The 72089-nt window shown below is 38.8% G+C and overlaps 2 protein-coding genes and 1 pseudogene across 2 annotated transcripts; 1 reads left to right on the top strand and 2 right to left on the bottom strand.

The window, feature by feature from the left end:
• The first annotated feature begins 22107 nt into the window (after window positions 1–22107).
• Window positions 22108–23400, top strand: LOC107785611 (transcription factor PRE6-like). The gene is made up of 2 exons (XM_016606953.2): window positions 22108–22549; window positions 23155–23400. Exons 1-2 carry the CDS (start codon window positions 22424–22426, stop codon window positions 23305–23307), a joined length of 279 nt encoding a protein of 92 aa, XP_016462439.1. The 5' UTR covers window positions 22108–22423; the 3' UTR covers window positions 23308–23400.
• Window positions 23401–31368: 7968 nt separating this feature from the next.
• On the bottom strand, window positions 31369–32211 carry LOC142167281 (uncharacterized). Its single transcript, XM_075227444.1, has one exon. It carries the CDS (start codon window positions 32209–32211, stop codon window positions 31369–31371), a length of 843 nt encoding a protein of 280 aa, XP_075083545.1.
• A 1867-nt stretch (window positions 32212–34078) lies between these two features.
• Window positions 34079–35638, bottom strand: LOC142167280 (putative methyltransferase PMT2; annotated as a pseudogene).
• Window positions 35639–72089: the final 36451 nt, after the last annotated feature.

Here is a 72089-nt window from a genome sequence, read left to right as displayed (position 1 = left end):
GTATCTGTGATCACCGCACCTGCGCCCAGTGGTCCACAGGTGCGACCACACCACATCCTGCCCAAACTAGCTTCACTCAACATGATCCAAATGATCTGAAACCCGTCTGAAATACACCCGGGGCCCCCGGGACCCCGTTTGAACATACCAACAAGTTCCATAACATAACACATACCTACTCGAGGCCTCAAATCACATCAAACAATGTCAAAACTACGAATCGCACCTTATATCGAACTTAATGAACTTATGAACTTTCAACTTCTATAATTCGCGACGAATCCTATCAAATCAACCCCAAATGACAACAAATTTTGCAGGCAAGTCCCAAATGACATAACGGAGCTATACCATCTCCCAGAATCAAAATCCAAACCCGATATCAACAAAGTCAACTCCCGGTCAAACCTCTAAACTTTCCGACTTTTGCCAAAACGTATTAAATCCACCTACGGACTTCCAAATCCAAATATGTACGTACGCCTAAGTCAAAAATTACCAAACAAAGCAATTGGAATCGTCAAAATACCATTCTGGAGTCCTCTACACAAAACTCAAACTCCGGTTTACTCTTACCACTTAAGCTTCTAAAATATGAATCATCCTTCCAAATCAATCCCATATCATCCGAAAACCAAACCCGGTCACACACGCAAGTCACAATACATAAAATGAAGCTACTCGAGACCTTAAGCCACCAAACGACACGCTAATTCTCAAAATGACCGGTCGGGTCATTACATGCTTCCCCTCTTAAACAAGCGCTCGTCCTCGAATGTGCCAAGAACCTGTCCAAAGCCATAAAATCACTAAATGAACTCACCATACATATACTCGTGGGTGATCCCACATCACCCCAATCCATATGATCCCGATAACACCCCCTCAACTGAATATTATTCCTTCCACCTATACCAATAATCCTTAGAACCAAACTTTTCACCATTCGATCATTTCCCAAACACCCGATTCCTACATCAACACATGATATCAACCTCAACCAGCTGCAATAGCTCATGCATACACCCACAAGGTATAACCACACGATGTAACACATCACACATATGCCCAGAACAGCATCTCTGACCACTATGGCTTCCCATAATCAAATCCAGCACCAGCAAATAACCTCATATCAGCTAAAACCTTGTCCCAAACCTTCACAACACTGACAACAATGCAAGAAACATGAAGATCTCATAACCATTCACCCAAATCAATAAGTCACATCCAACGCCACCTGAGAACATACCTTGCAAGCTAAAACCTAATAAGCACAATGCGAATATGACTGAATATTGAAAGAGAAACACATGTGAGAATTATCAAACAAGTCCGAAAGACACAACTCCCTATCAGTACCATACCATTAATCCATTCCACAAGGGAGAAACATAAAATATGAACTAATCACAAGGATTTATTTCTTATATAACTCTACCGTGACACGTAGCCCGATCCAAACATATCAACCACACGAAAATGCAAGGATCCCATCCTCATCACTGAATCACAAATAGAATACATATCATACCAACTGAAACCTTCCACTAACTCAATTCTGCAAAATAAAATCATGACCTGTAATAGATTTTCCATACCGGTAGAGCACCTAAATCACAAATCGTAACCAAACCATCCAAAAAGCACATCAAAATCTACTTTAATAAGTAATAGAAAATTCATTCTAGTCTTATAGACCTAAATAGTGAACAAACCAAGGCGATAGACACGGGATACTACTATAGACTCTCCCAGCAGGGGTGAGCAAATAAGTAGAGTACAAGAATCACGAAACTCACCCATGTATGAAGCAAGATAGGAGGACTCACCCCGATAAGCAGAACCAAATCAAAATAAGAATGATTCTCCTTTATAACAAATCGAAACCATACCTGTAATGACACCATCTGGTGTAGCGGCTACAACCCTACCATGAAAAGCATATCAACGGGCCAGGCCTCCCCTATAAGATGCCCTCTACCCCTATCCTCCAACCCTAGCTGGCTGTGCAGGTGGAGTACCAACTAGAATAGAGCACATAGTCTGAGTGCTCTGATGAAATATGCCTCTCTCGAGTTTGGGACAATCCCTCATGATGTGCCTAGTATCACCATGCTCAAAACAACCCCTCTGCGAGCGTGGTTGCTCATACTGAGTCTATGCCAAATAACTGGAATAACCGTTATAGGAACTCCATGCAGGTGGTGCACTAAATGATGACTGCCCCATATGTGTACCCTGACTAATTGGAGCATCACGAGTAGTCTGAAGTGCGGACTGGACTGGTCGACTGCCCGAGCCTCCGCTATGATGGGTCATAGCTGAAGAGTAGAATCCAATGAATCCTCCAAAACCTCGAGACCTCTTGTCATCCTTATCCTCCCTATCCTCACCCCAAATACTCTCTAACCTCTTGGCAATCTCCACAACCTAATGAAATGGAGTATCAATCTCGAACTTCCGATCCATGCTGAATCTAAGACCATAACTGAGCCTTTTGATAAATCTGCGGACTCACTCTCTGATTATAGGAACCAAAGTAAGTGCATTATGGGATAACTCACTGAACCTGATGGCATACTCCAACACTGTCATGGTGCCCTGACATAGCTACTCGAACTCTATACACCACGCATCTTGGAGGATATGAGTAACAAAATCCCTCAAAAATATCTCTGAAAACTGAGTCTAAGTGAGTGGTGTTACATCAGCTGGCCTACCCTCCTCATAAACATGCGACCGCTGATACGCTGCTCCCGACAGGTGAAATGTAATAAAAGCAACTCCGCTCACCTCCACAATACTCATGATGCGGAGAATACGGTGACACTTCTCTAGAAAGCCATGTGCATCCTCGGTAGTTGTGCTACTGAAAGTAGGTGGACTATTCCTCTTGAACCTCTCAAGCCTCTTTTGCTCCTCCTCATATGCCCTTGGTCTAACCTCAGACTGAACTGGAATAATAGGTTGTACCAGCACCATACTTGAAACCTAACCAATATGAGCCTGCTGCTCTAGAGTACGGGCAGTGGGAGTCTGGCCTCCTCCCCCAACATGCGAAGTAGTTGGCGCAATGGAGATCAATCCCTCCTAAGCCAATGTACCAAACATGCTCAGGAACTGCGCTAAAGCCTCCTGAAGTCCAAGGGTAACAACAAGCGCCTCAGGTGCCTATCCCCCAACCGGAGCTACTTGCGGCTCCTCAACTGCTATTGTGGCAGGTGCTCTAGTTGCGTCACATGCCCCTCCTCGCCCTCTACCTTGGCCTCGGCCTCTCGCGACTCTAGTAGGTGGCGTGAGTGTCTTCTCGGCAGATCCGGCAGCGTGTGTCCTCACCATATGTGAGAGAATATAGATACAAAGGCTCAAACTTTGAAATCAACAAATCTGCACGACAGGAATGAAAAAAGTGGAGTTTTCCTAATAGTTCAGTAGCCTCTCAAAGATAAGTACATACGTCTCCGTACCGATCCACAAGACTCTACAAAACTTGCTTGAGAGTTGTAGAACCTATGAACCTAGAGCTTTGATACCAACTTGTCATGACCCAAAATTCCGCCTTAAGCATCATGACGGCACCTAGTCTATAAGACTAGGTAAGATGATTACTTACAATAATTAAGCCAATTTAACCATGATATTTTAAATTAGAGATTTATATAAATATCGAAATAAATGTAAAATAAGCCTACACAGCAATAATCACTACAACCTCCCAAGACTAGGTAATATAGAGTCACAAATTCTAGTTGAATACATGGAAATATCTCAAAGATCGAAATACAATACTATTAAAAAAACGAGCTAATAGTACAATGAAAGGAAAAGACTCCAAGGGAATGCGACGACCAAGCAGCTCTACCTTGAATCCTCGCGATAAATAAGCTAACTCCACTCGAATATGATATATCCAATACTTGGCTCTGCACATAAATGTGCAGAAGTGTAGTATGAGTACACCACGGTCGGTACTCAGTAAGTATCATGACTAACCTCGGTGGAGTAGTGATGAGGTACAAGTTAAGACACCTTTCAAAATAACATGTGCAGTATAGAAGTATAAAGCTAATAATGAAAGCAGGAATCAGTAAATCGCAACAAGAATCAACATGTGATATAAATTGTAAAGTAAAAAAAACACCGTGAAAGTACCACTTGAACCGATAAGGATGACAATAACAACCAATTAATCAAGTCGTTCGGACACAAGTTTTGCAACAAAATTACTCCGAGATACCTCATCTCATAATCACAAGTCACTGGTCTCAACCCACAATTCATATACTCATGGCACCTTGTGCCCACATTTCTAATCAAGACCGTACGGACAACTCACGTGCCAATATCTCAATTTGCCCGTCATGATCAGAGGCTCAATATCAACATGAAACAGATAATACAAGAATATATGGGCATGGTCAATAGATGTCAAGTTTCATACTCATGATCTAGTATAAGTGGCATGCTACGGTGTATACTTGTGCGAGTGTATTTTACAGCCCAAGTCAACAAGTAATATCAAAGAAATCATATAGCTCATCGAAGCAACACAACAAGTCATGTAAAGTAAATGACATACACAAGAAAAAACACATCATCACATGAATGTCACCAACAAAATGTTCCCAAGCCATCACACATCATCCCTAACATTGCCACCCTTAACTCTCTGATAGCCACCCATATCACTCCGCCCTGACGATATTATTAGCCACTTGTATCACTCTGATAGCCACCAGTATTACTCCGTATAATAGCCACCCTTATCGCTCCGCCTGGACGATAACACAATAACTTCGTGTATCACTCCACACAATCAACAACAGTGAGATGCCACCCTTATTCCCCGCATAACAACAACAATGAAATACCACCCTTATACTCTGCATAACAAAAACCTATCCACACAATAATTCACATGTGCTAACATCACGACAACACGACATATCGACTCGTACCACAAGTGCCCATTGACCACAACCTTTCCAAAGAACCAACAATATTAATATTTCCACAAAAAATAGCCCACGGCTCAAACATAATGTATATAGAATCTCCATAACAACAAAATGAACGGGAAAGTAAATCAATAAGGAACAACACCCCCTTTAAACACAACTTCAATTAAAATAGATTAATGACTTTCAATAACTTCAAATTCAATTAATTGCTTAAGGATAAACTCGACAATGAAGGTATTTCCATGAAATGGCAAACTTCGGATTCTAGTATATGAAATAGGCTAACAATGAAAGAGATGGAACGAACTAGCAACTACGCCTAAATGCATGAGAATAAACTGGCAAAAAGGATGTCATGTAACAACAATTTCATTTAAGAGTAAATCATCGATAAAAGAAGTCACATAATGATAAAAGAGGTAACAACTTCAAATAAAGCATCTAAGAGTAAACATGACGAATAAGAGATGTAACACGTGCTAAAAAATCCAAATAAATACATGAAAGAAGACTAAGAGTCTAAACCGGTCAATTTCTACATATAAGTCCGAGTACGCACTCGTCACCTCATGTATACGGTTTCCGCATATCACAAATAGCACAAACAACTCAAATCCTAAGGGGTAGTTTCCCCCACATGAAGTTAGAAAAGACACTTATCTCAAAGAAGCCAAATCAATACTCTAAAATGACCTTCTCGTGTTAAACAATCTCCAAATAGCTCAAATCTAGACAAAATAACTTAATATCATAAATAAAAACCATATGAAACAATTTCGAAAAATAAAGCTTTGATCTTTAATGAAAACTAAAAAGTCAACCCAAATAGTCAACCCTGGGCTCGCACCTCAGAACTCTACAAAATTCCCAAAATCCGAACATCCATTCCGATACGAGTCTAACCATATTAAAATTATCCAATTCTGACATCGAATCGTCCTTCAAATCATCATTTTACATTTTTGAACGTTTTTACAAAAATCTCCAAGTTTCTCCAACTCAAATCAATGATTTAATGATAAAAATAAAGATGGAATCATGAAATATAATCAAATAGGGGTAAAGAACACTTACCCCAATCCAAATCGTGAAGAACCCCTCGAAAATTGCCCAGAACGGAGGTCTACAACACAAGGTTGCTTCTGCGACGGCCGCTTCTGCGGCAAATAATCCGCTTCTGCCAAAATACCTCACCTCAGCCAATGTCGCTTCTGTGACCAGGAATGCACATCTGCGCTCCTTCTCTTCCGCATCTGTGATCACTACACCTGCGCCTAGTGGTCCGCAGGTGCGACTACACTAGATCCTGCCCAAACTAGCTTCACTCAACATGATCCAAATAATCTGAAACCCGTCTGAAACACACCCGGGACCCCCGGGACCCTATCTGAACATACCAACCAGTTCCATAACATAATGCGGACCTACTCGAGGCCTCAAATCACATTGAACAATATCAAAACTATGAATCGCACCTCAAATCTAACTTAATGAACTTATGAACTTTCAACTTCTACAACTCGCGTCGAATCATATCAAATCAACCCGAAATGACATCAAATTTTGCATGCAAGTCCCAAATAACACGACATATCTATACTAACTCCCAGAATCAAAATCCAAATATGATATCAATAAAGTCAACTCCCGGTCAAACCTGTCAACTTTCCAAACCTTCAACTTTCCAACTTTCACCAAAACGCATCAAATCAACCTACGGACTTCCAAATCCAAATCCAGACATATACCTAAGTTCAAAATCACCATACGAAGCTATTGGAATCTTTAAAACACCATTCCAGAGTCATCTACATAAAAGTAAAACTCCGGTCAACTCATACCATTAAAGCTTCTAAAATAAGAATCATCCTTCCAAATCAATCTCGTATCATCCAAAAACCGAACCCGATCACACATGCAAAGTCACAATTCATAATACAAAGCTACTCGAGACATTAAGCCACTGAACGGAATGCTAATTCTCAAAACAACCAGTCAGGTCATTATAAGGAGATCATATGAAACACCTCCAAGAGACTTTAAACATCTTAAGGAAGCATAACATGAAACTCAACCCGGAAAAATATGCATTCCGGGTTGGCTCTGGTAAGTTCTTGGGGTTCCTGGTCTCGCAAAGTGGTATCGAGATAAAATAAAAGTTATCGAAGACATTCCGGACCAATTAACGAGTGTGAAGAAAGTACATAGGCTGACCGGGAGGTTAGCATCTCTAGGCAGATTCATCTCAAGATCCTCAGAAAAGTGTTATCACTTCTTTTCGCTTTTGAAAAAGAGGAGCGGTATTGCATGGACTCCGGAATGCCAACAAGCACTTAAAGACCTAAAAAGATACTTGTCTAACCCCTCGATACTGTCAAAATCGGTGGAAGACGAGCAGTTGTTAATATACTTAGCGGTCTCGAAAGTAGAAATAAGTACCTTTTTGGTTCGAGAGGAGGAAGGTACGCACTTTCCTATTTATTACGTTAGTAAAATATTATCAGTAGTGGAAACCCGTTATCCACACCTCGAAAAATTGGCCTTATCTCTCGTAGTTGCCTCTCGAAAGCTTAGGCCTTATTTTCAATGCCACCTGATAGCCGTTGTGACAAAAATTCCCTTAAAGAATGTCCTTCATAAGCCTGAGTTGTCAGGCTATTTGGCTAAATGGGCAGTCGAAATTAGTGAATTCGACATTGAGTACAAGCCAAGGACTACGCTCAAGTCACAAGTTTTGGCCGACTTTGTGGCCGATTTTAGTCTCGAGTTAATACCCTTGGATTCTAAGGAAGCAGTGTTGGTGCCGAAAACAGTATCCGGAGTTTGGACCTTGTTTACGGATGCGTCCAATGTAAAAAGGTTCGATCTCAGGATAGTTCTAATCATGCCCTCGGGGGAAACCTTGAGGCAGGCTATTGAAACTACTTCGTTAACTAAAAATGAAGTCGAGTATAAGGCTTTGGTTGCAGGTCTAAAGCTAGCCCAGGGACTAGGCTCTGAGGTCATCGAAGTTAAATGTGATTCCCAGCTGGTAGTAAACCAAGTGTACGGGATTTTCGACATAAAGGAAGAACGCATACAAAAATATCTGAACAAGTTCCAGGTGTTGCTCGCATGGTTCAGATAATGGTCAATCATCCACATTTCAAGGGAAGAAAATGTGGAAGCAGAAACATTAGCTAATTTGGGGTCATCCACGAAGATGAAAGGATCTAACTCCGGTACTGTCATTCAACTTCTACATTCCGTATTGGATGTGAACAGTTACTGCGAAGTCAATTCAACCAACTTAGTCTGGGACTGGAGGAATGAGTTCGCCGAGTATCTTCGGCATGGAAAATTACCCGAAGACCCGAAGGCGTTTCGGGGACTATGAACCAAAGTAGCTCGTTACTGCCATGTAGATGGGCTGTTATACAGAAGATAATACCAAGGACCATTGTCCCGGTATCTGGGGGCCTCGGAGGCAGATTATGTGATAAGGGAAGTCCACGAAGTGGTTTGCGAGAACCATTCTGGTGCAGACTCGTTAGTTATAAAGTTGATCAGGGAAAGTGTAAGGCCCCGTAAAATCTTACCGAAAACCCGGGGTTTTGTGGTGCCGAAGTAGACTTATGTACTTTTTGGGTTGAACAGCGCGTTGGGGAGATGAAGTAAAATTTTGGAAGTGCAGGGCATTTCTGCGGTCCATTTTGCGGTCGCAGAACTGATATGCAGTCACAGATCTGCCGCAGAGTGAGACAAAAATATGGGCAAATGTTTGGGCCACTATTCGGTCCATTATGCAGCCGCATAATCATTTTTTGGGCCGCATAATAATTTTTCGGGCCGCATAACCCATCGCAGACCCAGCACGAAAGTTTTCAAAAGGAAGTCCTGCGGCGCATTATGCAACCGCATAACAAATCTGTGGAACGCATATCATTCGCAGAGTGTGGCAGAAGTGCTCAACTCAGGAGGGCCATTTTGCGACCCATTTTGCGGGCCGTAGAAGTATTATGCGGTCGCATATGCGACCGCAGATCTGCGTCGGGGCTTTATTTTTCTAATTTTATAACCCGACCCCCATTTCGTTTATCTAGCCTAAGGGTTCATTTTTGGGGGATCACTGGTCATTTTAAAGAGATGAGAGAACTATTCTAGAGAGAGGAAAGGGAGGGTTAAGGATTGCACCACTGTACCTTGATCGAACCTTGGGATTTCATCGAAAGGAACTTGCTAGGGCTTCAAAGAGGTAAGAATTTCTTTCCTCAATTCTTCAATTTCGGGTTTGGGGTTGATTATGGGTGATAAAGGTAGATTTATCACATGCATGAGCTAATAGGGATTGTGGGAAAGTTGTTGAACAATCTTGTGTGATTTCATTGTTGAATTAGTTGAGGGAAAGGATGGGTCATAGTTGTGACAGCCCTTGACATACGAATTTCTCTAATCATGCTTGTAATTCTCCCCTCCTCTATAGATTTGCATCGTTAGGAGTGTTGGGACATTATTGTGGCACTACAAAAAGCTCTTTCGAGGTATGAAGGCTAAACTCTTGTTCTAGTATCGGAATTCCTGAATCCTTGTAAAATTCTATCATATGTAGTCGAACTTGAAACGTTGTTGATGAGGGGTATTCAAACTAGTAGAATTGATGCCCAATTGGCATAACGTGTTAGAACCCTCGTGTATTAATGATTCTCTATTTTTGACTTAATCATGTTATACCCCTTTGGGAAGAACATCTTGTATGAAATCAGTGTGATTACATTTCTCATATGATGATACTTTATGAATTTACACTTGCTACGGCCAAAGGTGCCAAATAGTTGATTAGATGGGAACTCTTTTGTACATATTATTAACATTTTGGGAACTCGAGTTGTGGCATTGTGGTTACACCTTAACCCGCATACATTGGGGTGAGGCGGCGGGGCCGCTTTGTGTAGAGTTGTGGTATTGTGATTACACCTCCACCCACATACGTTGGGGTGAGGCGGCGTGGCCACTTTGTGTATAGTTATGGTATTGAGAATACACCTTCACCTGCATACATTGGGGAGAGGCAACGGGGCCGCTTTGTGTAGAGTTTTTGGTATTGTGATTACACCTCCACCCCCATACATTCAGGTCAGGCGGCAAGGCCGCTTTGTGTAAAAGTAGTTATAGAGGATTCCCGACTTGAAATATATATGTGTTATTGGATGTTCTTAATAAATCTTTTTTGACTTTTATGGCTATCTAAGACTTTTATTTTTACCATGATTCATCATATCCATCTTGTAATTCCAAGTCCTTGCATATGTTTGGTTTTCGTACTAATATTATTCGACATGTACTAACGTCTGTTTTGCCGGAGGCGCTGCATCTTTAATGGATGCAGGTAGTTCCATAGCAGGTGGTACTGATCAGTGATAGCAGGACACCCCCTTCCTCAGCTGACTTGGTGCGCCCCACTTCATTTCGGGTTCATGTATTTCTTGTTCCATGCACATAATGTATTGAGGTATGCCGGGGCTTTGTTGCCGGCATTATTGTATTACTCTTTTGTTTCTATTAGAGGCTCTGTAGACATAGTGTGGGTTGTATCCTGTTTTGGGAAGGTTGAAATAAACTTGTTGTAATTGTATCATTTGTCCCACTTTAACTACGAATGTATAGTGTACTGTTTTGAGAACTTGTTAATGACGTAACTAATGGAAGTGAACTAGTGTTATTCACATGACCTCATGATGTTTAATTAATGATATAAATGTATCTTTTCTTTAATCATGCACAAGTTGGGTAGAAGGTATTGTATAGGCTTTCTCGGTCGGGGTATCTTAGTTGAGCGCCAGTCACGCTCCTCGAGGTCAAGGCGTGACAGTAGGTTACTATTGGCCTCGGATGAAACGGGACGCAAAGACGTTCGTTGAGAAATGCGACAAGTGTCAACGCCATGCGTAGTTAGTGCACCAACCAACAGAACTCTTGCGTTCGGTGTTGTCCCCATGGCCATTCATGAAAATGGGAATGGACATAGTTGATCCTCTACCATAGGGTCCTGGAAATGTAAGATTGTTTTTAGTTTTAACTAACTACTTCACTAAATGGGTTGAAGTAGGCCCTTACCAAAATATCAGTGAACACGAAGTGGTCGACTTCATATGGGACTACATAATCTGCCGATTCGAAATTCTGAAGGAAATTGCTTATGACAACGTGCCGCAGTTCATAGGTTCGAAAGTCACAAAATTTTTGGAAGGATTGAAAATCAAGAGAATTACATCTTCACCGTACCATCCAATATCTAAGGGACAGGCAAAATCAACCAACAAGGTAATCATTCAGAACCTGAAAAAGAAGTTAGAAGATGCTAAGGGAAAATGGCCCGATGAGTTACTGGGAGTGTTATGGGCATACCGAACAATAGCAAAGTCAAGCACAGGAGAAATACCTTTCTCTCTCGTGTGTGGCACGGAAGCACTGATACCGGTGGAAGTGGGAGAGCTGACTTTAAGGTTTTCTCGAACAAACGAAAAAGCAAACAATGAAGCATTGCTGGTAAGGTTGGACTTGCTCGACGAATACAGGGACTTGGTATATGTAAGGATGGTTGCTCAAAAGCAAAGGATGGAAAGACATTACAATCGCAGGGCCAATCTCCGCTACTTCAAGGTAGGAGGCTTGGTTTTGAGAAAGGTGACTCAGAGCACTCGGGAAGTCAATACCGGGAAGCTAGGACCAATATGGGAAGGCCCTTATCGAGTTTCAGGTATCATCGGTAAAGGGTCGTACAAGTTGGAAAATCAAGATGGAGTCAAATTACCCAACAATTAGAACATGACTGCAATTAAAAGGTATTACTGCTGATGGATCCTACCAATGCTGAAAGTACACGCTGCACTTTGTTTTCCCTTCGACCAGTTTTTGTCCCAATAGAGTTTTTCTGGAAAGGTTTTTAACGAGGTATCAACAAAAACCATACTATGAAGGGAGTGACATCGGCAAAGGAAATACCTTTAGATATCAAGGCAGTAACATTTTCACATCGATGGCGAACGACTATGTGGATGGTTAAATAATCTTTGCTTCGATGGCAAGCTTTGCCTTCCATCAATAGAGAAAGGATTATTTAGCCATTCACAAGTTGTTTCCACCGTTGAAACAAGACTTTCAGTGTTTGAATTCGCATTCTTTGCATTTGAATACTAGAGGGAATAATATCCGATACGGCACCAGGAATGCCACGAAAATCGTGGACTGCAAGAGTCGGGATCAATGTTTCATCAGGATTGGGGACTGCATGATCAACTCCGTAGAAATAAGTTGTACAAGTTAGCAACATTTATGCTTATGTAATTTTAAAGATAGAAAGAATAAAATAAAGTCCTTTTATTTTTATCTTATTTCTTGTCCAAATAATGAGTAAATTTTATCGTTTGAAAGTTAACTAAAACTTCAAATGCTTCTGCCGGAATGAACAAGAGATGTCCTCTTCAAGAGCACCATAAACATAAGGGCCCTTTATTATGGAACCCTCGTAGTAAAGGGTAGATTCCGAAAGCGTTTATGCCTGGAATCAAAAGCTATCGGATTAAAAAACTCGAAGGTCTAATCGACTAAATATAAAAGAAATATTTTTGTGCAACACTTAAGCAAAAAAAAATTTATTTATTTATCAAAGTGTCAAACTCGGTGAAAAGCTTGACATAATTAGAAGATTCAAAAAAACAATTATACATCATCGCCGCCGGAACCCGAAGGGGGAGATGGATCTACAATTCCCCCGGTAGAGGAAGGCGGATACGCTCCGGGTTCAGCGCCTTTATCTTCTTCAGTATCCCCTTCAGTTCTTGAGTACTCAAAACTAGTGCTTGGAACCAGTACTCGAGAATTGAGTCGCAGTGGGCAGAACAGGAAGATTTTGACGAGTAGATAAATCCAGTTCCTGGGCATGGGCAATATAATCGTCTATGTTGGCGATGCCCGATTTGGCCTCCTCCAAGGTCTTCCTCTTCATATGATATATGGAATATGTCTTCTTGAAGTCAAGGGAATCCTCTTGGCCTTGGAGTTTGGCCTGGAATTTATTGATTTTGGCTTGAAGCTCTTCCCTTTCGGACTTCATAGCATGGAGGCGGGTGTCGAGCTCAAAATTCATAGGTCCATGGACTTCTTAAGCCTCTCTTTCATTCGGTCCCTCTTTTCCTCGGCAACATTGGCCTCCTCAATTTTAGAGCTTAAGTCTGCCTTCAAATTATTGATCTGCTCCTCGAAGGCAGACTCGCGCTCGGCACCATCAAGCACAACGTCATGGCGCTTGACCCACTTAGCCTTAGCCTCTTGAAGTTTTTTGTGTAATTGAGAAGCTTCTTAGATGTGGGACTTTTATCTTGTTCGCTCTGCTGAAACCGAGCCTCAAGCTCGCCCATCTCAACAGCTTTTGCCTCTAACACTGGGAGGCGCGCAGCAAATTGGTTCCTTTCGGCCAAAAGTTGATCCCGCTCAGAAGCAAGTCCTTTCTTATCGAGGATCAACCTTTGCAGGCCTACAAAAAAAAAAGAAAGTTGGCCTATAAAATAGAATATTAAAGTCAGGATTTCCATTGCGGCATGTGAGTAGAAAAGAAGATATGAGGAAACTAGTACTGTACGTACGTCGCGCTATGCATGGCATTATTTATCAGGAACTCTCCAGAAAAGGAGCGCATTTTCTTCTAATCTTTCTCTGAAGCCAACGACTTCGGATAATTCGCAAGCTCCACCGGCTTGGACAAAAGATGGCACTCTTTCGAAATCGAAAGAGTAGCACTTCTCCTCCCTCGAGGATCTGGAGAAGGTGTTGAATAATTATGCCCCAAATTCCCGTGGTCGGGAGACCGGGGAGGAGAAGCACCCCTTTCTTGGTCAGGTGGTACCGGTGAAGGAGACGTAGTTGTTGCTGGTGGCGAAGGAGCAACTAGTGTCAATGGGCGTGGACCCATCGGTATGGAAGGTGAAGAAGCAACGGTGGTAGAAGAACTGTTGATTGTTATTGGCTCAGTGGTCGGAGGCAGAAGAGGCTCAGGGTCTGAACTCCTTGGACCGGAGGCAACAAAAAAGGTCGGAAAACGAGAATCAACATTCTCGATCAATCCCGTCTCGCCCAAAAGTGCCTCAACTTCATCCGATGTTAGGTTTTGAAGTGCTCCCGGTTGAGCATCTGATTGAGCTAGTGAAGATCTTTTTCTCCTTTGAAGGGGAGCTTCTTCACCACTGGCTTCCCCTTCATCGACAAGGACCATAGTGGTCGGCTCGGATTGCGTCTTCTTTGCTCTCTTCTCTTAAATCCCAGTCGAGGAGGAGCGCCATCTCTTTGGTTTCTTGATCTCAGGCTGGGGACTCCGAGAGGAAGCACCCTCACCGGAGGCTCGGGTATATCCACGAGCTATGCTCCGGGCAAGGACATTTTCTAATACCCTCCTGGCCTCCTCGGGGTCAACCAAGACGTCAACCTCGTGGCAGGTGACAGAGCCCCTTGGAAGTCTCGTATTGGACCAAAACACAGTGTTAGCAGTTTGTTCGTAAAAGATTTCTTATGTTCGAACAGGGGTAAAATAAAGGATGTTTTAACTTACCATGGTGCTTGGCCTTTCGCCCGTATTTGGGGGACATTTCTTTCCACTGGCCGGATTCTGGAGTCATGATTTCCAGAATTTTCTGAACCCACTGGTCCAGACCTTAAACACGGGATGGTTCCCATCAGGTGGCTGAGACAAAAGAAACAAAAAAATCAGTAACAACATGAAACAATCTTTTCATGAAGGAAGGAAGTGAATGACCGAAAACTTACGAAAGTGATTCCACGACTCGGGAAAAGTTAGAGTTGTGGCCGGGACGATGTCCCTGGTAGCAACGACAAAGGATCGTTCCATCTATCCGTGATTGTTTTCATCATTTATGCTGGTGAGGAGAGCGTTGTGACCATGCTTGCTAAAGTTTATTACTCCCCTACGAAAAATTTTAGTAGAGTAAAAGTTCATTATGTATGCAAGGGTTAGGGTTTCCCCGGTCTCCATGCTCAGTTGGCGAAGGCAAGCCACCTTCTGCCATATAGATGGGCCTACTTGTGTTAAGCATACCAGATACCGGTGGCAAAACTCCAAAATTATTTGGTCAATCCCTTCACTCGACTCTAGGAAAAATGGACCCAAAGTAAAGGGATATGTACAGACATACATAAATCCCTCCTTAGTGAAGGTAACCTGTTCTACCATATCCAGGACGAGGATTTCAAAATTGGGTCAGTTGCAGTCCTCCTTCATAGTTGGGATACTAGAAGGGCGAATAGAGGAGGGATGCCTACTAAATGGCCGAGTCAGTGAAGATGCAGAAGGAGCCTTCTCTTGAAAGGCGTTAGCGGTGCTGAGATGATGTGGTATGATGGTGCTAATAGTGGGAGGATCAGAATCGACATCAACTTCCTTGTCCTTATTTTTCTTTGGGCCTCCACCGAAGAGAAGATTAGTGTTTCCGAAGAAGACAGAGAAAGAAGCTATGGTAAAAAAAGTTCAGTAAAACTTTTGATGAGAAAGTTGAAGAAGATGCAAAGATGAAGAAAGGCTTTTGAAAGTTGTAAAAGTGAAGAAGTAAAAATGTTAAGTAGCACGAAAGTTATAGATAGCAAAAATCGTGGTCATGATTACCTCAAAAATCGGCGAAAATATTTGCTGAATGGTGGGGAAACACGTGTTCGGGGTATTAAATGCGAGAAAACTTGCGTCCTTTCAAGCTTTAGAGTCTGTTCAGGAATTTTTCCGCCAAGAAAGAAATCTTCGCCAACTTTTCGGTAACACTAAGATATGTCACCGAAAAGTAAGGGGACTATCTGTATGGGGTAAAATTGGTTTATAACGGGTGGTCGAATAGTAACATGATGCGTGAAACCAGAAATAGGCAAAGGGCAAGTCAGGGAAGAACCAATACCAGATATAACGAATGTAATCGACATAGGGTAAATCCCGAAGGGAGCATAGTTAACAAAAAAAGACCAAGGGTTTTCCATCGGATATCATTCAATGAGGGAATATTCACTAATATTAAATGAGCGACCATTGCAGAGAATATTTGCATTCATAACCTGTCATCACGTTCATTAATGACTCTTTTGTTACCATTTAAAAAGAGCTTGATCCTAGGATCTTGTTTCCCTAGGAATAGCAGGCCCAGCAGCCATTGCAAGGGGATGAAATATTCTGCACACAAAAGCTTTATTTTATTATGTTTGCTCTCAATTCAACAACTTTATTTGCACTTTATCGTTATGTTCGCTTTTGCTCTCGGAGATACTGTGTTCGGAGCTAGGCTCGTCATCTTCTTCAATTTCAATTGCTAATCTCAATATTAATCTTGTCTCTTTATCATTTTTTGGATCAAATCAATTCGCTTGTTTATTAATCATGTAACAAATTCAACTATATTTTTTTACGGGTAAACAACAATACATTTGAGTTCGATTTCTACCATCCATTATTTTCCTTATTTCTCGATTCTCTTACGTAATTTTAAAAAAATGATCCTTCCACAAAAAAAATTGGCATTGTATGAATTCTAATATTCAGTTGAGTCTTTCATTATTCTGTTAAAGATATAAAAAAAACTTCAAAAGGAAAAAGGAAAAATTATCTTGGTGCAACAACTATACAGGAAATTCATCTTGTCCCCAAAAACTATACAGGAAGTTCGCCGAGAAAAGGTGCAACACATCCCTATCATGTCATGTAATTTCTTTCTTTTTTTTCCTTCCACTAGTCCAGTATTTCTATTTAGTCCAATGTGAGCTCAACTCATCAAGATAAATATATACACTAGAGGCGGATGCAGTATTGTGACACCACATTCATGAACCTAGTACTTTAATTGTGGAGCATAAATAATGCATAAAAATTTACTAAAAGTGTAAGTAATAGTAAATATGAATCCATATTTAAAAAATATAATAAGTTAAATACTAATAGCCTTAAAGTTTAAACCCATAAAATTTAAATTTTAAATCAACAACCAACAAACATCCCCTGTCCGGGAAGAGTTTGGAAATCTCTGTTGCATAGGGCTGACTTTGAAAGCTTATATCTCGTAATCTACAAGGAAGTGGAAGATGAGCAACAAATGAAAGTTATAGCTCTTGGAGTCTAGTTTTCAGAAAGTCAAACCATTTATCATTTGGAGTTTTATACAAAATGTTATGACCATTAGAGACTGTCTAAGAAGAGTTTGAAAATGACTTCGCGAACGCGAGCGGAGTCTCGCGAACACGAAGAACAAACCCCTGGGCAGTAGAATAAAGTCCAAATTCGTGTCATTCTTCCATTTTTGGACCAAGGAAGCTCGGGTGAGGCGGTTTTCGAGGGTTTTTTAAGGAAAATATTGGGGGTAAGAATTCCTAACTTGATTTTGATTAAATTACATGAATCTATTGTTGTTTTTATCACTAAATTAGTGAATTGGGTTGAAAAATTTAGAAAACCCTCTTGGTTTAAATTTAAGATTTGGAGGTCGATTTGTTATTGGAATTCGATAAAATTGGTATGGTTGAACTCGTATCGGAATGGGTGTTTGGATTTTATGAAAATTATGTCGGGTTCCGAGAGTCGGGTCCTGCGTTGACTTTTGTTGACTTTTTGGAATAAAATTTTAAGTCGACGAATTATTATCCGAAATTATTTTCGATAAATTTTAATGAAGTTATACAATTAATTTGGATAGATTTGAGCGGTCCGGAGGTCAATTCAAGCAAGAAGGCGATTTTGGAATATCGGCATAACTTCAAAGAGGTAAGTGTCTTGCTTAACCTCGAGTGGGGGAATTACCCCTTAGGCATCAAGTCTTATGTGCTATTTGTGAAATGTGAAAAGCCGTGTACGCGAGGTGACGAGTACGTACTCGGCTTATACGTGTAAATATTTATTGAGTTAAAGTCTTGAGCATATTATGTGATAAATTGGGTAATTGTTGGTTTGTTGTTGTTAAATCTATTGTTATATGATAATTTGATGTGATTGTTACTTGATTATTTATGTAATTCCGTGAATTTGTTAGTTTGATAATTATTGGAATTGAATTTCATTATGGATTTTTTCTCTGCAAATAATTAATTAAATGAGCTTAAGAAGAGGTGTTTATATAATTATTAAAAATTTGAATTTAATGAAGACTTTGCTTTATGTTGAATAGTTTCTATCTCTATTGGTTGTTTTTGGGTGTTGTACATATTGTGTGGAGCTTTTGGCTATTTTGTTGTGAAATTAATTGATTTTGTTATATTCTTAGAATTTGTTATGGCCATTGAGCAAACTGTAATGTGTAGTGATTTTATTATGTTGCCGTGATAACTTGTCGTGTAAATTGTTGTATTGTGTGAATTATTATTTTGAGGAGATAAGGGTGTCATTTCACCGTTGATATTATGTGGGTATAAGGGTGGCATTTCACTGTTATTGTATTGTTGGAATATTGTCTGGGCGGATCGATAAGGGTAGCAATAGGAGCGATAAGAGTGGCTATTGATATTGTCTGGGCGGAGCGATAAGGGTGGCTATAGGAGCGATAAGGGTGGCAATCGGAGCGATAAGGGTGGCTATAGGAGCGATAAGGGTGGCAATAGGAGCGATAAAGGTGGCTATTATCATGGACGATATGTGATGATGTGGAGTTGTGGTTTTGATGATTTTCATGTGATGTTGTGATTTTCTTGTATTTATTTTTATACCTTGTGTAATTTATCTTATTGTTGGTAAATTGATAACAATCTGATTTATGGTGAAATTGAGAGCCTGTGGCTATGGCCAGGCAGATTATAAAATGAAATGTGGGCATGAGGTGTCGTGAGTAAATAATGAGGATATTTGGCACGTGAATTGTCCGTGCAGTTGAGATATGAAATGTGGGCACGAGGTGCTGTAATGAAATGATAATGATATTTGGCACATGAGTTGTCCGTCTAGTTGTGATATGAAATGAGGGCACGATGTGCCGGAAAAATATGATGATTTAATTATGGACACGAGGTGCCGTGGAAACATGAAAAATGGGCTGAGACTCGTGTTTACGAAAAATATGAAAATGGGCTGAGACCCGTGTTTTTATGATTTTGAAATGAGGTGTCACATGGTGACTTTTAATTGAAAGAATTATATTCAAAATATTTATTTGGAAGGATTTTTATTCAAAAAGAATTATATGAAAGAATTGTATTTGAAAGATATTTATTTAAGAAAATTATAATTGAAGATATTTATTGAAAGAATTTTATATTCGAAAGATGTTTATTTGAGGAAATTATATTTGAAAAAGAGTTTTATTCGTAAGAATTATGTGTGAAAGATATTTAATTGAAGAACTTGATTTAACTGGGTATAAATGTATTTATCAATTGTTGAGCGATATTAATGGTGATTTTATTGTCTTACTGTGCACATCACTGGTTGTTTTATGTTGTCCTTATTGTTATTTGTTTCCTATTATTTTGTATATTATATTGCACAGGTTATTAGACTAGTGAGTGTCTTGATTGCACCTCGTCTCTACTCCACTGAGGTTAGTCTTGATACTTACTGGGTATCGACAGTGATGTACTCATACTACACTTCTGCACATTTTTGTGCAGAGCAAGGTATTGGAGACATCGGACTTGAGCAGAGTTAAAGCGAGATCGTAAGGATTCAAGGTAGAGCTGCTTAGTCGTCGCAGTCCCTTGGAGTCTTTTTATTTCATTGTACTGTTAATTTGTAATCAAACAGTATTGTATATTCGGTACTCGTGATCATTCCATGTATTCAGTTAGAGTTCGTGACTCAGTACTACCAGTCTTGGGAGGTTGTATATTGTAATTATTTCCGTTGTTAGTTTTAAAAGAAATAGCTTCAAAATGTAATTGAAATCGGCTTACCTAGTCTTAGAGACTAGGTGCTATCACGACGCCTGTGGTGAGATTTTGGGCCGTGACATCCAAAGAAATTGAAACCGAGGGACTATCTTCCTAGATTAAACAAGGTGAAGATCTGCTATTTTTCGTCTAATGGTGAAATGTTAAATCTTTTTATTACCCACCTTAAGGTGGTTAAAATTTATTAAACTAAAAGCAATAAATGAATCTCAAGAGAAAGAGGAAAACCTCTGAGTTCCAAACAAATGAAGCTTATAACAATGCAAATTGGAAGACTTCTGCAGTTTAACTAAGTGATGGATGAAACAAAACCTTTTATGACTTAGATATGATAAGTTGGAAAGGTCTAGAGAATGTCACTCCTAGCTAGACTTCATTTTTCTTTGAGAGGTTAACTTGGAATCCCTTTCTTGTTCATGGAAAGAATACAAGTTATAATCTTCTTTTATCTTTTGTTTTCTTTTCTTTATTTTATTTGTCCTCTATTCTTCTTGTCGAATATCCATATTCACCTATATCATCATCAAAATCATCGTCATCAGAAAAAGAGAGTCTGTCCAATTACTTCTTCTACGCCAGAACCATTGATTGGGTTTGTCCTGCTGAAGTTAGGTAAAGAAAGAAGGGTTTAATGATCATCGGCTGACATTACTAAGCAAGAGCCAAGAGTTAATGGAAGAAAATTATTCCACGGAGGGAGCTCTAGAGGCGGATTTATGATTTGATGTGTACTAATTTTAGATTTTAATTCTTTTGAGTTATTGGGTTCTTAATTTATAATTTGCACATATTAAATTAAACTTTTTAAGATGTATACATAGAGGCGAAATGAGAACTTCAAGCTTATGGGTTCGGGATCTTAATCCTTTTAAATTATTGGGTTCTAAATTAATAATTTATACATATTTAATAAAATTTTAAGATAAAAACATGATTTGAACCAAAGTTACTGAATTCGACCGAACCAGCAGCCGACATTGTGGCTGTGCCTCTGCGGATACAAGATTTGGATCAAAACTATTAAGTTACGTGAATATCTTAAATGGTACATCCCCTAGTTCTACACATAGCTGCACTACTCTACTCCAACCTCGTTGTCATGGATATGATTCACATCTCTTTCAAATCATCATCAAGTCATCATAAAACAAAAAATGTAAATGAATTCAAATACAGATACTATTTCTTATAGTATGTTAATAGAATTAATTTTATATACGGTGGAGTTGGGGTGGGGTGGGGTGGGGTGGGGGAAGGTATAGAGACTAAAGTGGTCTTTGTTGTTATATTAAAATGACAGGGAGATAATAAGATAACATGGGCTTGCGTGCTGCTACTGACACAAGAGGCCCCAAAATTGGCAGATAAACAAGGGCAAATTTTCTATTAGCCTTCTTCCCCTACTTGACTTCGTAAACTAACCTCTAGTTTAGGAGACATATGGAGAAGGACATCAACGCGTTCCTTCTCCTACCCTTTAACCCACAATAAAGTAAAAACAATATAAGTATTGATCAGAAAATGAATCTTGGATCTAATTTAATCCAAAATCTAACTCATGAGCTGAGAACCGCTCAAAATCATATAAGTTAAGAGACCAAGTTCTCCATCAACTACTAATATTTGAATGTAACACCCCCACACCAAATCTGACAAATGAAGCGTGGACAATATAATATGTGACATGAAATCGGGTAAACCAAAAATTAGAATAAGTCTTAGAAATTGAAATTTAAACCTAACTCAATCCTAACAGTTAATTAGGATTGTCCAAAACTAAGTCCTCCCCTTCCACTATCGCCTTGTGAACCTAACAATTATAAGCAAATCTATGTTCAATTCGACATATATACACGTATACATACACATATCTTTATATATGTTACTCCGCGCATAATTATACTAAAATTAAGTTTATTATTACAAAAAAACAATGGCTACAATAACTTTTCTTGACCCCACTCACGAATAAACGTGTGAATTGTAATTTCTTTAACAAAAACCTTTCAATGAAGTATATATATATATATATATATATATATATATATATATATATATATATATATATATATATGTGGATAAAAATAATTTAGGTTCAATAATAAAAATTTTAATGATTGAATTCTCAATAATATTATTTAAATTCTAAATCAACCTCTACTCAAAATCATGAATCATATTTTCTAATAATCCACCAACCCATCCAGCCTACCCTAGCCTCCTTATTCTCTTTCACCGATTCCTTCTATTTCCTCTCTATATATTTCAAACTTACTATAAAAACAAGAATAGCCCACAGTTTTCTCCCATGCACTTGTCTATTGATCTTCACCTCCAACACTTCTTGCTTAGTGTTTTTCTCTTACTCTTCTTTATGGTTCCCATATCTCTTTGTCCATAACTTGTCTATGAAATAGTTACTATCCTCTGCTCTTTTTAAACTCCCACTCAACAGAACTCACACAATATTCACTCGAGATTCTATTATAACTTCTCTCTGACAGCTTAATCACAAACTCTTTCCGTTCTGGTTTATTGTTTGAATTGTGAGTTCCTTCTCAGTTCCCCTGACAATGTCAAGCCGAAGATTACGTTCGAGACAGTCAGGAGTTTCAAGAATAAGCGATGATCAAATTGCCGATCTGGTATCTAAGTTACAACTGCTTATACCTGAAATCCGCAATAGGCGTTCTGACAAGGTACCATGAATATATATTTTTGAATTTAAGTTCTATGTATTGACTGGTGTAATACACAATTATGTCGCTTATAAGATAACATAAATAAATCTCTATAGTACGTATTAAATATTGCTAACCTGATAAAACTAGTAACTAACATAGTTACACTGATCGTTCAAAAAATTGGTATTGTCATGTATATAATTAAATCCGAATATTTGTTAGCTATATTTACTCCACATTGGTCATTTGTTGTCTTCAATTACTTACTATATCCATGTTGTGTGTGCACAAATGAACACATTTTCATGAAGCCATTCATATTTTATGTGGCCTTCGTTTTCTTTTTAGGGATAAGTTTGAGGGTCATATTCTCATGCCCACAAGCCCTCATTTAATACTCTGTTGCAGCATGTGGTGTAGGACTCTTTGTCACTTCATAATATTTCTTGCTAGTCACATTTATAGGACTCTTTGTCACTTCATTATATTTCTTGGTAGAGTACTCACATTTGTTTACATGCATTATTTGAGCTTATGTTAATTAAATAAAAGGTTTAATTAGTTAGTATATGATCACGTGAATAATTATAACTTTTATCTTACCATTTGGTTTGAAGCAGGTTACAGCTTCCACAGTGTTGCAAGAAACATGTAACTACATAAGAAGTTTACACAGAGAAGTGGAAGACCTAAGTGAACGATTATCGGTGCTTTTGGATTCTACTGAGAGTGATAGTGCTCAAGCTGCTATTATTAGAAGTTTACTTATGTGACAATAATTGCCATTATTAGAAGCATACTAATTTCAACTGCTACCTCTATTTTGTACTTCACTTTAATTCCATCTTGTTATTTTGGATTCCAAAGTTTTGCAAGAGACATGCAACTACATTAGTAGTTATATTTAATTAGCGTTTGGCCACTAGGCCAGTAGTGTAGGAGAGACGCTCTCTCTCTCTATTTAGACTGGCTAGTATCAGCTATGTCATACATATATATATGGCAAGGTTTGGATAGTATTATTGGTTTCTATCCATCCATTTCAAGAGCTGATGCTTCTTTGCCCAACCATTGTTAATTATAATTAAATATTTTATCATCTGTCATTCTGTTACTTTCTTTTCATCTATTAGGCGTACGTAACTTTGCTGCATCATAGGTGAATTTACAACGAGTATAGAGATCCATTGGACTATTTTCATCCTGCCTTTAATTAGTTTTATTCTATATGATGTCGTTTGACTTATAACGAGTAGAGATCAATGACTTACTTTAATCTACATATTCCAGTTGTAGTTGTCTCGGCTTCTGCTATGGCTACGGATACCAATACCAATACCAAATTTATTAACATAAATATCCGATTTTTTGTAAACGGAATATTAATATTAAATCCAAACGTAATAGTATATGCCCTTCACTTTTTGTAAAAGACATTTACAAAACAGTTTGCACCTCTTCAGAAGAACAGTTTGTACCTATAAATACCAGTCCACTCTTTCAGATTTTTCATACGAATTTCTGACTTCTCCTCCTTTCTTCTGCATTGTTTTAACTACAAACAAAGTATTAGTAAGTGTGATTTGCTACCGATTTTGTGTTTGCTGAAATATTGGTGTTTGAAGTATCGCTACACCAGTGTGTAATTCGTTCCATCCTGGGAGGAAATAATCCACAACCTTGGGTACTAGGAGGGGATTAAATTCCTTAAGGAAACACTGTGAATTCAGTGGGCTCGGATTAAATTCTGTTTCATTTACATTTATGTTATTTTATCTTCTCCATAATTGTTTTACAAATACAGTTAAACAACAGTAGTCATTAACTGTGATAGTTTAATATAAAAAACAAGACATTCTACTCTAAGTTTCAATGGTTTGACTCTTTAAATTGTTGAAATTATCAATCTCTTTCTATATAACTTATGATTTTTACGTAGCATGCTAGGTATCTGCTGATACTTGAGATATAGCAAAACATTTCATATGAAATAGAAATTTAGTGTGGTATCTGGCGAGCTCTGACTAGTGTGTGCAATTAACAAATCAAGAGGTAAGGTTACAAAATTAATTACTCAAAAGGCAGTAATTTCAACATTAGGCTTTACTAGAATGGATATCCTTTTGTTATTGGAGTGTTTTACTTCCCCTGTAGGATTATCCGGTGTTAATCCAAATTAATCAGTCCATCAAAATTTTGATACCAAATGATTAAACAAAAATAAAAATATTAAGTAGGATTTTACAGGACAATCTTTGATGCCTGAAAGTCGTATCCACTAAGCACGTCACTTGACAGCTTCTTGTCAGCAAATGTCTAATTCGGTATATGAAGATCAATGAAATTTTAAAAATAAAAAAATAATTAAAAAATAATAATAAATGACATTTCAATTTACAAGATGCAGTACCCCTTGGTGGACCATTTCGTAGCTTGACAAAACTAGGGGTTTCATAAGGTTCATGTGCGGCAGCTTGGCTAAAGAGGTGTGGACCATGCAATACAGAATGCGCATGATTTTATTACGTTTCAATTTATATATACAATATTTTTCGTTTTGGGGCTTCACAAAATATTTGATGATATTATATTTTAGTTAACTTTTATCATTTTAAAAATTTAAATACGTAAAATTATACAAATTTTAGGCTTTTATACGTTGTTCTCTGTAAAACTACTTTTTTCTTTTTACTCCATTATTTTTTGTATTTTATCTTATAATATTGTAATAGATATAAGTGAAGTTAATATCTTAAATAATGCGTTATTCAAACGTCGTTATATGTATTGAGACAGATGAAGAAATTTTATCTTATCTCCCATTGTACGACCTCACGTGAGGCTTCCTAACAAGTTAACAATCCTTTGGCACTAACCTCTAACCCTCGGTAGTAATTGTAATTATATGACAAGTTGAGGAGAGAACGTGGTAATTATATGAATGATGTAAGTTGATCATATTAGGCAAGTTGCAGACTAACAAAAATAGAACTTTACTAACCTTTCTCAACCACTGTTTCCTACCGTGGAAGTTGGGGAATTCATAATCCTGAGATACCGTATTATTCTATTTGCACACTTGACAAACACTTATCCTAGGTCGTGATGGCGCCTAACACCGCCGTCAGGTAAGCCAACGATGATTGATCCACTTAATTACTCATTTTTATTCCTTTTGAAATCATAATTTCCATTAACTAAATAGTATGAAATAGAATTTACAGGGTGAAACAATTATAATTACATGAACTACCATACTAAACAGTCAATAGGAAACCCCAAAATTCGGTGTCACAAGTGCATGAGCATCAACTAGGAAATATGATAAAATACATCATCTGTCTGGAATACAAATTAGACAGGAGAATGTAAATAACTGTGATGGAGACTCTGTGTGTTACGGATACGTAACATGGGATGCAGCTCACCTAAGTCCCCGCAATAGCCACGCCTCTGCGCCCATAAGAATACTAGACATATATGTACCTGTACAAGATATGCAACAAGTGTAGCATGAGTACATAAAACACGTGTACCCAATAAGTATCTAGTCTAACCTCGAAGAAGTAGTGACGAGGGGTCGACTTCGACACTTACTATGGGCTAATAATAAAATACCGAAATTATAATTAAGCATGGATTATGTAAATACAGCTGAAAACTCAATAACAAGAAATAAATAAATAATTCTTTCACTGATAGTAAATCTCAAATTAATTTCCATCATTTAACAAATTAATCTCTCAAGGAAATGAAACAATATCAATTATAATTGGACTCCAAGAATTATTACGCACAAATTATGCCGATGTCACGACCCAACTCCATGTCAGGCTGTGATGGCGTCCAGCACCGTTGCTGGACAAGCCAACAATGAACAACTTAGTGATTTCTCATTTGTTTTTGTTTATTAAGAAATTCCAACATTTAGCTTTACTTATATTTAAAGTATTTGATAAATAAAGAATTTTTAAAGCAAACAAACGGAAACATCTAAAAGAAGTTATAACTATTGAATTACAACCCAAAAATCAAAGTCTACTAATACGTGCCAAGATATAGTGTCACAAGTGTGTGGGCAACTAGTAGAATATAGAAAAGATGACTATCCTACTGTCTGAAACATAATAGACAGATAAAAACAAAAGAGAAACTCCGGCATGCTGCTGAGCAGCTCAGTAGGGGGCAGCTCACCGTGAAGTCTCGGTCCAAGATCAGGTATGCGTGCCGGACGGGTGACTAGATGCACCAGCCTCAGATCCTGTACAATTAAGTACAAAAGCGTAGTATGAGTACATAAATAATATGCACCCAGTAAGTATCCCGCCTAACCTCGAAGAAGTAGTGACGAGGGATCGACTTGACACTTACTAGGGCCAACAATAATGTAATTAAAGTGTTATGCTAAGTATGAATATCATGAATAATACTGACAGTTCAATAACGGGAAGAGATAAGTTCTTCTTTCATAATTAAAATCTCAATTTCAGTCATATCATTTAATAACTTACATTTCAAGGCATTTAACAATATAAATCACGGAGAGTTCCAAATAATTAACATGCACAATTATGCCGAGGGCGTATGGCCCGGTCCAACATAATATTAAATTGTGCACTGCCGGAGGGTCAAACGACGCGAACCATAGATGCATTTATTTACTACTGAGGCGCTCGACCTGATCCACAAACAGCAATTATTTTTAAGGAAACACGAATTTCCATTTACAATCAAGTATTCTAATAAATTCTTTAAATAGGTGAACTTAGCCCTTTTTCAAATTCTTTTGTCAAATTTTAACATGATTAGAGTAATTGAATTAGTAAGTAAGGGCACACACATTTCGAATAAGGCATGATACGATTCCTGAGCTACCCAGACGATAGCATAATAGTAGCTACATACGGACTCTCGTCACCTCGTACGTACGTAGCCCCCACAAATAGGTACACATTTATATTTAATTCACCTATGGAGTTAATTACCTCTTACAAGGTTAGAAAGGAGACTTAACTCATCTCAAAGCCTACTTCCCAATTCAAGAACGCTCTCAAACCTCCAAATTTGACGCCAAACAACTCGAAGCTAGTCAAAAATTACATAAACTAATCAATCTATGCTCAAAAGTTCATAATTCCACCATTTAAGTGATTATAGTCCTCAATCATAGATAACTTCCAATGTATTTTTCTTGGCTATTATTGGCATAACATGCATTACACAACAAAACCTCCTAAGTCATGCATTCATGTCCATAACGTTGTGGTGCGTCAATGAGTTTGTTGATATTATTATAAGCGCTTGCATGTTTCTTCCATTTCTTGCTGTCTTTCAGAAATGCCTTAGCAGAAACTCCAGAAAATAGTCCATTAGCGATTCCTGAGGAAACATCATAGTCCTCAAGGGAATGCACTAAATAAACAACAGAAGATTTTAACTTCTCTGGAAATCCCAGCGCTGAGCAGCTACATAATTTTATTTTACTTTGAGAAAGTAAGTATGCTGAGCAGGTGATGCTGAGCAGCAACAAAATTTTGCACCACATTTTACTAAGAACTCATTTTGGACAAGAAGCAACTTCATATTCACTACTAGAAATTCGGTAAAAACCGACCAAAAAAACCGACCAACGTTGGTCGGTAATGGCCAAAAATCGACCAAAACGCGACCATTTATGTGTGGACGGTATTTTTGTGGTCGGAAAGGAATACCGACCAAAGTTGGTCGGAAATTACCGACCAACTTTGGTCGGTCAATTAAATTAAAAAAAAAAAAATATTGCGAAAAAACCGACCAAAGTTGGTCGGTTTTTTCCGATCAAAGTTGGTCGGTTTTTTCCGACCAAAGTTGGTCGGTATTTTAATTATGTAATAAAAAGATTCACCATCTGGGAATCGAAACGGGGTCTGTACTGTGGCAGGATATTATTCTACCACTAGACCATTGGTACATTTTATTTTAAGATTGCCTTTGATTTGATTTATACTCTTTAATTGTATTTTCGCACGAAAATAATCGACCAAAGTTGGTCGGTTTTATTAAAAAGTAAAATTACCGACCAAAGTTGGTCGGTTTTTTTAAATGATCCGCCGAATTAACCGACTAATTTTGGTCTTTTTTTTAATATTAATTTTTATTTATTTTAATTGAAAAACCGACCAAAGTTGGTCGGTTTCTTGAAACATAAATTTCGCGGGACTCAAAAATAGTTTTTCGCATTTTTGCGCCAAAGAAAACCGACCAAAGTTGATCGGTTTCGTAAAAAAAAAAAAATTAAAAAAAATTTTTTTTGAAAAACCGACCAAATTTGGTCGGTTTTTTGATCGACCAAAGTTGGTCGGTCAACCTTGGTCGGTTTTTGCAGAATTTTTAGTAGTGATTTCATGGTTGTCATAGGTTCTCATTATGCAATTAGCTTTACGCTGGGGTATTCATGCTGTCATATATATGATTATATGTTCAACAAGCATTGACCACCATTTGAACAGAGTTTTGTATTGACTAGATGCCCCTCTGTTAATAAACCAGAGTATTTAGGATTTAGGCTGCCATAACTGTTAAACAGAGACAAATGATAACAAGTGAATGATGTTTTCTTTTTTTATGAGGTGGTGACAAGCAGCTCAGCTTGCACTCACCTCAATTTTTCCACCGAAGTGGTATCTTCCACTAGCATAGGTAACAAGTAACTCTAACCAAGATTCATGGTCCTCGGTCTGCTTCATTAACTACTATGTCATACCCTTGGGTGCGACAAGCCAATAATATTGAAGGTGTTTGGAACTAGACATACCAGACACTAAATGTAACTGAGTCAGCAAGAAGTGACATTAAAAATGCAAGGAAATCCATTTCAACCATACTGCATGTCACTAAATATGCAAGGAAATCCATTTCAACCATACTCCATACATCATTGAATACAACAAACAGCAACAACAACAATAACAAAAACAATAACAACATACCTAATATTATCCCACACCGTAGGGTATGAGGAGGGTAGTGTATACGTAAACTTTACCCCTACCTGGCGAGAATAGAGAGGTTGTTTCCAATAGACCCTCGGCTCAGGAAAGTATAAGCACCACAATAATGAAAATATAGACAAGGGACGGTACCAAAAAGTCATATAAAAGCAGAATAAAAAGAATAAGACAATAAGGTGATCAACAATGAAAGAAAACAACGGTTAGTCATAAATGCGTCAATACTATTGTCTTGTCTCCATACCTTCCTATCAAGGGTCATGCCCTCAGTCAGCTGAAGTTGCGATATGTCTTGTCTAATCACCTCTCTCCACCTCTTCTTAGGCCTACCTCTACCTCTTCGTAGGCCCTCCAATGTCAACCTCTCACACCTCCTCACTGGGGCGTCTGTGCTCCTCCTCCTCACATGACCAAATCATCTAAGTCACGCTTCCCGCATCTTGTCCTCAATAGGGGTCATACCCACCTTGTCATGAATAACCTCATTTCTAATTCTATCTAACCTGGTGTACCCGCACATCCATCACAACATCCTCATCTCTGCTACATTCATCTTCTGGATATGAGCGATCTTGAATGGCCAACACTCAGCCTCATACAACATCGTTGATCCGACCACCACTCTGTATAACTTACCCTTAAGTTTCGGTGGCACCTTTTTGTCACACAAAACGCCGAAAATGAGTCCCCATTTCATCCATCCCGCGCCAATACGATATGTGACGTCTTCATCAATTTTCTCATCCACCTGAATAATAGACCCAAGGTACTTAAAACTCCCTCTCCTAGGGATGACCTGCGAGTTCAGCCTCACCTCCCCTTCCCCTCCTTGAGTCTCGCCACTGAAATTACACTCTAAGTATTCTGTCTTGGACCTGCTCAACTTGAAACCTTTAGATTCCAGAGTTTGCCTCCATACCTCTAACTCTGCGTTCACACCGTCTCGCGTCTCGTCGATCAATACAATATCATATGCAAATAGCATACACCACGGAACCTCCCCTTGGATGTGGCGCGTCAGTACGTCCATCACCAGAGCAAACAAAAAAGGGCCGAGTGTCGACCCCTGATGCAACCCCATCATAACCGAAAAATGGTTCGAGTCCTCACCCACCGTCCTTACTCGGGTCTTTACTCCATCATAAATATCCTTAATCAACCTAACGTATGTAAAAGGTACACCTTTAGCCTCCAAACATCGCCACAAAACCTCCCTCGGAACTTTATCGTACGCCTTTTCTAATTCGATGAACACCATATTCAAGTACTTTTTTCTCTCGCTATAATGCTCCATCAATCTCCTAACAAGGTGGATGACTTCTGTAGTCGAATGCCCCAGCATAAACCCAAACTGGTTCTCGAAAATAGACACACTCCTTCTCACCCTTAGTTCTACCACTCTCTCCTAGACTTTCATACTATGGCTAAGCAGCTTGATACCCCAATAGTTATTGCAATTTTGGATATCACCCTTATTCTTGTATACAGGAACCATCGTGCTCCACCTCCACTCTTCGGGCATCTTATTCGTTCTAAAAATGACATTAAATAATCTAGTGAGTTACTTCAAGCCTGCCTTGCCCGCACTCTTCTAAAACATCACTGGGATGTCATCCGGCCCGGTCGCTTTGCCTCTGCTCATCTTACGTATAGCCCCCTCAATTTCATCAACTCTAATCCGCCTACAGTACCCAAAGTCACAGCGGCTCCCAGAGAGTTCCAAATCACATAGTACAATGCTCATGTCTCCCTCCTCGTTTAAGAGACTATGAAAGTAGGTCTGCCATCTCCGATGGATTAGCCCATTATCCAACAAAACTCTACCTTCTTCGTCCTTGATGCACTTCACTGGTCCAAGTCACGCGTCTTCCTTTCTCGCGCCTTGGATAACCTGAACAACCACTTATCCCCACCTCGACCCTCTAATTCCTCATAGAAACGACTAAAAGCTGCAGTCTTGGCCGCGGTAACTGCTAGCTTTGCCTCTTTCTTAGCCGACTTATAATGCTCCATATTCGCCCTCTTCTCCTCCTCGCCTACACTTTCCACTAGCTTCAGATACGCTGCTTTCTTGGTTTCCACATTTCCTTGAACCTCTCCATTCCACCACCAGTCTCCCTTGTGACCGCCAGAGTAACCCCTTGAGATCCATAATACCTCTCTCGCAGCTTCCCTAATGTACTGCGCAGTCGTGGTCCACATAGCGTTTGCGTCCCTACTACTCCTCCAAACCCCCATAGTCACCAGCTTGACCCCCAACTCCTGCGTTTTAGCTTCCGCCAAGGATCCCCACTCTATCTTATATTGGCTATACATTGCCCTCTTCCTCATGATCTCAAGGTCCATGACCAGAAGCCTATGAAGGGTCGAGAGGTTCTCACTCGAGATGACTTTGCAATCCGTGCAAAGACCTCTATCGGACTTCCTACAGAGTAAATAATCAATCTGAGTCTCGGGCACCGAACTCCGGAAGGTGACCAAGTGCTTCCTCCTCTTCGAGAAACTCGAGTTTTCTATCAACAAATCAAATGCTCTAGCAAAGTCCAGCAGAGACGTTCCTCCTCCGTTTCTATCTCCAAAACCAAAGCCATTATGCACATCATCATACCCCCCAAACGTCGCTCCAATGTGGTCGTTGAAATCTCTTCTTATGAAAAGCTTATCGGTATGTGGGATACCACACACCATCTCATCCAAATCCTCCCAAAAATGCCTCTTGACTTTCTCATCCAAGCATGCTTGGGTGCGTACGCACTGATTATGTTCAAAGTAAAACCTCAAACAACTAGCTTAATAGTTATCAGTCTGTCATTCACCCACCTAACCTCCACCACTAGCTTACGAAGGTCCTTATCAACCAAGATACCTACCCCGTTCCTGCCCCCCACTCTCCCAGAATACCAAAGTTTAAAACTGCCCGCATCCCGCACCTTATCTCCTATCCACCTAGTCTCATGTACACAAGCTATATTAATCTTCTTTTTCTCGAGAATCTTCGTTAACTCTACAGATTTTCTAGTCAAAGTTCTTATGTTCCAAGACCCACTCTCAGCCTAGTAGCTCCCTTAGCCCTCTTACCCCCCTCCCCGTTGACACCCCCGAGGACAAGACCTTACCCTACCATCGTTCACCAAAGCCACTATAATCTATAAGTCACTACGCAAGCACTATCACGAAAACAAGCGACAAAAATAAAATAAATTAGCGAAATATAATCTACCACTAAAGGTCGCAAAACAGGTAAAGAAATAAAATAAAGGAACTAACAGGAACTATAATCTACAACTAAAGGTCAGAAAAACAGGTGAAGAAATACAGTACAAGAGCTAAAGAGGGCTATAATCTACAACTAAAGATCACAAAGAAAATGTGCAAAACTATAATGCAAAGTTATCACTAATGCAATTAATTTAACAATGCTAGGGCCAATACTAACTAAAGATTCAAGAACAAAATAGGCAGGCAATGAGATACAATTACGGTAAAATATCAAACTATTAAAATATCAAGGCAAGAGAGAAACAATATAACCTGAATTGCAGCCTTTGAAGTTAACGGAAATCTAGCCGTGATGGATTACGACGAGCTGGAGGAACGGTGTCGTCGTTTGAAACTCGCGGACCGAGAATCAATCGGATTTTTTTGGATTTGTATTCGATTTCGATTTGTTTAACCACTCAACCCAAATGTTCCGTATATACTCTCTGAAAATCTTCTGTACGCCTCGTCGGAAAGCTCACCGGAAAACCGATAAATCTCCAAAAGAAAGAACGAACTTTGCCGGAAAATCAATACTGTAATTCCAAGAACCCGGACTTGATTCTCAAGAAACACAAAAGTAAAAGGGAAATTAAACTGAAATGCAGATGGAGAGAGAAGAAAAATTCAATTTATTATCTGCTATAAGATCTTTATATGACTGTTGTTGGAATACAGTTGGTTCTTGGGCTGCAAAGATGATGGAATAAGTGAACTGCGAAGACAATGGGCACCCGGGGGTGGGGTGGATGGAAAAGATGATGCAACCGCAATGGAATATGTGAAAACAGTTGTCTTTTTGGCTCAAGAAGATAGTGGTTCTAGGTGGAGAAGATGGCGGCAATGATGATTATGGATGGATAACCGAGTTAGATGCTTCCAATTTTCCTTGTAATGAAGAACGAAAATCAATCCAGTTTCAGTTGGACGGGAAAATGGGGTCGTAACAAAAGCAGCAACAAAAATATGGAAAAAGTGACGGCCGCATACATCATTGAATATAACTTATAATAACATGCCAAATGCAACAAAAGAACTCCAGTCGATCTTTTATTATAGCTTCTACAGAAAGGGGAGGCTTACTAGAGTTCAGAATAATTGTGGTGTGCGCTGTAATATCCCCATATCGAAGATTCCATCGGTATGAAGAAACAATAAACTTACAGTTAAAGAGATGCTACCAGACAAGTAAATGATTCAACAGAACATAAGGGAAACATGCAAAAAAGGGAGAAAAGTGAGTCACAATCTCTTCTGGAATTTTAACCAAGAAACTCTTTCCAAATCAAATATGTTATCAACTATGATTTCTCAATAATAACAGAAATATTCATACAGTAGCTCCCCATGGGATAAGACAACGACAACAATGAGACATATCAAAGGCCCCAGATGGATATGGCATTTTAATTGTTCCTAAGACACCAATAATAACAGCAGGCACACCCATAAGCCTACCAAGCACCAAAAACCATTGTTAGCCAAAACAGATAACAGAATAACAGAAATACAGGCTACACTTTTCATGTAGAAGAGAAGGATAGATCTCTTTTACAATAAGAAAGATTTACTCAGCAGAAAACAAATACTAACAACCAGCAGTCCACAGACGCCAAATTTGGGTTGGGATTACTACTGAAGCATGCTGATAAATATATTTGTCTGCCCCTAGTGGAAACTGTATTCCTCTTTCACGGAACCAAAAATAAAATACCTTCATACTGAAACCAATTCTGAATCCGCCTTCTTAACTGTCAAGCTCTTATATGGAGAATTGGCACAGGAACATAATCCCGGCTTTTTCCCATACAAATGGGGTAACATGTCCCATAAGGCTGGAATAAGGCACTGTAACTTCCTTGCATGAGTTGGACAATGCCTTTCATGGTAGATCATACCCAAGTAAGGTCATAGAACGCCTTTGTTCTTGACAGGGTAATCAGTGTATCGAGGATCACGTGGCTTAAATTCTTTGAATTCCATTGCTGACTCATCAATATTAGCAGTGTGGGTACCATGACCAGTGTCAAGATTGAGATTTGGTAGGATATTGCAGCTCTTAGTAATCTTGGTGACAGCTAGAGCTACACTATCTCCTTTCCCAGAGCGACTTCTTTTCCATACTCCCAAGTAAATAGAAGAAACAGCACAGACCAGCTACTATAAAAATTGACATAGAAGTCCTAGTGTGTTGAAACTACAGACATCCAAACATCACAAACTGCACCAAAAATTGACCTTGATTATGAAAATGAAAAAGCTTGCAGCTCGATCCAAGTAATATGATAAATTGCTTCTTGAGGATTAAAGGTCATATCATTTGATATATGTGATTATCCAAACAAAACTTCTTCAATACAACAGTTCCACCTTAAAGTTCTCTCAGAATTGTAAGACTCCCCTCTCAATAATCCACAGAAGGAGCATCCACTCATACCAAATATTGTCTACTATTAACCACCTACAGGGCGAGATTGGATAAAGCTCCATTTGTCCACACTGAGGGAGAAGATGGACATACCAACAAATGCAGATCACAATAGTAACCAGCACAGATTTTAAAAACTCAGCACCACCACTTGGAACAAAGTTATTATCTTTTAGTGGTCTGATAGTTCTGTTTTCTACATAACGCCAATGTTCCAATCCATTACCAAACGCTCAAATAAGATTAGTTGGCTCCAGTATACTGAAAGGGGTACATTCAATCTAACTTTGCCTTAATCCAGAACATGGATCAGATATATGATTGCTCTGTATCTATTCTACTCTTTTCTGGCACACTTCATTCTAATACTACAATTTTGTCGCAAATTACGACAAAGACAAAAGCACCAATAGGTAGACAATCACCCATTATTCATGAAAGAGAAAGCCATGAAATGCTTCTATTGCAGCAAAATACTACCGAAACTAATTCTCAAACATCGACTGAACGAAAAATCCAAAAAAAAAAATATCATATCTAAGTAATGCTTTGCTGAATTCTCCAAACCCTCAATTGATTATTTACAAATCCTTCTGTAAACTTTGAAAATCTCTCTTTTGTTTCGTAAAAATCCTCCAAATACAGAATGACATGGAAAATTCTTAACTAAGATGCATTACATCACAATGCATACATTAGCGTAGCCTTAGAACAATATTAAAATTGTCTCCCTCTGATGTATAGGTCACGGGTTCGAACCGTGAAAACAACCACTATTGCATGCATTATGGTAGGCTATCTACGTTAAAGCAGGATGATTTGTGCACCGGGCTCCCTTTAAGATACATTACATCCTTGGAGGACCTCTAAATCCGTTACTCTAAATATTTTACCACTATCGTCAGCAATGGTTAACACCTGCTACAAGCACAACTAATTATTTTTTATTTTAGAGACAAAGATTTTTTAATTCAAGTGGAACAATTTCTTCATTGAAGAGCATCTTCTTCAATAAATAGCATACGGCTTTCATCCTCATTAAACAAACCAAGTAGATTGGAATTGCGAGCATATTTAGCATATTCCTTTTTTGACCTAAGTCGTCTTTCCCGGCCCAAGCATCCCACCAGTTTAATATAACATCAAGATTTGACCATCCTTTGATTACTCATCATCCTATCTTACCATCACTTCATCAAAACACATCATTTCTCAATACACACTAAATCATAGTTCATAGTGATGATGTATGACAAAATAGTGGGTTTTGAGATGCGATGTATAAAATAGGAGGACAAAGAAACAAAGATTCGCAAATCTAAATGTTATCAACTGTTGGAATGACTGGACAAGGGAAGAGGGATTTTGGTCAATCTTACCGACAACACTCTTGTACTGGGTTTCTCGGATCCCTTATCAAAGAATACTGAAACATCAGCATATAAAATACCTCACACATAAATACTGGAACAGGGAAGTAAAGGAACTGAGCTTCAGAGCTGACGGCTGACCTAGCATCAGCAACACATAAATAAGGGTGAATCATAAAGTTTTAGGATGTAACTTATATTTGTAAAACTATTCCATGTTTTGAAAATAATTATATTGTGGATGTCCATTTATTACTCCGCTATAGATAATCTTCCTAAAGAAGATTATCTATTTAATACTCTGTTGAAGTTTATCTATAAGCAGCTGATACAGGCAGGTTGCAAGCAGCTCAATGAAATGATTTGCAGCAGCTTCTTATTAAACAGGCAGGTTGCAAACAGCTCATGCAGACAGCTTACATGTAGCTAAAGAAAAGCCTTGCAGCTGTTTCCTGAAAAGCCTCGCAGCTGCTTCCTTTCTTCTATAAATAGAGCAGTTTTCAGTTCATTATGTACATAAGTTTGAAGTTTGAATAATATATCAGTTTCTCTCTATACTTGTCTTTACTTTACAGTTTTTATTTTATAACACGTTATCAGCACGAGACTCTGCCATCTCGAGAAAATACTTTGAAAGTATCAGAGGTACGAACTTTTTTTTTCTAAATAATGTCAAATCTTTCTTAACTTGAGTTTATAGCCATGGATATATTGGGTAAAAGTTACATGTCTTGGGTGCTTGATGCCGAAATTTATCTTGATGCGATGGGTCTGGCAGACACCATCAAAGATAAAAATCAGGCATCAAACCAAGACCGTGCCAAAGAAATGATATTCCTATGCCATCACCTTGATGAGGGTCTAAAAATGAAATATCTTACTGTTAAAGATCCAGTCATAATGTGGAATAATTTGAAAGATAGATATGACCACCTGAAGATGGTCGTTCTTCCACAGGCACATTATGATTGGACTCATCTAAGGCTACAAGATTTTAAATCTATCAGTGAGTATAATTCTGCTATGTTCAGAATTATTTCCCAATTGAAACTATGTGGTGATAATATTACTAATCATGATATGTTGGAGAAAACTTTCACCACTTTTCATGCCACAAATATGCTCCTGCAGCAGCAATATCGAGAGATGGGATTTAAAAAGTATTATGAACTTATTTCACATCTTTTTGTAGCCGAACAACATAATGGGCTATTAATGAAAAACCATGAAAGTCGACTTACTGGTTCTTGTCCATTCCCTGAAGTGAATGAGACGAACTTCCACCAAGCTAAACGTGGAAGAGGACGTGGCCCCAGTCGTGGTCGGGGAGAAAACTCTAATCGTGGTAATAACAATGCACCAAAGAACCCTCCTCACCACAAGCAGTGGAAAAGGAAGGAACAAAAGCATGAAGCGGTGCAAGCAACAAAGCCAGAAAATGCATGCTATAGATGTGGAGGAAAAGTGCACTGGTCACGTATATGTCGTACGCCGAAGCACCTAGTTGAGCTGTATCAAGCCTCCCTGAAGAAGATAGAGAAAAATATTGAAGCAAATTTTATTTCTGAAGATAATTTAGACTTCATGCATTTGGATGTAGCTGACTATTTTGCACTCCTAGAAGGAGAAACAAGTCATGTGATCGGTAGTGAATCTGTAAAAATGTAAATATTTTAATTTTTGTTGTTTGTAGTAGATAGTATGGTTATGTAATTGTTGTACATAAATAAAAGTTATGCTTTGATAATAATGTTTACTATCATATTTATTTTGTTTATGTGGATAATCCTCAAATTATGTTTGGATCAAAGACCAATCATGAAGATATTTGTGTAATTGATAGTGGAACAACTCATGCCATATTCAAAGATCAGAAATACTTTTCTTATTTGCATAAGGAAAAAGCAAATGTTTCTACAATTTCTGATAATATAAGTTTGATTAAAGGCTCTGGAAGAGCTATTGTATTTCTGTCTAAGGGAACAAAACTTATTATAGACAATGCATTATTCTACTCCAAGTCCCGAAGAAACTTGTTGAGTTTTATAGATATCCGCCGAAATAGGTATCATGTTGAGACAATAGATGAAATGAACGTGGAATATCTTTGTATTACAAAGAATATTTCTGGCCAGAAATGCATTGTAGAAAAGTTACCAACTTTATCTTCTGGCTTATACTATTCAAAGATTAGTACAGTTGAAGCACACTCTATCGTAAACCAGAAGTTTACTGATTCAAATACTTTTGTGCTTTGGCATGGCCGTTTGGGCCTTCCTGGATCAATAATAATGAGATGAATTACTGAAAATTCGAGTGGGCATCCATTAAAGAACCTGAAGATTCTTACAAATGATGAATTTTCTTGTGATGCTTGTTATAAAGGCAAAATGATCACTAGACCATCACCAATGAAGGTTGGCATTGAGTCCCCTACCTTTTTAGAACATATGCATGGGGATATATGTGGACCTATTCACTCACCAAGTGGGCTATTTAGATATTTTATGGTCCTAATAGATGCATCTTCAAGATGGTCTCATGTTTGCCTACTATCATCTCACAACCGGGCGTTTGCAAAGTTATTAGCCCAAATAATTCGATTAAGGGCACAATTCCTAGATTATCCTATAAAGGCTATTCGCCTTGATAATGCTGGAGAATTCTCATCTCAAGCTTTTGATAATTACTGTCTATCAGTTGGAATAAAAGTTGAACATCCTGTAGCTTATGTTCATACTCAAAATGGCCTTGCAGAGTCATTTATTAAACGACTGCAATTGATAGCAAGACCACTACTTATGAAAACAAAATTGCCCACTACTATTTGGGGCCATGCTATCTTGCACGCAGCATCACTTATCCGTCTCAGACCAACACATTATAATAAATATTCTCCGTCACAATTAGTTTTTGGTCATGAACCAAATATTGCCCATCTACGAATTTTTGGATGTGCTGTATATGTGCCAGTAGCACCACCACAGCGCAGTAAGATGGGCCCCCAAAGAAGGTTAGGAATATATATTGGGTTTGAATCACCCTCTATTATTCGCTATCTTGAACCATTGACGGGAGATTTATTTACTGCTCGATTTGCAGATTGTCGATTTGATGAAACAAATTTCCCACAATTAGGGGGAGAGAAAAAGGAAATCAAAAGAGAAATTGTGTGGAAAGTTTCATCATTATCTCATTTTGATCCACGTACCCCTATATGTAATCAGGAGGTCCAGAAGATCATCCATTTACAAAATATAGCAAATCAAATGCCAGACGCGTTTACTGATTTGAAAAGGATAACTAAGTCACATATCCCTGCAGAGAATGTGCCTATACAAATTGATGTCCCAGCAGGACCATCTACTAGCATAAGAACTAGTGAAACTAAAGCACGCCTGAAGCGTGGTAGGCCTTTGGGTTCTAAGGATCGAAATCCTAGAAAAAGAAAATCGACAAATGATCAAAATGATATTATGAAGGGATCTCCTGAAGAGACCCAAGATCTGATTAGTTCTGAGATTCTTGAAGAAATCAATGAACCCGAGACTCAAGTGAGTGAGGAACTTTTAATAAGTTCTACTTGTGATGGGATTAATTTAAATCGATCTGAAATAGTGGTGAATAATATTTTTGCATATAATGTTGCAGTTAACATTATGCAAGATAGTGAGGATTGTGAACCCCGGTCTGTCGAAGAATGTCAACAAAGATCTGATTGGCCAAAATGGCAAGGGGCAATTCAATCATAATTGAACGCACTTGCTAAAAGAGAGGTCTTTGGACCAGTAGTCCAAACACCTGCTGGTGTAAAACCAGTTGGTCATAAATGGGTTTTTGTGCGAAAAAGGAATGACCAAAATGAAGTTGAAAGATACAAGGCTCGCCTTGTCGCACAAGGATTCTCACAACGACCTGGAATCGATTATGAAGAAACATATTCACCAGTTATGGATGCCATAACATTTCGATATCTTATCAGTTTAGCCTTACATGAAAGGCCTGGAATACATCTAATGGATGTGGTTACAACTTATCTGTATGGGTCACTTGATAATGAAATTTACATGAAAATCCCTGAAGGATTTAAAATGCCTGAAACATATTCAAAATCTCGGGAAATGTACTCAATCAGATTACAAAGATCCTTGTACGGTTTAAAGAAATCTGGGCGCATGTGGTATAATCGCCTCAGTGAATATTTGCTGAAAGAGGGTTACATAAACGATGTTATTTGTCCATGTATTTTTATAAAGAAAATGGCTTCAGAATTTGTTATACTTGTTGTTTATGTTGATGATATAAATCTTGTTAGAACTTCAGAAGAGCTCCAAAAACTAATTGAATATCTTAAGAAAGAATTTGAGATGAAAGATCTTGGAAAGACAAAACTTTGTCTTGGTCTGCAAATTGAACATTTAGCAGACGGGATCTTTATCCATCAATCTGCCTATACAGAAAGGGTCTTAAAACGCTTTTACATGGACAAAGCGCACACATTGAGTACACCAATGGTTGTTCGATCACTTGAAGTGACTAAAAATTTGTTCCGACCTCCAGAAGAGGGTGAGGAATTCCTTGGTCCCGAAGTATCCTATCTCAGTGCAATTGGTGCACTAATGTATCTTGCTAATGCTACAAGGCCTGACATAGCATTTTCTGTTAATTTACTAGCAAGATATAGTTCTTCTCCTACACGGAGACATTGGAACGAGATTAAGCATATATTGCAATATTTAAAGGGAACTCCTGATATGGGTTTATTTTATGCTAACAAAGATAGTACAGATCTTGTTGGTTATGCAGATGCAGATTATTTATCTGATCCCCATAAAGCTAGATCTCAAACCGGGTATCTGTTTACATGTGGAGGTACTATCATATCATGGCGCTCCACAAAGCAATCTATTATTTCTACTTCTTCAAATCATGCTGAAATAATAGCTATTCGTGAAGCAAGTAGGGAATGCGTATGGTTGAGATCAATAATTCATTTTATTCGAGAAAAATGTGGTTTGGAATGTGAGAAAAGACCCAAAATTTTATACGAAGACAATGCTGCATGCATAGCCCAATTGACGGGAGGATTTATAAGAGGAGATAGAACGAAGCACATTTCACCAAAATTATTCTACACACACGATCTTCAGAAAAATGGTGACATTGATGTGCAACAAATCCGTTCAAGTGACAATCCGGCAGATTTATTCACTAAATCTTTACCAACTTCAACTTTTGAGAAGATGGTATACAAGATTGGAATGCGGAGACTCAAATATTTGAAACAAGATTTTAATCAGGGGGAGTAAAATACACGATGTACTCTTTTTTCCTTACTAAGGTTTTTTCCCACAGGGTTTTCCTTATAAGGTTTTTAATGAGGGAGCTAGCAATGCATATTACTAAATATGTGTACTATTTTTCCTTCACTAGGAGTTTTCCCACAAGGTTTTTTCCTAGTAAGGTTTTAACGAGGCATAATACCTTTTAATGAACATCCAAGGGGGAGTGTTATGAAAATAATTATATTGTGGATGTCCATTTATTACTCCGCTATCGATAATCTTCCTGAAGAAGATTATCCATTTAGTACTCTGTTGAAGTTTATCTACAAGCAGCTGATGTAGGCAGGTTGCAAGCAGCTCAATGAAATGATTTGCAGCAGCTTCTTATTAAACAGGTAGGTTGCAATCAGTTCATGCAGACAACTTACAAGTAGCTAAAGAAAAGCCTTGCAGCTGCTTCCTTTCTTCTATACATAGAGGAGTTTTCAGTTCATTATGTACATAAGTTTTAAAGTTGAATAATATATCAGTTTTTTTCTATACTTGTCTTTACTTTACAATTTTTATTTTATAACATTCCACCGTTATTAATAGAGAAAAGGGATGGATTTATCCGTGGACTTTCAACTTTGCTAAATAGCCTACATTCCCTCATTGAACATTATATAACTAAGTATTCTTAATTTTGAGATAACTAGGCTTATGGTACGCTTGCACCTATATTAATTACATAATTTTTAAAATATTATTCCACTATATATTTGGCTAATTTAAAATTATATAATATAAATTAAAAAAATATTATTCTTGAAAATGCTGAATGTTATTCCCATTTAGTTAACTCAATAAATGAAGAAATTATGTCCGACATAAAGTTTTAGATGCTTTATTGTGATTTATGACGATGGTCTTATAAAAATTATTGTTATTTTAGTGACATAATACTGAAAACAAAACACAAAAGAGAATAAAAAAGGTTGGTCTTATAGCTCCCAAAATATTATTATTGACAATATAAAGTCTAAATTGTTGCACCCTATATTTTCGTACATAAAAGTACGCCATAAAAAAATTGATGAAAGATCAAAAATGAGATGTTACATCCCGCATTTTAGTACGTTAAAATTTATCGTAAGTTAACCGACGTAAGTTCAGGAATGAGATTATTTTGAGATTGTGAGCATTATACTATTTCAAACAAGTGATGAGTGAATTCGTGAAGGAGAGAGAGTAAGCAAATCAAAGAAAATGAATTTCATCGAATTTGACATTTTGGGACAAAAGACGGCTCGAGCTAAAATACCCGGTATTTATGGACTAGTACCATACAAGGTACCACATGACCATGATAGTAAGGTGTATAAAGTGTATTAAAAGTGAGTAGTATTTTACGTAATTTGAGATAATTCTTATTATGTGGGTAATTGGTTAATTATTGGTTAGTGGGGTTAACAAATTAATTAAGGAATTAAGTGGGTAATATTGGATAAGGATAACCCCTTAATGTGACAGCTCACAAAGTCACAACCTATGACTCTTAGGGGTCGTTTGGTAGGGTGTATTAGAATAGTGCGGAATAAGGTGTATTAGTAATGCATGGGTTAGTAATGCAAGCATTAGTTATGCATATATTATTTCTTATCTACTGTTTGTTGTGGTATATTACAATTATAATGCATTGCATAATTTTTAAGAAAAATAGTTGTTTACAAAAATGCCCTCCATATTCTCAAGCTTTAAGGGACTTTAAAGATAATTTTGTCTTTAACCAACCTAATGCATGCATTAGTAACCTTGGTATTACTAATGCCATGGTTTTCTATGCATTACTTATACATAGAATAATACCAAGTATGATGTATAACTAATACAAGTATACACATGTTGAAAAAATGTACCAAACAAGATATTAGTAATGCATAGAGTTAATGCTTGCATTATTTTTTCTATTACCTCATACCAAACCACCCCTTAAATCATTCTTCAATGTGGCATTTTAAGAGATTTGGGTGGCCAACTAAGCCACAAATGTAGGGCCCACTCCCAAAGGTTAGAGAAAACCTTTTCTAATTCATTTTTTGAATCTCTACAATGACAAGGAAGTTTCAGCAACTCATTCAAAATATTATCAACGTGACTTTGCTACCAAAATTCATACAAGACCACATAATACAATAGTAACGTGAGTTACTTCAAGAATTCATGCGAGATTGTGTCTTAACAAAGGAAAGCCACTGTAAGTCTTAGGAACGTGAGGTTCATATATCAAACCGTGAGATTTGGCAATTATAAGGGAGTACAGTGCAATCTTTCTCAAGAATATCATACGAGGTTTTAATTGATATGAGGTATGTCGGCAGTAACGGGATTGTAACGAACTGCTATTGTGGTAGGAAGATATCTTGGAATATGTTTTTGGCCTGATGCATCCTTTTTAGTCCTATACGGTGTATAGATACAAGAATTGGGTCTTATAAGAAATTCTAGATGTTAGAGATTGGGTTCTAAGGTTTATGGACTAAGGTTAAAGAACAAATCTTTAGTTAGGTTGTGTTGACAGGCTTATATAGATTGAAGTGACGTGGGATCATCTATGGGTATATGTATGGTGAGTTTATACAGTGATTTGATGGCTTTGAAACGAGTCTTGGCACGTCAGAGGACAAACGTATGTTTAAGTGGGAGAGAATATAACGACCCGAACGATCGATTTGAGCATTGGCATTTCGTTTGATGGTTTAAGTTCTTGAGTAGCTTCATATGATGTATTACGAATTCCTTGCATGGTTGGTATTGATTCTCGGGAGTTGAAGAGTTGACTAAGGTTGAAGAGTTGACTAAGGTTTGACATTTGTATAAACGGTCTCAGATTCATATTTTTATGGTTCCAATAGGTTTGTATGGTGATTTTGTACTTAGGCTTATGTCAGGATTTGTATTTGGAGGTTCTTAGGATGATTTGGCTCTTTTTGTCAAAAGTTGACAATTTGAAGGTTTAGTGATTTATAAGTTTAGCCATGAGTTGATTAAATGGCTATTGGGATTAGATTGCTATTATGAGACTTGTAATAGGTCCATCACTTTATTTGGAACTTGTGTTCAAAGTTTGATTTCATTCCGAGTTGATTTGATATGATTCGAACGCGTTCGATAAGGTTTGAAGGTTTGAATGTTAAGAGAATAACCTTGGTCTTTGATTCTTGGTTTTGATATTATTTATGATGTTTAAAGCTTTTGGATAAGTTTGAATAATATATTTGGACTTGTTGGTATGATTGGACGGGGTCCCGGGAGCCTCGGGTGTGATTCAGGGTGGTTTCAGACCAGGTTTGGTGATGTTTGAGTTGCTGGTTTTTAGCAGGTGAGGGTATTCTTCGCGATTGCGGTAAGTGTAACTCATTCACGTAGAGTATTCTGGTATTGGGTCTGTTGCTCATTGCATTCGTGGAGCATAACCTCGTTCGCGTAGTATTAGTTCTAGGTGTGCCGTGTTCGCGTGTCAGTGTCGCGTTTGCATGGTAAAGATCGCGTTTGTGAGGTGAAGATTGCGTTCGCGAGACGGAAGGAGTACTAGTCGTCGCGATTGCATGGTTGAGGCCACAATTGCATATGGTATTTTTGTCAGATGCATGGCTTGTGCTTCGCGGACGCGGAGAGGGGCTCGCGTTCGCGAAGAGTACTGCTGGGCAGTATATTAAGTTGTCATTTTTGGACTTTGAGCTCATTATATCATATTTTGAGATTGGGAGCTCAGATTGAGGCAATATTTTAGGTGATTTTCACCCACCTGGGTTGGGTAAGTGCTCTTGACTCAGATTTGTCTATTACTCATGATTCTATCTTTGATTTATGTATTTTATTGGTGAATCTAAGAGAGAAAAATTGGGAGGTTTTGGCAAAACTTTTTTAAAGTGAGAAATGGAGATTTGAACCCCGATTTGGACTTGGTTTTGGATGAGACTTGTATATTTGGACTCGTATTCGAATTGGTTTTCAGAATTTGTGAGTTCCTTTGGGTTCCGGGTGCGTATCTCGGTTGACTTTGAATATTTGATTAAAGATTCGACCATTATTGTTTGGGTTTGATTCCTATGGAATTATTTGATGTTATTGAGCTGTTTTTGGCTAGATTCGAGCCGTTCGAAGGTCGATTCGTATGACATTTTTTAGTATTGATTTGGCTTTTTAAGGTAAGTGTCTATAACGACCCAGCCGGTCAATTTGTGCATTGTAGCCTCGTTCCCCTATTTATTGCTTCTATTATGTTCATTTGTGGTTATGTATGTGACTTGTCAGGGTAGTTGGTTTGGTTTTGCGGATGTTTGAGAGTAAATTGGGACTCTTTGTTCCAAGGTTGGAAGCTTAAATTGGAAAAGTTGACCGAAGTTTGAATTTTGTGTAAACGACTTTGGAATGTGGTTTTAATGGTTCTGATAGCTTTATATGGTGATTTTGTATTTAGGCGTATGTCCAGATATTGATTTGGAGGTCCATAGGTTAGTTTGAGATGTTTTGGCGAAAGTTGAAAAGTTAAAGGTTTGAAAGGTTGAGAGGTTTGACTGAGAGTTGACTTTGGTGATATCAGATTCCAATTTTCGTTCCAAAAGTTTGAATAGGTCCTTTGTGTCATTTGGGACTAGTGTGAAAAATCTGAGGCTATTCAGAGTTGATTTGGTATGGTTCGACATTAGTTTTAGAAGTTGGAAGTTCGTTAGTTTTATTAGGCTTGAATTGATGGGTGATTCGTGATTTTGGTGTTGTTTGATGTGATTAGAGGCTTCAAGTAAGTTTGTATTGTGCTTTAAGACTTGTTGGTATATTTGGATGGGGTCCTTGGAGCCTCGGATGTGATTCGGGTGGTTGGCGTATCATTATGGACCTTGAAGGATTGCTGAAGCTTGGAAGTTATGGTGTAATCACACCTGCGATGGAATTACCGCAGATGCGACACCATATAAGCGGCCATGGAATCATAGGTGCGTGTTTGGTCCAGTGCTGGTGAAGGTAGCAGGTGCGAAGATTGACCGCATCTGCGAGTTCGCAGATGCGGATAAGGGGTCACAGAAGCGGGGAATGGTTGGCAGAGCGAGGACCGCAGATGCGGGAGGGTTCTGCAGGTGCGGACCCGCAGAAATGGGAATTGGACCGTGTCACGACCCAAATCGGAGGGTCGCGACGGGCACCCAGTGCCTTACTCAACCGAGTACATACATAACATATCTTTCTTATCACACCATCTATCACGCCCCAATCTCAGGGAGCACGACCGGCGCTCAACCGAGTGAACCCGGTCGAGCAGGCCTATTAGATACTTTCTACCCAACTCACCCATGATCAAAAGAAGACATGATTTCATTAATTGGATAGTAGGAAGATCATATATACAATACCTAATTGTCCATTGGTTACATCATTTTTAAGTTTCAAGATACACACATTCTTATGATTCGAGTGGAACAAGAGATCAAAACACAACATAATCTGTTTGACTTTTCTAGCATCCATGTACAAACCACATAGTGTCTATAGAGCCTCTAAAAGATACAAAAGAGTGTTATGATAGTACCGGCAACAAGGTCCCGGCTATACCTCAAAACGTGATAATGATATGAACAAAAGATACAATACATGACCCCTGGATGAAGTGGTGCTCACCAAGTCTGTTGGGAAGATGATGTACCACTATTGCTGATCAACACTGCCTGTTATAGAACCACCTGCATCCATTTAAAGATGTAGTGCCCCCGACAAAATGGACGTTGGTACTGTCGAATAGTACTAGTATGTAAAACTAAACACCATCTCAATAGAATGAATAATAATACAAGGGGGAACAATCAAGAATTCAATAAGAGCTTCAAATAATACTAAAACATCAAGTTAAGGATCACATAAGTTTTCAAGTCAATTTCCATGTTATTAGGTTGGGTGATCTTTAGAGCCAATATACCATAATTCACAATACCAATGTATTCTTACACAGAGTCCGATCACGACCCGATCGGCTAGGTCGTCTAATTTGAGACATCAACCATAACCACAATTTCAATTATCATTTCCAGCACAATCACCACCATGTGTGCAGCATGACGCCCGATCACGGCCCGATCGGCTAGGTCGTCTCACCTGAGACATTACCTTTTCAATCAATCATCTCAATTCACACTTCTTTCACATCTTTTCAATTCATTGGCATGAGTGGAGTCAATTAGAAAGTCATTCTTGGAACTTGGCCGAATTTTATAATTCCAGTTTCCCCTTTCCACATTCAAACATCTTTATCATTATCAACAACAATAAGGTTTCCCATTCAAGACATTAAATTCACATATGAGCAATTTGGGAATCTTAGGCACATAGAAGCTTTTCATACAATTTGGCATAACAACCTTTATTTCGATCTTGAGTTGAAATTTTAACATTTTTAACACATATTCCACATTTTGAACACATCCTAAAACGGCAAGATGGCATGATGAAGCATTTAGAATAAATATTGAACATACACCATTCAACACAAATACATTAGGAATATCCAATTCTATAATGATCAATTTGGGACTTACACCAATTACGTGAACACCGTGGGATTCGATTCTAAGAAAAAGGGGGTTTAGCCAACATACCTCAATTGAGCTTCCTTTAAAATCTAAAACGTTACGGAATTCTTAGCACTTCGATCTATTTTAGAAATATAACAATTTGGACCAAAATTAGGAAGATGGTCATGATTCTAGCTCATTTGAGCACATTATCAAACACTAGGTGTGCATTAATGTTTTAAGGTCCTTTCATGGAGGATTCCATCATCCCACAACCCATTATCTACCATTTTTAGCTCACAACCTTCCCACATTTATTGATAACACATGCATGCAAGATAAAAATCCCCCATACCCAAGAATTGTCTTTCTAACTATCCCATTGTTTGGTAGATTTTCGAAATTAAGAGCTAGGGCATAGATTCTTACCTTTAAGATGAGGACTATCTTGATAATCTTCAAAGATTGAGCAAGAATTGTTGGATATTAGGTAGAAGGTTACTTCCCCACTCTAAGGACTCTTTCTCACTCTAAAACAATCAGAAATATGATAAAAAATGGACTATGGTATATGTTTTAAGGAAATAGGGTCGGGTTTAAAAACCCAAAAATGAAGCTCCGGAACAGGTCCGCATATCGGCCGCCCAATTTGGTGCCAAAACCTAGAAAATATATGTTTGGGTTTACGATAGTTATGCGGCCCGCAGACTCATTCTGCGGTAGCATATTGCGCCGCAGAACCTCCCTCCGCAAAAAACCTAAGACTGATTATGGGATCAAAGTGCGGCCCGCGAAATGGTTGTGCGGTTGCATAATTGGCTGCGTAATTGACATAAAAAATTTCCCAGGTAGCTGCTTCACTCTGCGGCCATTCTGCGGCCCGCAAAGTTATTATGCGACCGCATAATGGGCCGTAGAATTGCCTATTTCTGCAAAATATTTTCCTTCAACTCCCCAGCGCACTGTTCAATCCAAAATGTCCAAAAATATTAGTAACCTCTACTCCTAACCCGACATCACGTAACCCCGATTTTTAGGAAATATTTTACGGGGCCTTACATCCTCCCCCACTTAAGATCATTCGTCGTCGAATGAGGGTCAAGGTTTACTATTAGCACCTTATGCAACTCAGTTTTCATACCACACACCAGCAGCCCCAAATTTGACTAACTCCCTAAATTTCCAAATATTTCGCTAGAGTTTCCCCTATAACTAGGCCTATCAACTTGTCAGAGAGCCCCAGAAACACATCCTCAAAACATATACACAATCCAACGATGTAACATAACACAAAACAATACCAAATGTGGCCTCACAAGCAATATATTACCAGATAGGAACACCCTTAACCTCAATTGTACAAATGATACATAATTCATAGAAAGTAACTCTTAGAATTTTCATTAATTACAACTTTATAAATACATGGCTATTAAAACAAATAAGAATACTTTTTCTTCATTTCTTCCTCTGCTTACCAAGTAGCCTCTTCAACCTGTTGGTTTCTCCATAGCACTTTCACGGATGCAATTTCTTTATTTCTCAACTTTCGGACTTGCCGATCAATAATAGAAACTGGAATTTCTTCATATGACAGTTCCTCATTAACTTCAATTGTCACAACCGGCACAATAGCTGATGGATCTCCAACTACCTTCTTCAACATAGACACATGGAACATCGGGTATACTAATGACATCTCAGGTGGTAGCTCAATCTTGTACGCTACCTCACCGATCCTCTGAATGATTATGTACGATCCGACATACGTCGAACTCCATTTCCCTTTCTTACCAAATCGCATTACACCTTTCATGGGGGAAACCTTCAAGAATACCCAATCATCTTCCTTGAACTCTAAGTCTCTGTGACGTACATCCGAATAGGATTTCTGATGACTCTGAGCAGTCTTTAACCGTTCCTTGATGATTTTACATTTTTCCATAGCCTGATGCACGAGGTCTGGCCCTATCAACTCAGCTTCCTCAATTTCGAACCACCCAATAGGAGATCTACATCTCCTACCATATAATGCCTCAAATGGTGCCATTTGAATACTAGCATGAAAGTTGTTGTTATAAGCAAACTCTATGAGTGTCAAATGATCATCCCAACTACCCTTGAAGTCAAGAACACAAGCACGCAACATGTCCTCAAGAGTCTGAATAGTCCGCTCTGCCTTCCCGTCGGTCTGTGGATGGAAGGCTATACTAAGATTCATCTGAGTACCCAAACCTTGCTGAAATTTCTTCCAAAACTTTACCGTGAACTGAGCCCCTCGATCGGAAATGATAGAAACTAGAGTGCCATGCAGCCTGACTATTTCCTTGATATACAACTGAGCATACTGTTCTGCTGTATCGGTAGATTTAACTGGCAAGAAAAGTGTTGATTTCGTGAGTCGATCCGCAATCACCCAAATTGAGTCAAACTTGCATGGAGTGCATGGTAATCCCACCACAAAATCCATATTAATCATTTGCCACTCCCACATTGGAATTTCTATGTTCTGTGCCAACCCATCAGGCAGTTGGTGTTTGGCCTTTACTTGCTGACAATTCGGACACCTTGCCACAAAGTCCTCCACATTCCTTTTCATGTCATTCCACCAATAGACTTCCTTGAGATCATGATACATCTTCGTAGAACCTGGGTGCACGGAATACCTGGAAGTGTGAGCCTCGGTCATGATTCTTTCCCGGAGACCATCCACATTTGGAACACATAGCCGCCCTTGGTACCTTAGCGTATCATCATTCATGCCAAGAGTAAAAACCATAGTTTTATGTTTGTGAATCCCCTCCTTAAATTGTACCAACAATGGATCATCGTATTACTTCTCTTTGACTTCCACAACAAACAATGATTCAACCCTATTTTGCACAATTACCCCTCCTTCACATGAGTCTGCAAAACGAACTCCACAACTAGCTAATTGGTGAACCTCCCTGGCCAATGACCTTTGACATGCCTCCAAGTGAGCCAAGCTACCCATAGATTTCTGGCTAAGAGCATTCGCCACAACATTGGCTTTCCCCAAGTGATATAGAATATCGATGTCGTAATCCTTGAGTAACTCAAGCCAACTTCTATGCCTCAGATTCAACTCCTTTTGTTTGAAAATATATTAAAGGCTCTTGTGGTCCGTGAATACATCCACATGGACCCCGTACATATAATGACACCAAATCTTCAATGCAAAAACCACCGCCGCAAGTTCTAAGTCATGTGTTGGATAGTTCTTCTCATGATTCTTGAGTTACCTAGAAGTATAAGCTATCACCTTGCCATGTTGCATTAATACACACCCAAGTCTGATCCTCGAAGCATCACAATATACTACAAACCCATTTGTACTGCCTAGTAGAGTCAACACTGGTGCCGTAGTCAATCTCAATTTCAACACCTGGAAGCTCCTTTCACAAGAATTTGACCATTGGAACCTAATTACCTTCTGCGTCAATTTAGTCAACGGAGAGGCAAGAGTAGAAAAACCCTCCACAAACTTCCTGTAATACATTGCTAAGCCCAAGAAACTGTGAATCTCGGTTGGTGTCGTAGGTCTAGGCCAATTCTTCAGCACTAAAATCTTTTGAGGATCAACCTTAATTCCTTCTCTAGAGACAACATGACCCAAGAATGTGACAGATTCGAGCCAAAATTCACATTTTGAAAATTTTGCGTACAATTGGTGCTGATGAAGAGTCTGCAAAACTGCCCTTAGATGATCGACATGGTCCTCTTGACCCCATGAATACACAAGAATATCATCAATGAACACTATGACAATGGAATCGAGAAAAGGCTTGAAAACCCGATTCATAAGATCCATGAAAGCCGGGGGGGCATTTGTTTGCCCAAAAGACATTACTAGAAATTCAAAGTGCCCATACCGGGTCCTGAAAGCTGTTTTCAAAATGTCTTGCTCCATGATCTTCAATTGGTGGTACCCAGACCGTAAATCAATTTTGGAGAAGTACCTAGCACCCTGTATCTGATCAAACAAATCATCTATTCTTGGTATTGGCTATTTTTTTTATTGTGACTTTGTTGAGCTGCTGGTAGTCAATACATATCCTCAGTGATCCATCTTTCTTCCTCACAAAGAGAACCGGTGCGCCCCATGGTGACACACTCGGTTGGATGAAACCTTTCTCTAACAAATCCTTCAATTGTTCCTTTAACTCCATCAATTCTGCTGGTGCCATTCTATAGGGCGGAATAGATATAGGCTGCATGCCTAGCATCACATCAATCTCAAAATCAATCTCCCTACCTGGAAGAATCCCAAGGAGCTCATCAGGAAAGACCTCTGGAAATTCATTCACAACTGGCACATACTCGAGTGTAGGCGCCTCAACATCGGTGTCCATAACCTGGACCAAATGATAGATACACCCCTTATTAATCATCTTTGTGGCCTTAATGTAAGAAATAAACCTACCTTTTGGCTTCACATTATCCCCCTTTCATTTAACAACTAGCTCATTTGGAAATTCAAACCTCACAGTTCTAGTTCATCTATCGAGCTGGAAAATCATAAATAAAGCCAATCCATTCCCATAATTACATCAAAATCTACCGTCCCCAATTCATTGAGATCGGCCATAGTGTCCCGGCCATGCACCATGACAACACAACCCCTATAAACCCGTGCGGTCACAATAGACTCACCAACCAGAGTAGATACAAAGAACGGCTCAGGAAGCTGTTCCAGTTCTATCCCAAATTCCATAGCAACATAAGGGGTAACATAGGACAAGGTGGAACTGGGATCAATAAGAGCATATACATCATGAGATTGGACAGTCAATACACCTGTGATAACATCTGGAGAAGCCTCCGCTCTCTGGCGACCACTCATAGTATAGAAACGGCTGGGTCCCCCTAAACTCTGTGCACCACCCCTAGCTGCACCACACCATGCTGGTGCTGTAGTGCCTCGAGCTGGAGGGTGTGCTGAAGATGTAGCAGCTGCAGAACTGGATGGCTGTGCTGTGACCCTACCCGCACCCTGGCGGGATGAACTACACTCCCTCTAAATATGACCCTTCAATCCACAACCGTAACATATGGGTAGGTCCATGTAGCAGATCCCTAAGTGCATCTTCCCACACCTGGGGCATGAGGGCCTCCACATGGGGTTCCTTACTGCCCTGATTGGTCCTGAAACGACTCCCCTATTGCTGACTGGGCCCTGCTAGCGGTGCACTGGCTGAAGACTGAGCAAAAAACTGGGATGGCCCTGATGACCCTCCCCTAAAAGCTGATCTTCCCCCACCAAATGACTCCCCAAAGTTGCTCGCGGACCAAACCTTGCTGGTACACTCTCGCTCCATTCTATTCTTCAACTTACGGTTCTCCGTAGCTTGCGAAAATACTACCATTTTCCCATAGTTCATATCTGAATTCAAGGCAGCTGTAGTGGCCTCATTGATAACCATATTGGCCGCACAATTTGGTGCCAAAAACTGGAAAATATATGTTTGGGTCTACGATAGTTATGCGGCCCGCAGACCCGTTCTACGGTAGTATATTGCACCGCAGAACCTCCCTTCGCAAAAATCCTAAGGCTGATTATGCGATCAAAGTGCGGCCCGCAAAATGGTTGCGCGGTCGCATAATTGGATGCGTAATTGACATAGAAAATGTCCCAGGTAGCTGCTTCACTCTGCGGCCATTCTGCGGCCCGCAGAGTGATTATGCGGCCACATAATGGGCCGTAGAATTGCCTATTTCTGCAAAATATTTTCCTTCAACTCCCCAACGCATTGTTCAATCCAAAAAGTCCAAAAATATTATTAACCTCTACTCCTACCCCAACATCACATAACCCCGGTTTTTAGGAAATATTTTACGGGGCCTTACACTATTATGGGTAAATGGGCCAGAAGTGTCGTCATGAGATAAGTAGAATAAAAGATAAGGGAATACTAGACAAAGGACAAACCAACATGATATAGAAACTTATACATGAGACATAAGGGCCTATAAGGCCGACATGATCATTTGAACACTCAAAACGTAGGCTGATAAGGCCACACAAGTATCCACATACATGACATATGTCTTTAAGCCCCTAAGAGTACATAAATAACATAAAGGTTGGGACAGGGCCCTGCCATACCAATCAATACATAACAAAAATTACATTCTAGTAATTCATCACATGAAAGATCACTAGACACTTGAATAAGAGAAGCTAGGAGGACTGTCGACCTATCTATCGGGACCTTTGGGCATGAAATGCAGCGTCCCCCGACAAAAGGGATGTCAGTACAAATAATTTACAGAGTGTGTAAGGCATGGAAATCAGTATATGAAAGACATGAAAGAAACATGGAGTAAAGGAACCAACCTGTAAGTATGAATAACTCTGTGAATCTTGAAACATTTATAATGTCATGCATGTGCGTATAAATGTCATATGATGCATAAGTATATGCGTACATAACATCATCAAGCCTCTGAGGGCATCCCATCGTATCATCTCGGCCTCTATGGGCGAATTCATCAACGTATTCCAGCTAATCAGGTGGCGGTGCGTATATAACGCCGTAACCTTTCCCCATACCCCATATACATATAATATACGCGTATATAACGCCATCCGATCATGGGTCAATGTACATGTATAAATGAATGCAATGCATAAGAAGTAAGTCAATAAGATCTCTCGGTATGTCATATGATCAATATGACTTCGGTTAATATCATGAAATAAACTTTATCAACTTACGTATTTTCTGAGACTCATGGATAGACGATATAATAATGGGACACATGGGGAATCAAGAAAATAGGCACCCCTAGTACTTCTAAGAATAGAGTCATTTGTGAAAGTTCCGTGTTTGCTCGTTTTGTTTGTATCATACGGATCATGCCAAAAAGAAAGAAAACCAAGCTCAATATGATCTTCTTACGTCTACAATGAGTAAGCCGACTTCGTCGTCATCACATAAGCGTTGTAACTCTCATATTTCAAAACCAATATTCACAAGAAAATGGACAGCATCTACCCTGTTCTTACTATATCCCATAAGTTACTAAAAGTCACCAAACAACCCAAACAACAACAATATAATTCACAATAAGCTCTTCAAATACTTCAACAACCATTTTGAGTGGCAAGCTCGATTTATGATTAACAAAATATAGTTTGAATCCAATTACTTTTCCATGAATCTTCCTACAATATCTATAACATCTTACTTATGTTTACCATATCATTTACAACCCAAAACATCATAAGAATTATCTTCAAAAATAATCTACACGCCTAACACCTTAACCTTTATCGTCAACCTCTTATTTTTCATGTTATCTTCTTAAATAAGCTTAGTTAGCACATAGATAATCTTAAAAACATCAGCCATAACATAATCAAACTATTTATAACAATTTCCAGCCGCAACATACTATATATATAGCCTCAACACAGCCCATAAAAAGAGATAACGATTTCTTATGCCATGTCAATTACTATCTTGTGGATATCCTCTTAAACAACTCAACCAATACATGATTAACCTTAAGCACAACTAAGAACATGATTTACTTACCTTATGCAGGAGATATAACTTTAAATCCCCATCTGTTTTAGCTCACAACAACCCTCAATCACAGCACAACACTATATGAGTTATATTCTCTTCCTGAATCAACGTTTGTGTTCAAGTTGGTAGGTAAATACTTGTATTTCTCCTTGAAACTCTAATATATATGAGGGATGGACTGATTCTCACCTTAATAAACAAGAAAAACATGAAATCTGAGGTTACTTCACTTGAAGAATCCTCCAAAATAGCCACAAGATAAAGCACTACGATCTAGCAAACACCATGGGAACTCTAGCATTGGATTCACGCTTTTCTCTTTGGTTTTCACCGTAGAATCATGGAGACTGCTTTGAGAGTGTTTTGGGAGAGTATATGGTCTGTTTGTGGTCAAAACATGATCCCAAATGAGCCTTGACCCGATCTTTAAAGGTTGGAGAATCACCCCTGCCTAAGGGGGTCCCATGGGAGCTGCTTGCGTTGTCTCGTGAAAACGCGAATATCTCTCTATTCCGATGTCGTATCGATGAATGGTTTAATGAGTTGAAAACTAGACTCTTAGAACTTGAATATAGTATGTGCATAGTCCCTTAATTCCATGTATATTGGGAGAAAAGCTTAGCTATATTTGACCTAAGTTTTAGCACATTATGAATGTAACTTGTGATGACCTTTGCTAACCTTTGTTCCATGAATTGCTTGACTTCAAAACATAACACATGACTATCATAAAACTAAAATATTTCATAAAATAACCTTCTTATCATGTTAATAACCCTAGTTTCACCCCAAAAGTATATGTTATAACTTCCCTCGCTTGTCAACTTTCGACAAAACTTATTTTCTTCAATTTGTTTAGCTTCTAAGCCTTCCAACACTCTTGGTACTTGTTATCAATGATCTTAAATATTAACTTAATTTATATGCTTCCAAATATAATATCATTTCCGAGATTACATCAATTGACTTACGACGTACTCTCACGTACGAAAACATGGGGTGTAACATCATTCCCCCCTTTGGAACATTCGTCCTCGAATGTTGACTGATGCGCTTATCAGTTTTATAACTTATAGCTTTTAGGAATATCTTAATATTATCCTTTCCCTCTAGGCCACTGCATAAACAAATCCAAACGCCAGGGCATTCCCCCTTTAGGCCTCTTTCTCACACCATGACTTGTGGTCGGAATTCTTCTAATCTCGTAACTATTGCTACTCTATGTCATGCAGCATGTATGACTCTGTCCTTGTATGCGTGCCTATGCGACTCTTCTATCCTTTTTCCTCCAGTTTTTAGCCAATCTCTAGGCCTCACTTTATGAACATTTACAGAACTATGACAACTTGTCCCTCTGGGCATCTATAGGTGTACTGATGTTCTTCGCTCGATACTTTGTCGAACTTACGAATATTGATATACATTGCTTCATAGCCTCGGTTATCGATGCTTATGGATTTACTACATCTAGGTAGGTGATACTATACCCTAACTCTTACTTCGTTTTATTATTACCGAGATCTGCTACCCAAATCCGGTTTACTCTCTCACTACTTATCCCATATGCATAATTCTAAGCCGTTTAATGCTTCCTTATTACTGTTCATCTAAAGAATGGCATCATAATCTCATCTCATACTTCTGAATTTTTATCCATTTATTGTTCACTTACCTTAATGTTGATCTATAATCTACCATTGATAACTTGAAACCTCTTACGTAATACATTGTCACTAGGGATCACGTCTCATAGGGGAACATCTGAAGTGATTTTCCTGATCCACCTAGGGACGATACTATACTTAAATAATCGTGCTTCATAGCATCCTAACGTGATTCATCTTATGGGGGTATTCTAATCTCATTCCATCCATGAAATCCATTTTCTTTAAATCATTACTCAATCAAAGACCCAAACGTCATCCTCTTATCTATCACAATTACAACCTTATTGTACTACCAGGGAAGCATTCCATCTCTTCTAAATTCTCCTAGTCTTAGTCTCCTTTGCATTCATTAAGGCTATACAGAGCTTTCTATAACTTACGAAAACCATTAGCTCTCTTGTTTTGATGGGTTTGATCCCGAGGACTTACCTATTCTCATTACCTTCTCACTCATTTTTTCTTATCCTTATTCCTATCTACCTAAAACCTTGTCTCTTTATGATACATTATCTTACAACCTACACATAGCTATTTATACTATCACAACATTTCTTTAACTTGCTAGCATCATAGATTTACTTTTGTGCCTTCTCAGTTGCCTTTAAATATAAGCAATTACTTTTCCTGACCGTTCTGCCACTTGCTGCATGAATGCTTGGCTTATCTTAGTGCCCACGAATACTGGAATTTCCTGTGACTTATATGATCTCAAATATCATTTTTGATTTTTACTTCCCGTTCATTAGCCAAGATAGGTGCCACTTTTTTTTATGGAGTGCATACAATGTTGTAGTGAGACTGTTGTTATAAGATCATTTCTTCTTTAGGTCACTATGCTTATATTAAAGCCTTCTTCCTTATTTTCTCAGCTAGTCTTTCGTTGTAGTACTTAGAGGAGACCCTCTGTCTCTTGTAAAGCTCTGAGCTTATTACATCATATACCTGATAGAAGTTTTGAGGTTTTTACTTGCCTATAATTATCTGTAGTTACTTAAATCCGCGCCATTGTGCTCGTAGGGTAGCTTCTGAACTGAAATTATTAGAATTTCGCTAGTGGTACTTTTTTTTTCGTGACACTTATACGGTACCTTTAACTACCCCAACTCCTATCTGAATATTTCACAAGGATCACGATGTCATCATATCTGCGAGACTGGATTCCCTATGTTGGGTTTCACTACGTTTATCTTGCACGATATATTGATTTATCTGTATCTTCTTTTCTAACCATAACTAGACTCTTCCTGAATCAATTACAAACTACTCATTGGTCCATTATCATATCTATATTTCGCGTAATCTCTCTTGGCTTATTTCCCTTGCTTAACTTACCTCTCGTACTGACTCCTTACATATCAAGTGTTCATTTGCACTTATTTATCAATAATATCTAGTGCGGTAACCCTTACTGCCTCTCCCTGGCATGCTTGCATAATGTTATGAAGTCGTAACATATCTATAGGGTATAAATAAATGCAATCTCATTCCTTTCGCCTTTTTACCGAATTCTTCCTTTTCTATTCCATAATTACCTCATCATTTTTGGAGTCTTTTCACATCTTCACTGACCTCTTAAATGCCTTGCGTTAACCCTTCTATACCAAGGATAACTGAATATCTTACGCACGACGGTGACACCTAGTGTAACTAGAACACTTAAACCCTTAAGCTTAACTCTGCTCACAGTGCTTACTTTAGGGACACGTCTTCATGAATGACCTTTAAAGGTTATCCTTCTGTTGTCCATTCTATTATTGCCGAAACGCGATCTCTGAAATTCTCACAATGTCGACTATTATCAAATCCTTCGGTCCCGAATTCATGTTCAGTTTATCTTATTCACTAGCCCATACTAATTTCTATTACTCCGGTGATCTAACTTTTCTTTCTAGTAAGCACGTTGGAGTCACCAACTCATTTCTCGAAATGAGGATATGACTTTAAGCCTATACTATTTTATTGTCTCAAGGCCTGTCACTTCTCGTCTTTTCATTTACTTGACTATAGACTCTGTCATCCTATCATATTTTGATTTACCGTTATCACCAATTTATCAAATCTTACTCATAATACTTCATTTACTCTCTTCTTATTCTTCCGCTAATATTTTCGTCTATTACCTTATTCTAAAAACTTCAAAAACATTCTTTCGCTCTTAGATCCCCTTCCTCTATCCACATGCTCTTCGAGTCGCCTAACATTCTCTCTTTACTAGGGGCAGGAGCCGTACAAAAAATAAATATATATCCTTCTGGGATTCCAACGCCAATCTTCTAATTGTTTCTGGACATTCTAGTATTTCATATATGACTGTACTATTATAGAGTGCACCATCTGGATATCTCACAAGGAGAACTATTACCATGTTTTGCACTATCCTTCGAAAATGTTAACTAATTATAACAATCCATCCACAATTTTGGGAATGACACAGAAATTTGCAAACAAGTTCCAAATGATAAAATGGACATATTCCAAGTCCTGAAACAAAAAATCGAACCTGGTAGCCATAAAGTCAAACCATGGTCAAACTTAGAAAATGTCTACACCTTCAAATTGCCATCTTTCGATAAAAAGAGCCAACGCAACCTAGGAACCTCCAAATCCAATTTGGAGCAAATGACTAAGTCCAAAATTACCATACGAACCATTAAAATACCGTTCCGGGGTCGTTTTCATAATGGTCAAACCACAGTCAATATTTGCAACTTAAGCTTCCAAACTAAGAACCAATTGTTCCAAACCAATCTAAAACCTCCCCGAAGCCAAACCAAGCATTATCTTGCACTATCTATTGATTTATCTGTATCTTCTTTTCTAGCCATAACTAGACTCTTCCTGAATCAACTACAAACTACTCGTTGGTCCATTATCATATCTATATTTCGCGTAATCTCTCTTAGCTTAATTCCCTTTCTTAACTTACCTCTCGTACTGGCTCCTTATGTATCAAACGTTCATTTGCACTTATTTATCAATAACATCTAGTGCGGTAACCCTTACTGCCTCTCCCTGGCATGCTTGCATAATGTTATGGAGTCCTAACATATCTATAGGGTCTAAATAAATGCAATCTCATTCCTTTCGCCTTTTTACCGAATTCTTCCTTTTCTATTCCATAGTTACTTCATCATCGTTAGAGTCTTTTCACATCGGACATCTTAAACTCCTTGCGGTAACCCTTCTGTACCAAGGATAACTGAATATCTTAAGCACAACGGTGACACCTAGTGTAACTAGCACACTTAAACCCTTAAGCTTAACTCTGCTCATAGTACTTACTTTAGGGAAGCGTCTTCATGAATGACCTTTAAAGATTTTCCTTTTGTTGTCCATTCTATTATTGCCAAAATGCAATCTCTGAAATTCTCTCGATGTCGACTATTATCAAATCCTTCGGTCCTGAATTCGTGTTCAGTTTATCTTGTTCACTAGTCCATACTAATTTCTATTACTCCGGTGATCTAACTTTTCTTTCTGGTAATCACGTTGGAGTCACCAACTCATTTCTCGAAATGAGGATATGACTTTAGGCCTATACTATTTTATTGTCTCAAGGCCTGTCACCTTTTGTCTTTTCATTCACTTGACTATAGACTCTGTCATCCTATCATATTTTGATTTACCGGTATCACCCATTTATCAAATCTTACTCATAATACTTCATTTACTCTCTTCTTATTCTCCCGCTAATATTTTAGTCTATTACCTTATTCTAAAAACTTTAAAAACATTCTTTCGCTCTTAGCTCCCCTTGCTCTATTCACAGGCTCTTCGAGTCGCCTAACATTCTCTCTTTACTAGAGGCAGGAGCCATACAAAAATAAATATATATCCTTCTGGTATTCCAGTGCCAATCTTCTAAATTTTTTCTAGACATTCTAGTATTTCATATATGACTGTACTATTATAGAGTGCACCATCTCGATATCTCACAAGGGGAACTATTACCATGTTTTGCACTATCCTTCGGAAATGTTAACTAATGATAACAATCCATCTACAATTTTGGGTTACTCAAACCCCAGTTGGATCTTGATATCCTATCCTTCTCTTAAACAATATCTGTTAGCTCCCATAGGGCATAACTAAGATGGGTGTGGCCAATTATAAATACCGATAATCTTCACTAACTGGGTACCTCGTACCCTTCTTCACTTTGCTTCTTTTACTTGTTGAAACTTGTATCTACCTTCTGATTCTCTTATTGCTTCTTACCATATGGGTGGATAGATATTCATGCCTTAGGGCTCGTTATCAAGAAGCTTACACGTTTTAGTACACGCATGATCTGCTGAAGACCTCACATTTACTCATCATAAGCATAATGCAAAACCAAGTTCCTCTGACTCAACTGTTCCACAGCCACATTCAATATCTTACCAACCATCTTTCTGTATATAGGTATCGTTATGTTATGAATAAAATAGAATTTAGGAGTTTGAATTCTTACAACTGAGCTATACCACACGATCTAGAGTAAGAAGAAAGACTAATAGTCCTAAATTCTTTGTAGCCTCCTGCTTATAAGGGTGGTGCACAATACACCCACAAATAAGACTCTACTAGACACGACTTGTAGACTCCCTAGGATAGAACTTCTTTGATACCACGTTTTGTCACGACCCAAATCGGAGGGCCGAGACAGGCACCTTATACCTTACTCAACCGAGTACCAACGCAACATATCTTTCTTATCATACCATCATGGGTAAATGGTCCAGAAGGGCCATCATGAAATAACCAGAATAAATTTAAGGGCATACTAGACATAGGATGACCCAACATAATATAGAAACTTATACATGAGACATACAGGCCTATAAGGATGACATGACCATTTGTAAACTCAAAACATAGGCCGACAAGGCCATACAAGTATCCATATACATGACATCTATCTACAAGACTCTATGAGTAAATAAACATCATAAAGGTCGGGACAGGGCCTCGCCATACCAATCAATACATGTCCAATCATACTAACCAAATAGGCAACTCCAGAGCAATTGGAGTGCACCAATACCTTCCGCTGAGCTGATAGCCTACTAGGAGGACTATCAACATGTCTATAGGGACCTGCGGGCATGAAACTCAGCATCCTCAGGCAAAAGGGCCGTTAGTACAAATAAAGTACCGAGTATGTAAGGCATGAAAAGCAATATATAAAAGACATGAAAGAAACATGGAGTAAATGACTCAACCTGTAAGTTTGAATAGCTCTGTGAATCATGAAATATTTATATTGTCATGCATATGTGTATAAATGTCGTATGATGCATAGGTATATGCGTACATAACATCATCAAGTCTCTGAGGGCATCCCATCATATCATCTCGACCTTTGTGGGTGAAATCATCAACGTATGCCAGCTGATAAGGTGGCGGTGCCATCTGGTCATGGGTCAATGCACATGTATAAATGAATGCAATGCATAAGAACTCACTCACGAGCTCAAAACACCAAGATAACATCTGGAACCACGAATCGGACCCAAAACATATAGAATTCACAATGAAACTCAAAAATTGCTAAAATCACAACCAAATCATCCAATTCCTACACTACCCACTCGGAATGACACAAAAATTTGCAAACAAGTTCCAAATGACAAAATGGACATATTCCAAGTCCTGAAACCAAAATTCGAGCCCGGTAACCATAAAGTCAAACCATGGGCAAACTTAGAAAATGTCTAAACCTTTAAATCGCCATCTTTCGGTAAAAAGAGCCAACACAACCTAGGAACCTCCAAATCCAATTCGAAGCAAATGACTAAGTCCAAAATTATCATACGAACCATTAAAACACCGTTCCGGGGTCGTTTCCATAAAGGTCAAACCACGGTCAATATTTGCAACTTAAGCTTCCAAACTAAGAACCAATTGTTCCAAATCAATCTAAAACCTCCCCAAAGCCAAACCAAGTATTCCCGCAAGTCATAAAACAAAAAATACACATAGGGGAAGCTTCAAAAGGGGAAACTCGGCTCAAATACACCAAATAACCGGTTGGGTCATTACATTCTCTCCCTCTTAAATAAACGTTCATCCTCTAATAAGTATAGAGACATACTTGAAGTTTCAAAAAGATGAGGATAACGACTTTGCATATCATGCTTGGTCTCCCAAGTCGCCTCCTTGACCGGTTAACCTCTCTATTGAACCTTCACCTCTTCTTCGTTCTTCGACCTCAACTTCAAGACCTGCCAATCCAAAGAGCAATCAGCTCCTCAACCTAAGTCAAATCCTCTTCCAACTACACCGAAAAGAAATCTAACACATGTGAGAGATCATCATAGTACTTTTGGAGCATGGAAACATGGAAGACCGGGTGAACTCCCGACAAGCTGGGTGGCAATTCAAGTTTGTAGGCCACCTCACCTACTCTCTCAAGAACCTCAAAAGGACTAATACACCGAGGGATCAACTTGCTTTTTTTCCCAAACCTCATCACACCCTTCATGGGAAAAATTCAGAGTAGAACCCTCTCACCCACTATGAATACCACATCACGAGCCCTCCTATCAGCATAACTCTTTTTCCTGGACTGCGTTGTACGAAGCCGCTCCGAAATCAACTTCACCTCTCCAACGCTCACAGACCAAATCAGTGCCCAACAACCTAGCATCTGTAGGATCAAACCAACAAACCGTAGAATGACATCGCCTCCCATATAAGGCCTCGTACGAAGCTATCTGGATGCTCATGATAGTTGTTGTTGTAGGTGAACTATGCTAGCGATAGAAGCTGATCCCACAAGCCCCTGAAACTAATGACACATGCACATAACATATCCTCGAAGATCTAAATAGTGCACTCGGACTGCCGGTCCATCTTTTGATGAAGTGCCCTACTCAGCTCGACCTATGTGCCCAACTCTCCAAAAATACAATGTGAACTGCGTGCCTCGAGCCAAGATAATAGACACTAGCACACCATTAACGCGAACAATCTCACGAAGATAAATCCGAGCCAGCTTCTCTGAAGAGTAGGTAGTCATGACTGGAATGAAGTGTGCAGACTTGGTCGGTCTGTCCATAGTGACCCACACTGCATTGAATTTCCTCAAGTTCCGTGGAACTCTAACTACAAAATCCATAGTGATACGCTCTAACTTCCACTTCGGAATATCAAGCCTCTGAAGCAACCCACTTGGTCTCTGATGCTCAAACTTAACCTGTTCAAAGTTCAATCATCGACCCACATACTCCACAATATCTTTCTTCATTCTTCTCCACAAGTAGTGCTTCTTCAAATCATGGTACAACTTCGCGACACCCGGATGAATGGAATACCGCGAACTATGGGCCTCCTCAAGTATTAGCTCTCGCAACCCATCCACATTGGGCACACAAATCCGGCCCTGAAGCCTCAATACCCCATCATCACCAATGGTAACCTCCTTGGCATCACCGAGTTGCACCATTTCCTTAAGGATAAGAAAATGGGGATCATCATACTGATGTGCCTTGATGCGCTCAAACAAAGACGACCGTGAAACAATGCAAGCAAGAACCCAACTAGGCTCCAAAGCATCCAACCTTACGAACTTGGTGGCCAAAGAATGAACATCCAAAGCTAATGGTCTCTCCCCAAACAGAAGAAAAGGAAGACTCCCCATGGTCTGAGCCTTCCTACTCAAAGCGTCGACCACCATATTAGCTTTCAAAGGATGATAAAGAATGGTGATACCATAGTCCTTTAGTAGCTCTAACCACCTACGTTGCCTCATGTTGAGATCCTTTGGTTTAAATAAGTGTTGTAGATTCCCGTGATCCGTGAACACCTCATAAGACACCCTGTAGAAATAGTACTTCTAAATCTTGAGCGCGTGAACGATGGATGGTAACTCTAAATCGTGCACTCGGTAGTTCTTCTCATGGGGTTCAACTGCCGCGAAGAATAAGCAATCACCCTACCCTCCTGCATCAAGACACACCCAATTCCAATTTGTGAAGAATCACAATAGACGTTATAAGAACCTAATACTGAATGCGAAACCTTAATGGAGCTATAGTCAAGGCATTCTTGAGCTTCTGAAAGCTCTCCTCACACTCGCTAGACTACCTGAATGTGGTATCCTTCTGAGTCAATCGAATCAAAGGTGCTGCTATGGATGATAAACCCTCCACGAAATAGGGATAATACCCAAACAAACCTAGAAAACCCCAGATCATAGTAGTAGTAGAAGGCTTGGGCGAACTCAAAACTGCCTGAATCTTCTTCGGATCCACCTTAATCCCCTCACTGGACATCTCATGGCCCAAGAATTCCATTGAGTATAGCAAAACGTAACACTTAGAGAATTTAGCATAAAGCTTCTTCTCCCTCAAAGTTTGGAACACGATCCTCCGGTGCTTCTCATGCTCCTCTCGGCTACGAGAATTCACCAGTATATCATCAATAAACACAATAACGAAGGAATTCAGATATGGTTGAAACACGTTCATCAAGTGCATGAAAGCTGCTGGGGCATTGGTCAACTCAAAAGACATCACCAAGAACTCATAGCGGCCATAGCGGGTCTGGAAAGATGCCTTCGGAATATATGAAGCCCGTATCGTCAACCGATGGTACCCCAATCTCAAATCAATCTTCGAGAACACTCTAGCACCCTAAAAACTTATCAAACAAATCATCAATACATGGTACTGGGTATTTGTTCTTGCCGGTGACCTTGTTTAACTGCCTGTAGTCAATGCACATCCTCATCGAGCCGTCTTTCTTATTCACAAATAGGACCTGAGCACCCCAAGGTGAGACACTCGGTCTCATGAAACCTTTATCAAGCAAATCTTGAAGTTGTTCTTTGAATTCCTTCAACTCCACTGGTGCCTTGAGATATGGTGGAATAGAGATGGGCTGAGTGTCGGACCCCATGTCAATACTAAAATCAATATCCCTATCAGGTGGCATGCCCAGTAGCTCTGCTAGAAACACATCTAGAAACACTACGAAACTGATTCAACGGTAGGAGCATCAACATAACATCCTTCACAAAAGCTAAGTATGACAAGCACCCCTTCTCAACCATTCTTTGTGCCTTCAGTAAAGATACCACTCTCCTAGAAACATGACCCAATGAACCTGTCCACTCCAACCTCGGCAACCCCGATATAGACAACGACACGGTCTTATCGTGACAATCAAGAATAACGTGATATGGTGACAACCAATCCATGCCCAAAATCACATAAAAAACCACCATATTGGGTAACAAAAGGTCAACCCTAGTCTTATAACCCTCGAAGTGACGAAATAAGAACGATAGACATGGTCTACCATAATAGAATCCCCAATAGGCGCTGTCACATAAACAAGGGTACTTAAAGAATCACAAGATATATCCAAATATGAAGCAAAATATGATGACATATACGAATAAGTGGAAGCCGAATCAAATAAAACTGATGCATCCCCACGACAGACCAGAACAATACTTGTGATGACAACATCTGATGCAACAACCTCAGTCCTACCAGGAAAGGCATAATAACGAGCCTGGCCTCCCCCTCTAGGACGACCTCTACCCGCTTGTCCTCCACCTCTAACTGGCTATACCGGTGGAGTAGCAACTGGAATAGAAACCATAGCTTGAGTACCCTGCAGAGGTCCACCCCTCCGAAGTCTGGGACAATATCTTACCATGTTCCTAGTATCACCACACTCAAAACAACCTCTTTACGGGTGTGGCTGCTGCTACTGAGTCTGCCCCGGACGGCTAGAATAACTGCTATAGGAACTCCGTGTAGAAGGTGCACTAGAAAATGGCTGTGCAAAATGAGTACTCTGAGGTCCCTAAATAGCTAGAGCACTGCAAGTAACCTAAAGTGCATACTGAACTAGTCGACTAATAAAGCCTCTGCCATGATGAGCTAAAGGTGCAAGGCGTGAACCACTAAAAACTCCAAAATCTTGAAGCCTCTTGGCCTCCCTATCATCCCTCTCCTGGCCATAAATGCTCTCTAATCTCCTATAGATCTCCACAACTTAATGAAATGGAGTCACAGTCTCCAACTCCCTTGCCATACCGAATCTGAGGCCATAACCGAGTCCCTCAATAAACTACAGACTCTATCTCTAACAATGGAAACCAAAGAAGGTGCATGATGAGATATCTCAGTAAACCTCATAGCATACTCAAACAAAGTTGTAGACCCCGGGCGCAACTGCTCAAACTCGGCGCGCAACGCATCCTTGAGGGTCTGTGGAATGAACTCCTCAAAAAGAGATCAGTGAACTGAGCCCAAGTAAGTGGTACTGCACTAGCTGACCTACTCTCCTCATTTGTCTGCCACCATCTATATGCCATCCCCGTCAGCTGGAAAGTAGTAAGGTTGATCCAGCTCAACTCCTCTATGCCCATAATGTGTAGAATACGGTTACACTTGTCTAGAAAACCTTGTAAATCCTTGTTGATACCCAATTTTACCCTCATATTTTTCCAAAGAGTATATATATTATCAAAATGTCATTCTGCATCATTACTCAATTTACAAGATTAATAAAGATATTTTTATAATTCTTTCATGATTTTTACAACTTTAAAATTAATTTTCTTGCATTTAAATTATTTAATTATTTATTAATTATCCCTTAAATTATTTATGATGAATTAATCATCCAAAGTACTTTTTTCATCCACATATATGTTTCATAATATTTTACTTCATTTTATATAATTACATTTGTATTGTTTTGTGCTATTTACATAATATTGCAAAAATGACCTATATTCTACAAGTAATTGCATTTACTATATTGTTTATGCCAAAATAGCATTTTTATATTTTTATAATGTTGAGTTATTGTTTTAATAGTTTTACAGCATAAATATTATTTTTTACCATTTATTAAACATTTTAATAATTTATTTTATTAATTTTAAAGGGGTTTCAAGAGCTGGCCCAAAATAAGCTAATTTTCGAACCAAATTTGGCCCAAACCTTTAGCCCAACACCCTAATAACCCTCCAGCCCAATACCAGATGACCCTTTTAGCCCCACCCGGTCGTGACCCATCTTATAACCTGCCTCATCTCCCTTTTAATCTTGGTCGTTGATCTCAAAGATGTGGCCCTCAAACCATCCCTTTCTTTTATCCACCAAACCCCTAACCCTAAAGAACACTCTCTCATTCCGCTGCCCCCATAACCTCTTGAACCTTCCTCCTCACAAACCCTAGTAGCCGCCTTCCTCAATCTTCTCCCAAATCCGATCAATCATGGATTCTTCCTACTATTCTCTTACCTTTTATGGATCATCTCATCGTTTCTTACAAGACTAAGGTGTTACATAGTACTTGCCTCAATTTTGGCACGTACCAATCCCCAAATCGGGTGTCACCGCCTTCAACCTTTGAGATTTAGATGTTATTTCATCTATATGAACTCACTACCAGGCTAAACTGATTCTAATTGATTTTTCATGCTATATTTTCCTTATTTGTGTTTAATCTACTCTCTTTCTTTATTGGGTACTTAATTCTGATGTTATATAAACCCCTCCCCAATTCCCTTTTGAACGGACTGGAATCACCGAAGAACCACTGTTATTCTCTCATACTCTCACTCACTCGATACTATTCCGAATCTATTGCTCTTGGCCGGCTGAAAGCCAAGGCCGTCAAAATCCTCTCTAATGACTTCCCTAGTGTGAGCACTGCTTGGGGTCTATTTGAGGCTCTTGTGAACTCTGACGCACTAGGATTTGGGTCTTTTGGTTGTTCTCTTTGCTGGTGATATTCGAGCTATTTCTGACACCTAGCCGTTCTCTCATTTTGTTTGTTGAATTTGCAACTGGTTAGTGCTCTTGACTCTAGCAATCCTATTTCCCTTTTCTGCTTATGTTCATGTTCTATATACTAATATTATTTGAACTTCTCTGAGCCAACATGATTTGGATACTGCGCTACCTTTGTATGCAATTCTATTCGTCTTAATGTCATTCAACAATTCTAGTGTTCTCTAGCATCAAAATCTGTTTAAGTCCTAAATTTTCAGAATATGCTCACTATGCGTGGTTAACTGGTTTGATCCCTGACCTCCTTGGGTTCATTATGTTTATGTTAAACTTGAATGCTGCATTTGTTGCCTGTTATGAGTTGATCTTCATGCCTTGCTTTGGATTGTTTTGTACTAAAACCTCTTAGGGAAATTGATGTTTAAATAATTCATGTATAACTTGCTACTTTCTAATCTTCTTAAGGTTAATTCATGACCATGACTACCTTAAACTCTCATTATTAATTCCATTGCTATGAGAACTCTTGTTTGACATATTTTTGCAATCAAACTTTACTTATTGTGAAAGTCTATCTCTGTGAGGCTATCACTTTGAATCTGTTCGTTACTACTCATTATATGTGTTTGCTAAATCCATTTGTATTTGCTCATGTGTTCGTCCACCTATTAGAAATCACCTTTAGTATGGTTACTTAGAAATATTGCTACTAAGAATCTATGTGTATGTATCCTTGCCCAGACTCTAAGTCACCTGAATGGGCGATTGCATTTATGTACCTATGTTCATGCTGCTTGTTAATGGGTAAGCGAGACAACTGTCTCAATGTTTGGGCCTGGTTTGTTGGGCCATGCTATTATTGGACATGAACACCGAATTCAACCGTGCTTTAATCATCCCTAAGTACTAGAATTTGGGCCTGTTGGTTTATACGAAGATTGGGGCTGATGAAGGCCTAAAAGCATCACTGGGTTATTTCGTATTTATGTTGGGCCTGTAATTGTTCTATTGGGCACGTAACTATTCTACTTGTGCTTGTAATTATTCTATTTGGGTCTGTAATAATTTGTAAGAACAAAACAGATGGGGAAATTAGTAAAACGAGGGATATGGTACTTCAATTCTCACATAAATGGGTAGAAAACGTGCCTATAGGATTTATGTGGTCTATTTGCTATTACATGCTTTAGTTTTATGTGTAGAAAGCCTGCCTATAGGAGTCACATGCACACGCATAACTTAACTTGCCAGCACATGCTATTTCAAGTATTTGCCGTACCTGTTTCTTCTATTGTGCTTTCTTAGATAGCATGTCTATAGGGAGTAGCAATGCAATATTCTACTTATTTAGGTGCCATGCTTATAGGACTTTGAATGAATAGTCTATCAATTTCCTTAATTATCATTGTACTGCTCATCTAGATACCATACCTATAGGTTTAATAATCAATTAGCTTCCCATATCGTTTGTACTGCCTCGTTTAGACAGCATGCCTATAGGTGTAAAACTATATAGAGTCAATTGCCAACTATAGATATCATGCTCCTAGGACATTGTCACCCATCTAAGAAACTCGTCTATAAAATCAGTGCTAGTAATTCATGATTCTGGGGTCGTTTCCCTGCTTTTTGCGCAAACAATCTAGAAATCATGCCTATAGGTTTGTTTCCTGCGTATTGCTAAAATCATAATCACTTAGAAACCATGTCTATAGGACTTATAATGATTTAATCTGTACGTTGGCCTAAAATGCAGCATTGCCTGTTTGATATTGGAATCATATAGAGATCATTCCTATAGGACCAAAAGATTCTAAGTCTCAAGTTCGAAACGTTCTATTGCTTAATCTTAAAATCAATCTACGTGCTTATCTGTTTATGTGTGGAGGTTAACATGAGCCACTCTTTGCTATTATGTGCAGTCCTTTTTTGTTTTTGAATGCCCGATTAGTTTTATCATTTTTAAGCAACCTAAGTAAGTCTAGAACCTCCCAAATAGAGATCCAAAGCCTCATGGACCGTAGGCATGGGACAGGTAGTGCACGCATAGGACGCGACTTGGAATTGAATTAGAACGCTTTACGTAAACAAATTCAACATAGTAATCGGGTAGAAGGAGATGATAGTCTGTGCCCGCTGAATAATATAAGCAACTCCTATCTAAAAGGAGTTGCGAAGTATTATTTATGTTGCACGGGGTGATCCTTCAGGCTAAATAACTTAGTACCCCCTTTCCTTTATACGCTTAGTCATTTAACATAGACCAATCCTTATAATCATTAAAGATTAGTACCAATTCCCTTTGTGTTATAATAAAATTCTTTGACTTTTTGTATTTCTTTGTTTATTTGATCACCTAGCCTAATCCACATACTTTTAAGTTCGGCCGGGACCCACAGTTGTGGACCTCGAAGAGTGCGTAACACCTTCTCTTTGAGGTAATTTGAGCCCTTACCCGATCTTTGGTGGCATTGACTAGTCAAACAAAGTTATTTGCATAATAGGTTCCCTAATGCACCTTAAATATTGTTAGGTGGCGACTCTTCTCTTTTAATACTCATTTAAATGAGTTGTCATACGTCGAAACCCGATTTCGCGAGAAAACGAGGCGCGATAGCATGGAGACTCTGCTGGGGATTATACTTAGGCTCTTACCATAATGAACTTGCCTTATGTGGATTACTTTCTTTGTTGCATGCACATCCCTTCCCTTCTT

Source organism: Nicotiana tabacum, chromosome 12, assembly GCF_000715075.1.
Source record: "Nicotiana tabacum cultivar K326 chromosome 12, ASM71507v2, whole genome shotgun sequence".
In the NCBI taxonomy this organism is placed as follows: Eukaryota; Viridiplantae; Streptophyta; class Magnoliopsida; order Solanales; family Solanaceae; genus Nicotiana; species Nicotiana tabacum.
Note: the sequence above shows the minus strand (reverse complement) of the source record. Positions and strands in the feature narration are given on the sequence as shown.

Excerpts from the sequence above, each read along its gene's own strand:
- LOC142167281 (XM_075227444.1), bottom strand. The coding sequence starts at position 32,211 with ATGGTGTGTGGTATCCCACATACCGATAAGCTTTTCATAAGAAGAGAT.
- LOC107785611 (XM_016606953.2), top strand. The coding sequence starts at position 22,424 with ATGTCAAGCCGAAGATTACGTTCGAGACAGTCAGGAGTTTCAAGAATA. Across the intron at positions 22,550-23,154 it reads GCAATAGGCGTTCTGACAAG|GTTACAGCTTCCACAGTGTT; the intron begins GTACCATGAATA and ends GGTTTGAAGCAG.